Source organism: Sphaerodactylus townsendi, linkage group LG06, assembly GCF_021028975.2.
Source record: "Sphaerodactylus townsendi isolate TG3544 linkage group LG06, MPM_Stown_v2.3, whole genome shotgun sequence".
NCBI lineage: Eukaryota > Metazoa > Chordata > Lepidosauria > Squamata > Sphaerodactylidae > Sphaerodactylus > Sphaerodactylus townsendi.
Window position 1 is genome coordinate 41,345,289 of NC_059430.1, and position 62,002 is coordinate 41,407,290.

The 62,002-nt window shown below is 41.6% G+C and overlaps 3 protein-coding genes across 4 annotated transcripts in view; 1 reads left to right on the plus strand and 2 right to left on the minus strand.

The window, feature by feature from the left end:
• TOB2 (transducer of ERBB2, 2) overlaps positions 1 to 8,603 on the minus strand; it is an 11,595-nt gene extending 2,992 nt beyond the window's left edge. The window contains exons 1-2 of the mRNA XM_048500552.1: positions 8,296 to 8,603; positions 1 to 1,396 (exon numbers count right to left, since the gene is read on the minus strand). The exon at positions 1 to 1,396 is cut by the window's left edge and continues 2,992 nt beyond it. Of these exons, the coding sequence (XP_048356509.1) occupies positions 265 to 1,311 (1,047 nt within the window). The 5' untranslated portion in view covers positions 1,312 to 1,396; positions 8,296 to 8,603 and the 3' untranslated portion in view covers positions 1 to 264. The remainder of the gene's footprint in view (positions 1,397 to 8,295) is intronic.
• An 11,350-nt stretch (positions 8,604 to 19,953) lies between these two features.
• Positions 19,954 to 29,113, minus strand: PHF5A (PHD finger protein 5A). Its single transcript, XM_048501431.1, has 4 exons — positions 28,886 to 29,113; positions 26,647 to 26,670; positions 24,126 to 24,292; positions 19,954 to 20,474 (listed from the first exon to the last, which is right to left on the minus strand). The coding sequence occupies exons 1-4, from the start codon at positions 28,935 to 28,937 to the stop codon at positions 20,385 to 20,387; spliced, it is 333 nt and encodes a 110-aa protein (XP_048357388.1). The 5' UTR covers positions 28,938 to 29,113; the 3' UTR covers positions 19,954 to 20,384.
• A 5,265-nt stretch (positions 29,114 to 34,378) lies between these two features.
• Positions 34,379 to 57,125, plus strand: ACO2 (aconitase 2). 2 transcript variants are annotated; one of them, XM_048502207.1, is made up of 18 exons: positions 34,379 to 34,519; positions 39,458 to 39,600; positions 40,823 to 41,081; positions 42,442 to 42,534; positions 43,465 to 43,623; positions 43,738 to 43,888; positions 45,184 to 45,288; positions 46,362 to 46,453; positions 46,887 to 46,998; positions 47,734 to 47,891; positions 47,991 to 48,064; positions 48,845 to 48,956; positions 49,524 to 49,646; positions 50,070 to 50,225; positions 53,396 to 53,587; positions 54,832 to 54,964; positions 55,831 to 55,952; positions 56,638 to 57,125. In XM_048502207.1, the coding sequence occupies exons 1-18, from the start codon at positions 34,484 to 34,486 to the stop codon at positions 56,773 to 56,775; spliced, it is 2,358 nt and encodes a 785-aa protein (XP_048358164.1). In that variant the 5' UTR covers positions 34,379 to 34,483; the 3' UTR covers positions 56,776 to 57,125. The 2 variants fall into 2 exon arrangements, with proteins under 2 accessions (XP_048358164.1, XP_048358163.1); XM_048502206.1 differs by lacking the exon at positions 34,379 to 34,519 and adding an exon at positions 34,748 to 34,834.
• The last annotated feature ends 4,877 nt before the right edge of the window (positions 57,126 to 62,002 follow it).

A 62,002-nucleotide genomic window follows, 5' to 3' on the forward strand; every position in this document is an offset into this window, starting at 1 on the left:
GGGAGACAAAGTGATGCTGGCTGACACCACTGCTGGGCTGAGAAGGATGGATTCCCTCATTAAGTTTAAGAGAATGGGTAGGAAAGAGCACAGGAAACAAGTTTTTTTTTAAAAAAATTCAGTGCTTCAGCAGCGTTCCCCGGCATGACGCAACGAATCAGGGTTTGTCTCTTTCCAAGAAGCTATATTTATAAGATTTCAAATATTTCTAATTATTTTTCTCTTTTTTTGGAAGTTATTTTCGCCAGAATACTCTCATGGCGGTCAGTTGGCCAAAACCACTGGCTGGAACGACTGGCTGGGATACTGCATGGCATTCAGATTGTAGCTGAGTCCTTCCACGAAGGGCGTCTTCTCCAGAAAAAGGCTGTTGGTGCTGCCACCAAAAACCTGAGCCATATCAAAGCTGCCGCCGCCACCACTGGCACTGAACTGGGATGCAGGTGGGATGCCGCCTCCCTGGTTCTCGGCAGCTACGCCATCAAAGAAGAGGCTGCCAGCTCCTGGCGAACCACCATTGTAAACAAACTCCTTGGCATTGGGGGAGAGCTGAGACTGAGGAGCTGGACTGCCCCCAATGAAGTTCAGAGAATGCATAGACAGGGAGAGGCCTTTGTGCTTCAGCAGGCCATTGGTGGGTGACCGGGCCAAACGCTGCTGCTGTTGCTGCTGCTGCTGTTGCTGCTGCTGAGGGGCCCCTGCGTTATTTGTGCTGGCTCCAGCTCCTCCGCCTTTCTTCATCTTAGTTGAACCAAACTTTGTGGCAGCAAAAGTGGCAGTGGTGAAGGTGATGGGCTGGGCAGAGCGAGGGATGAAAGTGGGGCTAGGAGACTGGCCAAAAGATGGGGATGGAGAATTGGACAAGGAGTTGTCCTGGCTTCCAATGGGGACAAACACCTGGGCATCAGGGTTGAAGCTGCTCTTGATCTCCTTGTCCAACTCAGCTGCACTGCAGCCCTCACTGTCATCCAGATACAAGACCTTGACTGATCCCTTCTCTCCAATTTGGTAGGAGACCTCAAACGGGTCGATCCAGACACTCAATTCTTCAGGGACATTGGCCCGTACGTCCTCAACAGCCAGACCACTCCGCTTGGCAGCCAGTTCCACTACAGGGTCCACTGTCTCCCCAATGTGAACACAGCGATAGCCTGAACCCTTCAGAGGCTTCTCTGGGTACCAATGGCCTTCATATTTCTTCTTCAGTAGCCGCTCTAGCTCTTCACCAAACAGGTCGGCCCGCCTCCGTGGAAGCTTGTTGTACAGGTAGGAGATGATGAAGTTCAGAGCAACTTTGATCTCCAGATGCATACTCCCTTCACAGCAAGCAAGTTAGGGCAGTATATTAAAAGAGACAAAGGACACAAACATAGACAGATTTTGGCTCCAAACAACCCTGAAAAGAGAGGGGGAGGGGGAAGAGAAGGAAAAAAGGAGTAAATATGCATGTTTTGTTTCAGCACATGGTTCAGACATTAGTGTCTGAAGATTAGACAATGTTATTCATGTTAAATAAAGGACTATTAGAACACCCAAGTCAAGCTATGAGATGGGTTAACAACCCAGGACACCCCCCCCCCCAACACACACACACAATCATTACCACCAGGGCTCTTTGTTTAGTATGTTTGTTTCAAGACTCACCAAATGAGAAGGTTCTGCTCACACTTCAAAATATGCCAGACATTAACTATGAGAACTCAAGGTCAGGCCTGGCACAGGGTTAAAAACAAAGGGAGGAGGGGCAAAAAACCTTGCTGCTCAAAATCAAGAGCATCCTCCTTTCCTATTTTCCAAGGACAAAATTAATATAGTTAACATGTCCACTATTTCTTAGCAGCCTCTCTAGAGAACTGTATGAGGCAGTGCACAACAAATTAACAATAAAAGGTAATCAGCCGTTTAAAATAGCCAAACAGCACTGAATCATAACAATCTAAAACTAACATAAAGATGAAACAGCAAATGCAGCCTGCCATGTGAACATTAAAACATGTTTGTTTTTGCTTTGTAATCAAGTATTTTCACATTTTGTATCACAATAATTTCTTGAGGCTCTTGAGTCACAATCTTGATTTTCTCCATAATACCAGATAAACTTCCACTTTTAGCTTTCATATTAAAGTGCATTAAGTACAAATCACTGAAATTATGTCTCTCCATGCAAGTGGCAAAAATAATGCCCAGTGCATCTAGGTGTGTCACAGTCCTTCAGGTCATGGCATGTTTCCATAATGACTGTGCTGAAGGGCCTGCCCAGATGCAACCAGCAGCCACCTTTCAGGTGGTGGCCTATAGTCTTAAGCAGCCCTAGCCCCATTTTAGCCACCAGGACATAATAGAACTCTCAGTGTCAAAAACAAATTGTGTGAGATCTATTAAGTGTTTTAAGAGCTTGGACCAGCTTGGACACTCAAGTAGTAAGTACGTAACAAAAGTATGGCGAGCAGCCATCTGTTGTCATGATTGTGTCAAAAACAACAACAATTATCCAGGTAATGAACAGAAAACCACTCTCTTAACTTTCTGAAGCCTAATGAAATCCATTACCAACAAAAAGTCTGTTCTTGAAAGGCCCAGGAACCCCCATAAGGTTCCCAAGAAGGAACATGTATTATTTCCTTCTGCACAATTTCGCCTAATTCCCAAAACTAGTGTGCCAGTACACCCTTGAATGCTATTTATGTTAAATAAAGGACTATTAAAGCATCCAAGTCAAGCTCTGAGATGGGTTAACAAGCCAGGACACACACTCCCCCATCATTACCACCAGGGGCTCTTTGTTTAGCAAACAACTCAGTTAAATGTCCCCCATGAAAAAGAACACCATCTATTAAAAGTGAAAAGCTCATGTGCTGCATTATCTATTCAGCAGAGATGCAGCACACCCAGCATTTAAGCGGCAGCTTAGTCAGATGCAGACCTGCCCTATGCTTCCTTAGAACCTTCTCAACCACAAACAAAAGATACTCAGAGATGCCAGCTAAGCTGGGCTAAGCATACGTTTTCAGTTTAGTTCCATCAACATCTTCTGATGTGGGTACTTGGAGCTAAAAGGAAAGCTGAGTTTCCCTCAGGAACTGGGGACTACATCAACATTAATTAATTACAGCATAAAGAAGCAAAAAAAAAAGCAAGCAGGTTAGTTTCAGAACACCAGCACTCAATATTTATGCCAATTTATCCAACTACTACGGCATTCAAGGGTGTACTGGCACACTAGTTTTGGGAATTAGGCTAAATTGTGCAGAAGCAAATAAATAAATAAATAAATAAATATTACTTTTCAGCAGAACTGAAAATTGCCAAACAACCCCCACCTCACAGAAATCTGCATTGAAGTTTATGTCTTTATCTGTAAAAGATGATTTGGGGACTCATCTATAAGTTCTATGCCATTTGTGTGGTCAACAATTGCTATGTTGAACACAGTATTATTTAGATTACTTCCTCTAAATTCACCCTTCTCTCTATATCATCATTGAGTGGTTTCTGACAGCACAACTCCAGATTTCAGAGCTTGTATTTCAGGAGTTACCAGACCAAGAAATTTTATTACAGTTATTAGATTTCGCCTGTTAAAATAAAAATGGAAATCGTCACAGGAGAAATCTGAGTAATGCAAATTTCAGAAAAGGTCAATGACCAACAGATAGTTTTTTGACTAATGTATAGGCAGGATATAGATCCACCTTCCAGTGGATTTTAGGCTAAAGAGCCACCATCCTGGAACACACAAAACTGGAACTGAGAACTATGAAAAGTTGAGCTTTCACTTCCCCAGGCACACAACCTAACTTATTTCTGAGAATGTATAAGTCACCTTCAATATTTATTTTTCAACAGAAAGAATATAAATTACATAATAATAACATGAAGCGTTTGAAACATCTTCAAACTGACAAAATCAACATTGGTCAGATTCCGAAGGCAGCCTTGCTGAGATTCACACGAATACTACGCCAATACATTGCAACTTCCTAGGCCTCTGGGTGAACCTCGAATTGTAATGAAAGGCCAACAACCAGCTAAAGAACTGGCAGTTGTGATATCAAACAAAATAACAATTATTATTATCATTATTATTATTTGTGCAAGGAAGCCAACAAAACTGTAGATCATGTACTCAGCTGCTGCAAAAAGATCACCCAGCCGGAGTACAAACAGAAGCGCAACTCAGTGGCCAAGATGATCCACTGGGATTTATGCAAGAATTACACTAGGATAGCTAAAAACTGGTAGAAACACTGTCCAGAGAAAATTCTGGAAAACAAGAAGGTCAAGTTCTTGTGGGACTTTCAAATCCAAATGGACAGTGTTGGCAAATAATAAACTGGACATCACAGCGATCGAGGACAAGAAAATGACCATCATTAACATAGCAATACCTGGTGACAGCAGGGACACTGAAAAAGAACATGAGAAGGTCACTAAATACCACAGTTTGAAAATCGAGATTCAGCCACTATGGCACAAACCAGTGGAGGTCATCCAGTGGTAATCAGCACCCTGGGTGCCATTCCAAAAACACTAAAGCAGCACTTGAAACATCTTCAAATCGACAAAAGCAACATCTGTCAGATTCAGAAGACAGTCCTGCTGGGATATGCTGATACATTACAACGTCCTAGGCCTCTGGGTGAGGATCGAATTGTAATGAATGGCCAACAACCAGCTAAAGAACTGGCAGCTGTGATATTAAACAACAACAAATTTTTCAAGTCCGGGAGGACAACAGATGACCGGAATAAAAATCTTTCATTTCTAGCCACCAGGTTCCTATGTAGCTGTAATTAATTAGGAACCAGATGCCGTAATTCAGGCAGCATAAATCCAATACCTCTTTACAGGGAGACAAACAGTAGTAGACAAATATATTTTCCATTAAATAAACACAATGACTGCATCTATCAGTTCCCTTTTGTCAGGATAGTGGCAAACTTGAATCTCAACCAATATTATTCAGATTTACTCAGAAGTAAGTCCCAATAAGCGGGACTGACTTCCAAGGAAAAGTGTTGGAATTCCAGCTTTAGGACCAAAAATACAGTTCTCTGATTTAGACATGCATTTCCAACTAAAGCTATACTATGATATTCAATAGTTACAGCTACCAACAGCCAATCATCAGTAACAGGGAGGGAAAAACTATTAGATCAACTCACTAAAAAAAGCATTTGAACTTCAAAAAAGATTTTTCAGAGTTTGTTAACTCTATTTTAAATCTGAGAGTATCAACAAAAGGCACAAAAAGAATTAAACATCAAATGATCCCATCTAACTTGGCACAAGTATCTTTCATACAAACTTCATATAAGAAAGGGGATTTATACAGAATCAAGAGCCACTGTTTGCTTGTCAGCAAAATAAGCTCTACACGCATCAGGGTCCCTTAATCCCTAGATTGCTAATATGGCAACCTACTCACAGGGGACATCCGCAGGTGGCAAACCATAAAACAGAACTGAATCCCTTGTACTCCTCACAGAATGGCGTTCAAAAGTATACATTAAAGTACCTCAGGACAACCTATGACCCCAAAGATATCAGAAGTAAGTAGTAATGTATTTTGCATGTGACAATTACAACCACCACATTCAAAATGAAATAACAAGCTCCAGGCATTAGCCTATGATTTGGCACATAACAATCCCCATTAAGTCTATTGTGTCTCAGAAATATAGCAGTGTTAAGCTATTTTTTCAGGCACACCAAGTATGTACAGCAATCCATTCATACCAAGTAAGTCCCTCTATAACATGGAAAGAAGTATGACTAAATCATGACCTTGGTAGCGAGGCTTCCATACTGTTTAAAAATGCTCACAAAGACCGTCTGGAAAAAAACACCTGATGCTACCACTGTGAAGTGAGATAATGACTTCAATTACTTTGAAGAAGTCTGAATTGCAAGAGCTGTCTTCTACATTTCCTTGGGAAGCTCCACCCAAATGAGAAAACAGCCTTGTGCTAGGCACAAACCAACCCTCCATTTCAGAGGACAACCTGAATAGTGGAGTAGAGAGAGGCGGAGGTAGCCTATGTGGAGGGGAAGGGCAAGGCCCAGGGAGACCCATATTAGAACCACCATTGCACAATCCACACTCTTCTGCCAAAAGCATTTGCGTACGTGGGCATATTTCCTAGGCTGCCCCCCCTCCTGACGCAGGAGAATTGGCTGTACCTCGTTGGAGAGGATCTGCTCCCCTCAAAGCTTTTTGTGGTGCTCCACCCCTCCCCTTCAATTGACTCTGCAGGCCGACAGAATCCACCAAGGTTGGCCAAATCAAGCTGTTCGATTGACTCTGCGAGGAAATCTAGGCACACATTTTCTCAGCCTCCCATCCGTTCTTCTTTGACCAGGGTAACCTGGGAATTGTAGTATATAGCCAGCCCAGCTTTCCTTACACCAACAAGCAGCGCTCGGGCAACTGACCTACTTTGCCTTTTAACTACCCTTCTCCACATTTCTTGCGCCAAAGCTGGCCCAGACAACGAGTGCTCAGTGGAGGACAGAATTTTCCAACGCGCATGCGCTCTCCGTGCTCTATTGCTCAACTCAGGGGCAACCCCCCCCCATGCCATTTTGCATTGTTCATTTATATGTAAGGCCATTTCTCGCCCTCCTCCTCTGCTTTTGCATCCAGGGCTGGGGAAAGAATCGGCGGAGGCTGTTTCTGCAGGGGGTTTGCAAAACCGCATCCATCTCAGACATTCGCCAGTACGCACCCGTCTCCCTGACTGCTAGGCCCACGGGTAGGAAGAGTGGGAAAGATTACCCATAGACAGGCCCTTCTTGGAACAAATCTGCTTGAGAGGAAGCTTTTTCCAGTGAGTTCACTGACAGCCACCCCTGGACAAGCAGGCTGCCCACTTGGGCATGCAGAAGGCTTCACCTGACAGCTAGGGAGGAGGAGGAAAGGCAGAAGACAAGCTCAGCCGGTCTATTCCCTGTTCCCTACCTGGAAAACTCCCATTCCAAGTGGAAAAGAAGTGCGCCCACCTTTTTGGGGAAGGGGCCCTGGAAAGGAGGCAGAAGCGGACCACGCAGTCACTGCGACCCAGTGAAGGTGACTCGGCCTTGACCTTTATCTCCGCCACCTGCCAGGCCAGACACACACGGACAGGGGGTCCCGCTGGGCCACCAACCCTGCCAAGCCTCCCCAAGAAGCCAGGTGGTGAAGTTAACCACCACTACCTCGGCCCTCTCACCCTTTGGGCAAAAGGCCGGTCCAGCCCCGTCTGGGCCTAGTGAGCTCTCGGGGGCGCCTTGCTGGGCCTCGCTCCCTCCACACAAGGCTGGTGGAGGATCGGGCGACCCCCAAGCCGCAAAACTCCGGTCCACCTGCCCCAGGATCTGCCTCCCACTTCCCCCCCATTGAAGTCATTCAAGGGATTTCGCCGCGCGTCCGGCTCGGGGGGGAAAGGGAGGGGAGATCATTTCTCCTCGCCTCACAATTTGGGGGGTGAGGCCAGTGTTTGTGACATACGAAACCCCGACGAGGCCCTCGTCCCCCTGCCGAAGAAGGGAAGGAAAGTTCCAGCATAAAACCCAACGGAACCATCTCTTCTGACAAAGCCGTGCTCACGTTCCGTATTGATCCGGCTTCAACTAAACTGCACAGAACAGGAGCCCTTCCTCCTCCCCATCCCCGAAGATTTTCCTCCGTGACCCCCCCCCCGCCCCCCCCCACATACAAAATTGGCTGGGTTTTTTGTACAGGCAGCGCTTTACAGGACCACCGGTCGGCTGCCGGTGGTTCCCTTGCTTTAAAAAACCACCCTACGGAGGGAGAGAATATTTTATTCGACGACTTCGTTCTGCAGGTGATCATCTGGATCTTTCAAGAAATCCACTCGCGGCTCCAGAAAAAACAAAATGGTGAACTGGAACATCCCCCCCCCCCCCCCATCGTTTCAGACCCCAGACACGCAAAGGAGCCTTTCTTTACTCCTAAAAAAGGGGGTGGGTGTCACTAAGAACGAACAATATTACGACTGGGGATGGGACATGCAAAGGGAAGGTCAAGCCGCAGCCAGCACCGCCAAATGCTCTCTCTTTCTCCTCTCCACCAGAATCGGCGCTCCGAGGGAGAGCAGAAAATCGCATTCAGATATAGCGATCAAATCGTTCTGCAAAAAGAGGGGCAGCCTGAACCTAGAATGATCCGGGGCGGGGAGAGGAAACAGCCCTTCGACCAAAACCAGAATATCCTAAAAACCGGAATCTGAGTGGCGTGGCTCCCCCCTTTTGCCCCCCCCACCCCCCGCATTCGAGCGACGAGCCACCACTTACTTCTTCCTTGCAGCCCCAGGTGAGATGGTTGGGGGGGCTTCTCGTTCTTTCCAGGGTGTTTCTCGAGGGTTTCTTTTTCGCAAAGTGCTGATGTGGTGGTGGACGTCCGATTTTTTTCAATCAAATGGATGGTGTTCAGATAACTTCTCCCCCTTCTCCAGGCCCAATCAGAAGTGGGGTGGGGGGGATGTTGACTCGGGCGCCCCCTTCTTCCTCCTTTCCCTCCCTCCGCGGGGAACTGGACGCCACCCTCGCCCTGGCCCAAAGTGAGCAAAGTAAATGAAAAGTTTCACCCTTAGCAACCCTGCGCAAGGATACTCTCTTCCACACCCAGGGTGACGCGTCCTGCAAAGGACAAGGAAAGGGGATAGAGAAGGAGAGGGCGGGCGGGCCGGAACTACTTCTCCAAACGCCAGCTTCAGATTAACCCGCTTTGTGCCGAGAGCTTCGCGTTATTAGAGAGGTCTAGAAGAGCCATCGGAAAGGAATGCGCGTTTTCTGCTGCTGCGTTTTACGTGCGTTTCAATTAATTCCCTCTCTTCGAGCTGGTGTTCTAGTGGTCCGCCGTGAATATCTTCTGACAGCCAACAAAACTTGCAGACTAGTTGTTCAGATAAGTTAGATCAAAGACAATTAAATGCGGATTAGACTTCTCCTTCCTTCTTTAAATTAAATGTGAATATGATAGGGCAGCACAATATGGCGTGCTACAGTGGCACTTTTCCATAGTATTCTGTTTAATCTGGAAGAACCACCACCTTTTAGGACCATATTCGCCATCAATAATGGGTGGTCATACACTTGGAGTGGTTAATAGGTGAAGTCCTCTCAGTGCATTTGACCTCCAGTCTGCATTACTACTCGTTAGTATGGAAGCAAGAAACTCCACTAACTGATCGAATTGTTTTTCTGTATTTTGTAATCCACCTTGAGTCTCAATGAGAAGGCTATAAATGAAGTAAATTAATTGATTTTGGAGGGATTAATGCACCATACATATCCTATGTAAGAAATACATCTTCTGCAAGCAGATTATTTGGAAGTAAATCCCACTGAGCTCAAAGCTGTTTACTCTCAAATAAGCATGCATAGGATTGTAACCTTTAAATGAAAATACTTCAAATATTTTACATTCAGGAAAGATCCTATAGATATCTGTGCATAATCCTTATATATCTTGTTATATCCACCAGTCCACCAAAGATTGCATTGGATTGAAACTGAATTGGTCTCTTTCTATCACTACAGTAGATGTCTCCTAGCTTTTTTGGGGTCCTAGATTGCATGTGTATATTTGTGGTACAGAAAATGAGTTGTTTCAGATTTTTTTAAAAAAACGTGCCAGATGGATAGCAAAATTTATTCATTTTAGGCTCTGATCATAGGCTTGTTCAGTGTGGCTTTGGGGATGTAGTGTGCAAAACTCCTACCCTACAGTGGGCTGTTTTCTAACTGCTTTACTGAAGTCTAGGGCCTCACTAAAAGCACTTCATGAAGTTTATCTCTTAATATGATTTTTATCATCATTTTAGTCAAAGCTAAAATGCATTATTAGAGCGGTGACAGTTTTCTGACCTATAAGAACAGTGGCTAAGAGAACCAAACCAGATGGCTTAACAAAGCTATAAATGCGTTTGTGTGAACGGACTGGGTAAATTCGAGGATTTGGGTTACAGTGTTGTTGTTGTTCTCATCTGTTCAGTCAGATCTCTCTGTCTGTTTATGTTGTACGTACCTCTCCAAGGAGAAGCTTGTGATGGAATACATTTGTTCAGTATTTCATCAGGATCCTGTTTTGTTTGAGCAAACTCCTGTTTGCTATAAACCCAACTATCCATCTGGAATTTTCTTCAGATTACATACATTTTATTTTGATGGATGTTAAAATACACAGAAAGTAACTCGTTTGGTGTTCAGGCATGTTCCTTTTTGTAAGCCCAAATAAACTGGGTGCCGCATATTCTGTCCTCTTTTCAGAGTGTCAATATAGATTATGGAAAGAGGTATTAAATTCCATAGATATAGCACCCCAAACCACTTACGCTATAAGAGCAACCGTGTTGAAGGGAATGGGGCAACTGTTTCAGCCACCTTCTCAAGGGAGGGCCTTAATAATGTATTTCTCAGATCACCTTAGCAACTATTCCATGAGTACTCACCAAAACAGGATTGGCTATGTTATCCTATCCAGTCATGGGCCTTTTAAATCTCTGTAGGGAAAGCTTCTTGTCTTTTCTACCTAGAAGCAATCCTAGCTGAAACCTGGCTGCAATCGGCTTTTTGAGGTAGGAGGAGATTTGGAACCCGCACCAAAGGATATGCTTAAAAATTGCTGCAAACGGCTGTTAATTTCTAAAAAAGAGAGAAGTTGCTAGGAAACCAGTGCCTGCAATTTGGATTGCTATGGCATTTTAAAGATTATTTATGATGGCATAAACTTTCTTAAACTGCTCCTCTAAGAAGCCTGACATGGGCTGGGACCTGGAGACCCTTCCTTGTAACACTTAATGGGGAGAGGAAGAACACAGTAGCAAGAAACGGGCAAGATACCCATTCTCCAGGGAGCCCTTTTTTATTGTATTGCAAAGCATTGCAATGGCTTTCCATGGCTTTTCCTGTCTCTGACGTTTAAATCGTATCTGTAGGTAAAATCTAGCCCACTGACCTCAGATTAAGAGTTTTCCATCATTATAAATCGGACTGTACCCATGACATAAAATGAAAACATTTGGATCTAAATTCGGAGGGGGTCTAATTTAAGCGGGGTGCCAGGCTGTTTTCCTTTGACCACACAGTTTACCAAGTGCACGCTCTATCTGGCCGTTGGCATAAGATTTTAGTGCAGTGGATAAATTTTTTGTGTGTGATGTGTGTGCCATCAGATCTTCTAGCTTGTTTTCTTATGCGAACAACTGGCTTAACAGAAATGCACACATTTTCCTGTTTATTTTCATACTGCAAATGGTGGAAGATATGCAAATTAGCTCGCACCCCCTAAACAAAACCCCACAAGGCAGGGATGTTAGATGGCATTTTAACTATTCATGGTCACATTTCCCTGCTCTGAATTACGGTTACCACTCCGCACCATTTAGGAACTACTTTTTTCGCAGTGCGCCTGTGCAATGCTTTCATCGACGTAACTTCAGACGCAAAGATTGAGTTAGGAAGAACAACCCGCAAGCGGTAGAAACGCAGGCAAGTCTAAAAATAACAGCACTAAGCTAGCAACAGTCTTTCCATTGGATGGTGATGTCAGAGGGAGCTACAGATTGGTTTATTGCATTAACCAATAGGCAGAAAGGGGTGTATAAGAGGTGGATGAGAACTTAAGTTGCTACACCAAGGCTGATGGGAAGTGTAGTTTTTATTAGAAGGCTATTTAGGCCGAAGGTTGCCAAATTAATGTTTCAGAAATGTGGGTCAAAAGTTTGCGATGTGGCATTCGTAAAAAGGGATATAAATGATATGTGCCCACACGATGTTCCATTTTGAATATCACCCCCACCATGTGTCAAGAAATGGATGCATTTAGGGTACACAGGATGAAAACAGAACCTGCCTGAGGCTACTTTCGTTGAACACCTTAGGATCGTGTAGCTTTCTTCAATCAATTGCATAGTCTTTCCCATTAACACCACTGGTTTGTGCAATATAGTACTCACCTTAGGTACTCTGTTACTTATTACAAGTAAATATATAACATCTGCAGTAAAATGTTCCAGGGGAGACATCAAAACACTAAAAGAACCGTTTTGCCAGTTACTCTAATGGCTCTGTCCTAACTGTGCCTGTTCAACAGCTTTACTTGTTTTAATTAGACTTACTTGTGAATCAATATAGTACTGGTACAATCCTAGAAGCATGCATACTTCTGTGTAACAGCTTCCAAATCAGTTCACTGAAGGGATACTGTGGGGAATTTATTATAGAAGCATTATTACTGCATATATATTAAAATGTAGTTTCACATTTTAAAAATTTGATCTCCTCACCCCCTGTGCTGTACAACTTGTTAAACCAATGGAACCTGTGCAGTTTCTTGTGCACAGTAGGAGAGCGTGGAAATCAGCAAACCTGCTACTCCAGACAACAGAACAATAGCATAAAGATGCCCACAAACCAGTGTAACCTCAGCCAGATTGTGTCTCCAGTCCTAAACACAGTTATCCGGCTCTATAGAGGGAACACTCAAGAGGGCTTTAAAAAAGGTAACACCCAACTTAATAAACAGATTTTAAAAATTGGACTTCCACTGGACTGAACTGGTTTAAATTCTGTCATTTTCATTTGATTGGATTGCATAGTCAACAGTATATTTATTAAAATGTAGCCAATGCTCCTATAATAATTGCATGTCCTGTTTTTGTTGTATGTACTTGCCACGTAACGACTTCATTTTCAGAGACACTGTGTGTACCTGCAAATACTGAAGTTAGGTGGGTGTGTACTAGAGACCAACAGTACGATTCTAAGCACAGTTATACACTTCTCCTCCCATTAACATCAATAGGCTCAGGAGAGTTTAACTGTTTAAGACTGCACAGTAAGCCTGTGCAATAGTGGTATCTGGAACATGGATTCCCCCCCCTCCCCCTGGGGTTCACCTGTCACAAAGTTTACATTCTTTAAAATGCCTGTTGAAGGCATTTTTATTTTTCCAAATGTTTCAGATCCTCTACACTTGGTTTTTACTACCCACTCATTCTTGTTTTATTAATGTCCTTGCAAAGCTCTGTAGCTTTAAAAAAATTTTTTTTACTCTGATTTTGGGAAGCTCCTGTTTGGACCTGACATGTATTGGTTTTCTTGTTCCTGAACTGGTTGGGGTAACACTGCTTCCAGGGACTGGTATGTGAAAGATTTTAATTGGCTATTTTAATTTTAATGTGTGGTAAATGGCCTGCATTACAATTTGTAGAAAGACAATATGCTTAGAGAGACTTGGATATTTAAACAAGCAGTTCCCAAGTATTTCAATAAAGGAAGTGGGAGTGGATCCACCTACCTTCTACCTGCACCAATAAAGGATGTCACCAGCATTTTTTCCTCACATTTTATATTTCATCTCATCGCTATATAACCATCCCAGCTATAAACATTACTGTTAAAGAAGCAAGTATATCAGTCCTAAGTACATTTATTTAGAGGTAATCCTAGTATGTACACAGCACAACAGTTTCCATACTCTAAGTCATCAGTTGCCTCTGTAGTAGAAACTCAGTTATTTTTGACAGTGCAATAATTTGTCTTATTTCAAGACAGATATGCACACACATAAAAATGAAAGCCAGATCTAACATCACATGTCCACTCCTTAACATTTAGTCAATATTACACCAATAAACCATATATAAATATAAAAAGCTACTCTTCTGTCACACTCGTTTGTCTGGGACTTTTTAAGAGAAGGAAAGATCAGTCAGTCTATAATTGGATATAATTAATGCTCACACAACGCACAGCATTCTTTAACTTCACATCACCTGACACCTACACCCATCAAAATTAGTTCTTTCCTGCCTTCAAAATGAATAAACAGCTTGCCAAAAATCTCCTACTTAATTACTGAGAAGGTATAAAAACATAACAGGTACCAGAGGCAGACATTCATCCAAATTATCCACTGATTTAAGCCTCTCTTTTTGTATAACATGAGCCTTCTGTAGAATGTGCACAGTTGTGAGTAGAAAGACAAGGCATTCTCCCATCTCGTTTTCCGCACACAACCCTCCAGGTGGTGCATGAGAGGCTTTGTATTCACCCCCACCCCATCAAGTTGATTAGCCACGCTGTGAATTAGGGGGGTAAGCCTATTTTCCTCACTGTCTGAGCTTTCTCTGAAGTGCCTTCTGCAAACACACCCTGCCCCACTTGGGAAAATATGGCCAGACAGTTTTCTTGGGGATAAATAAAGCAAAAAATAGATATAGTGCTGTCAGATCAGACCTACAAAATTACAAACTATAGTATACCATAGGCTACAATAATGCTTCAAGTAGTCTAAGTTGCAATGCAAAGATGAAGTGCACATTTAATTTACACATATACATAGATAACCATGCAATATGAATCCAAAGTTAATGGGGAAGGAATATCCCTTCAAAGCATAAGGTCCAATTTGAGCATCCAAACATTGAATGTCCAAGTAGTCCAAGTGGATGAGCCCCCTGGCTCTATGCCAGTTTTTTGGAAATATTAAATCTACTTCTTCAGCATAGAACAGTGTGCAATTTGACTCTTAGCCACGCACAAACTTTGCAAGAACGTTTCTATTATGAACATAAGTTATATTTACATTCCTCTGACTCCAAGAAAATTGCAGACAATTCTTGACGTTGTTGGGATAAAGTCTGAGAAACCCTTGAGTCACGCAGCACCTGAATATAATGCATCTAATCATATCCATTGTAAGATCGTTATATGTAATGTACAGAAAGATGGTTGGGCATGTGATTGAATGACTCACGTCATTGCTAGTAGGTTATTATGGGCTCCTTCATGTCTTCTAACCTGAACCAATTCAAGGCTGGTAGTTGTTATGAAGCCTTTCTTGGATTGGACAAAGTTGCAAGTGTTTGTGCTACCAAAATGCTACCAAATCCCCTGGCCCAGATTGCATTCATCCAAGAGTTCTTAAAGAGCTCAAGCATGAAATTGCTGATGTTCTCACATTAATATGCAACTTATCCCTGAAATCTGCCTCCATCCCTGAAGACTGGAAGATGGCCAATGTCACACCAATCTTTAAGAAAGGGTCTGGGGGGACCCAGGAAATTACAGGCCAGTCAGTTTGACATCTGTTCCTGGTAAATTAGTAGAATCTATCATTAAAGATAAAATTATTAAACATGTAGAAAAGCAAGACCTGCTGAGGAAGAGTCAGCATGGCTTTTGCAGAGGCAAGTCCTGTCTTACAAACTTACTAGAGTTCTTTGAAGGTGTAAACAGGCATGTGGATAAGGGGGAACCAGTGGACATTGTCTACTAGGATTTCCAAAAGGCTTTTGACAGAGTTCCTCACCAGAGACTTTTGAGAAAACTCAGCAATGAAGGAATAAGAGGGGAAGTCCTCCTATGGATTAAAAACTGATTGAGGAACAGGAAACAAAGGGTGGGAAGTTCTCACAATGGAGAGATGTAGGGAGTGGTGTCCCCCAAGGATCCGTATTGGGACCAGTGCTCTTTAACTTATTCATAAATGACCTGAAAGTAGGGGTGGGTAGCGTGGTGGCCAAGTTTGCAGAAGATACCAAATTATGTAGGGTGGTGAGAACCACAAAGGATTGCGAAGAGCTCCAAGCGGACCTTGATAAATTAGGTGAGTGGGCTAAGAAATGGCAAATGCAGTTCAATGTAGCAAAATGTAAAGTGATGCACTTAGGGGCAAAAAATCCAAACTTCACATACACGCTACAGGGGTCACTGCTATCAGTCACAGACCAGGAAAGGGATCTGGGCATCTTAGTTGATAGTTCCATGGGAATGTCAACTCAATGCATGGCAGCTGTGAAAAAGGCAAACTCTATGCTGGGGATCATTAGGAAAGGAGTTGATAATAAAACTGCAAGGATTGTCATGCCCTTATATAAAGCAGTGGTGCGACTGCACTTGGAGTACTGTGTTCAGTTCTGGTTGCCGCATCTCAAAAAGGATATTGAAGAGATAGAAAAAGTGCAGAGAAGGGCTACAAGGATGATTGAAGGATTGGAGCACCTTCCTTATGAGGAGAGGCTGCAGCACTTGGGACTCTTTAGTTTGGAGAGGAGACGTCTGAGGGGGGATATGATTGAAGTCTATAAAATTATGCATGGGGTAGAAAATGTTGACAGAGAGAAATTTTTCTCTCTTTCTCACAATACTAGAACCAGGGGGCATTCATTGAAAATGCTGGGGGAAGAATTAGGACTAATAAAAGGAAACACTTCTTCACGCAACGCAACGTGTGATTGGTGTTTGGAATATGCTGCCACAGGAGGTGGTGATGGCCACTAATCTGGATAGCTTTAAAAAGGGCTTGGACAGATTTATGGAGGAGAAGTTGATCTATGGCTACCAATCTTGATCTGCCTTGATCTCAGATTGCAAATGCCTTAGCAGACCAGGAACTCAAGAGCAGCAGCAGCAGAAGGCCATTGCTTTCACCTCCTGCATGTGAGCTTCCAAAGGCACCTGGTGGGCCACTGCGAGTAGCAGAGAGCTGGACTAGATGGACTCTGGCTAGTTCTTATGTTCTTATGTGTTTAGCAGAACACAAGCATCCTTCCACCTAGAGCAGGGGTAGGGAACCTGCGGCTCTCCAGATGTTCAGGAACTACAATTCCCATCAGCCTCTGTCAGCATGGCCAATTGGCCATGCTGACAGAGGCTGATGGGAATTGTAGTTCCTGAACATCTGGAGAGCCGCAGGTTCCCTACCCCTGACCTAGAGGCACAAAAGCCTAACCCAGAATGCAGCAATGCAGCTTCATTTGCTAGGCTAGAATGTCCAACAACATTCTCACAGTACAACCAGAGCATTCCACATATAAGTTCCAGTGAAATGATTAAGAAGGGTAGAAAAGTGTATGACAGTACTTTCAAAGCAGCCATTCATTCCAATAGGGTTCAAGGGGAGTTTCTAAAGGATCTAAATATCAGGTTTTTAGTTTTATCATAACATTTCTGGCAATTCCCCTATTGTAATTATGAGGAAACTATATTATAATATTGTAAATAATACAGACTCTTAGCAAGTTAAGTGCTTAATAATACCTGCACAAAGCAGATAACAATGATCTCTCATTACACAAAATTCTACCTGCTCAAAACCTGTTGCCAATTTTTGCCAGGATGATCTTCCTCAGCTATTTAGTAACAAACAAATTAGTATACAGTTACATATTAAAATCTCCTGTATCATCACCTGGTTTGTTTCAGGCTAAAGCCTTTTCAGTTAGGTCAACAAGGGGGCGGGGCTCAGTTGCTAGTCCTTTATAAGAGAAAAGACTTGCGTGGTACTTTTCCTTCTCTCCATTTGTTTGGGAACTGCAATTGGATAAGAGGACAGAACAAAAAAACAGTAAAAATTACATAGATCTCACTATCCATCTAACCAAATCAGTTCCTAGCATCCTGCTTCGCTCCACTGTGGTAAAGAAAAAGGACATGAGATGGCTTGGTTTTCAATGGCTGAGATCACCAAGAACACACAAGCTTAGCACCTATTTCATCAAAGTCCTTAATGTTTCCCTTTTCCCAGACTATTACTATTCTTTCCTTTGTGGTGCTGTGGTAAAGACAAAATCTGTATTTTGTTCATGACAATGGGCAGCCCAGTCATTCCTGATGAACATGCTAGATGTTGCAGCATGCAAGGCACACAGCAGTGCTCTTCACCTCTGGAGAACTCAGACCTGCTTCCACATAGACACTATCCAGCACGACGACTGTCATTTTGCATTAGCCAACTGGTTTTCAGAAAGCACCAAGCTTTCTGAAGTATGCTCAAAATTACTAAAGATGCTTCAACCTATTCTTTCATGTTATCAGGACCAATGCGGCATATTAAACTATACATGTTTTCTTTATTTCACCTTATTTACATAAGGTAGATTTTTAGAGCTGCTTCCAGAGGAAGAATCAACGGAAAGATACAGTGATTAACTTGCCAAAGCCATCTCCATGTGAATCATTTATTTTAATTCTATCAAAAGTTGACAGCTTGGTGGAAAAGAAAATTAAACAGTCCTCCCATCAATACAATCCATTGTCCTGTTAGTGAGTTTTGCTTCCAGTTGGCACAGATGCCTAAAGTCTATTATGTTTCTGTAATACTTTGGTTCCAACAACATTTACAATGAAAAAGTAGGCTTAGATAGAAGATTTTTGTTTTTAATTCCCAAAGGTTTTAGTAGCAACAACCAACAGAGCAAATAAAACAAGAGAACAGAAAATGAGATAAAAATCAGAATATCAGCAAACCTCAAGTAATTCTGTAGGAAATTTGAGCAACTTGTAAGCCTAAATTAAACACAGACTTCTCATGTCACTGTCTAGGCAAGCCATTCCATATTAGAGTGCCCCTAACTGCTCAATACCAGTAGTTGGTGGGAAACCTGCACAAAAGTCTGTCTCAACTGTACAGTTTAGCAGAAGTGACTCAAGTCAAATACAGCCCCAATTGTGAGTAGCAGCACATAGTCTTCTAGTTTCCCGCCTTTTTGAGACTGCAAATGGGAGAAGTATCAAATTCATGGTAGGCCTAAATATTTGGCTTGCTATTCTAGCAAACATTTTTCTGCTCTAAAGGTGAAGTTGGGGATAGCAAAGCAGTTTTACAAAAGGCGTTGCTGCTTGTTTGTTGTCCTGGCAGTGGCAGCCATTACATTCCTACCTCTGCTTAGCACCCTTCCCACTTTTTAATGACAACTTGACTTGTTATCATATAGCCATATCCAACTGAATAAAAGTCATATCCAACTCCTTCACTTATCCCATCAGTTCCTGCCAATCTTTCTTTTTTCTTCTTTACATATTATTCTGTCATTCGCTCTCATATCTTTCCTTTCTAGATTTAGGTTTCCAAAGAAGGCAGGCTCCTCTGAAGAACTGCTTCTAAAAAGGCAGGATGATGAAGGAAGATTGAGACTTTTTTAATTTTACATTTGAAAATGAGATGGTGAATGTTGAACTTACCTCTGTATCTCACTATTCTGAATCTGGTTATTGGCATTCCAGTCCAAAAGATCATAGATCACAGTGATCTCTAGCATCATCTCAGCAACAATCACTAATGCTATTATCAGGTAAAATCATGTTTTATTTAAAGTGGAAGCCTGAAATGTTAAGAAACTAGGACTACAGATCCTAAAGAAAAACTGTATCAGAGAGCAGTCTAAAGAGCCAGACCTGTTCTGCTCTCAGTATTTGGGAAAAAAAGTAAATCACAACAAGGATGCTGATTTTATTTCATCTCTTTTGCCTAACAACCACCCAATATAGCGTGGAAGTAAACAAGTTGACCTCCTTTCTGAAACCCTAGAAGACCTGGATAAGAGTAGTTGGGATGCCACTTCTGCCTAACAAGTTCCATGGACTTGTTCACTAAGGCTTTCAGGAAGGTGTTTTCTACCACACAGAAGCCACCTCAATACTTCAAAGCTAATGTTATTGACCACACCTTTTCTCATAGCCCAACTATTTCTCAATCGGACCACAAGTTGTATACAGCATGTGGCTGGGATCTGGAAGCAAGATAATTATAAGACATAGCACTTCCATATATGGAAAGGAAACATTAACCTCCATTGGGAACACCCATCTTTTAATAGTTTACTTCACATAGGCCTTTTTGTCTGTAATAGCAGGAAGATGTTATTACATGATGAAGTAGTTCCAAGTGGATAACCTCACTGGATAAGGACTGAGCAAGATTTAAGAGACAACTGGATCTTCTCAGCAACAGACATGATGAGTAATTGTAGTACATGAGCATCTGAACCATACTGCGCAGATGCCAGAAAAATCATATATGGCAATTCCAACTGCTGATTCTTAAAATCTATCAGTATTGTGGATTTAACATATCACTACTGAAAGTGAACACATTATACCTGCGTAACCATGGCAATTTCTAATAAGGAAAATTCAGGAGAAATAAAATGGCAATAAGAAGAGTATTTTTAAAAAAACTTTATTGATGCATAATCCACAATAACAAAGAGTACTGGTTAGCTATTCCTTCAAGGAAAACAAGGCAATGGTCACAAATTTGTGGTGGAAAGCATCAGCAACAAGTTGTTCAGGTTCTTCATCTATAAAGTCATGGAATAGAAATCAAGAGGGCTGAAATCTAAACTTTCAGAATTTGAGGTGCAGATAGAGACAATCTTCTCATCTTTTAACATTAGCAACAGCTGAGGAAAGGGAACTGAGCCAAGAGTCTCTCATCATTTATTTGTAGAGACTAGCTTTCCCAACAGTTTGCCAAGGACTGAAAGAAAACTAATCAACTTTTTCCCAAAGGGCAGGAAGGGGGGAGACCGTAGTCCAACAATACAGGAGGGATCCTTTCCAGCTCCAGCAGGTTCATCAGGTTGGAAATAGTATCACCTTTTCTTGAATCCATACTTTTTGCGCTCGTAGAAGAGATCGGTTTTTGAGCTGCCTAGGTTGACAATCTTGGGGCAACCATCCCGCTGTGAAGAAACACGAGACAGATATGAGATATGACTGGATCATACTGGCCTGATGGATTAATTACGCCTAAGGCTACAATCCTATGCATGCCTACTTGGAAGCTCTGTGGAACATAGTGGGACTTGCTTCTGAGTAAACATGCATAGGATTGCATTCTACACAATCTAACCAGAAACGCTGTTTGGCTGAGCTTTCAGCAGATAATTCCCACACATTTTAACAACCATGTTGGATATAAACATGGTAATTAAAAAACAGGAAGAAAATGAGATCTGAGCTCCTCAGGAAGTCCTGTTGCATGCAGTTAGGTCAAATGAAAAACAAAACAGCCCTGGGTTTAAGGAAGAGCATTGTGTAGACACTAACTACATCAATAATCTCATTTAAGAGAGATCAGTTCACATAAATAATTATTAGCTTTAAATAAAGTGTCTGAAAGATGGAAGTAATAGGACACAAGACGCCTTGTAAAGTGAGACAACCTTCCCCTAAGTTAGTACATCCTAGTTTCACCAGTAGATTCTTTGCCTTCATGCAAATACAACAAGAAAAACTGGCTTAACCTATGCCAGGTAGAATGAGGATTAGAATTAAAAGGACAGCAAAGATCACATGGCTATTCTACAACAGCAGAGTTTTTCCAGGCAGCACACCCCAGTCTCTTACCACATTTTGTCATCAGACAGAGAGGGGAAAAGAGGTTATGCCATAGCAAGGAAGGATAAAATCCACAGGGGCCACAGCAAGCTACTGATCCGGGATAACTGAAAAGCTTCTGTATTACGCATAAGAGTTACACAGGAATATAGCCAATTCTATACATGTTGTTCAGAAACAAGCCTCTTCTGTTCAATGCAGTTTACAGACAGGAAAAGGTGCGTAGCAATTGAGCCTTAATATAGCAAGTACTGTTGCCAGCATGGCATCTACAGGGTTGCAAGAGACCAGGCAGCAAAAAAGTGTTTCTCCCTATCTGCTGAACCATCCAAACTGCATGAGATGTAAGAGCCTCAAGACAGACGCCATCTCCAGCTGCTATATGGAGACAAAGATAAGGGAGGGTGTTGCTGGAATAGGCCAGTTGCAAGTAGCCATTTGCTGAACATACTGCAGTGTCACTCAAAACCTTGGTAGGGTATCTTCTTTCTCTCCCTGAAAACACACACGGGACAAAGCACGAGATCAATAGAAAGGGTTTTTGCCTCTCCTACCGGATCGCCATCATAATCCTATGACTGTCTACTCAACCAATGCAATACGTCTGACACTTTGCCTCCAATAAATCAGCACACAATTCCCCAGTCGGAAACTAATCTGCTTTTTTGAAGCGTATTCATGTTTTCCAGAGGACACTCTGATGATCTGAGGTTACTAAACAACACTCACAAGACAGTGAATCCAACACTGGCCCTAAATTCAGTGCCAGTTCTGTACCCTGACCTACCTGTTGCAGCACTTGCTGATGATCTTCTTCCGTGCATCCTGTCTTAGCAAGGATGCAGCAATGCTCTGCACTGTACCAGCACTGTCTTAGTTCCCTTTGTGCCTTCTGTGGCACCAAAGAGTTCTTACATGCACTCATCTGTAGCATCCAGGGTTGATTTGCACAAAGCTGGCATTAATTTCATAGCACCTCTAGCTAAACACTTTTCAATGGAAGCAATTTACACATTCCATTGCAAATCACCAAATAGTGAGATACTCCAATGTATACCCATGAGTGAATCAGACCCTTCTTCCAGAAACCACCTCCTCAAGCCCATCTTACTCATCACTACACCTTCCTGCACTATTGAATAACAATTGGATGTTTGCGACCTCTTCCTCAAGCCCTCTGCTGGCTCTTCATCTCAAACGTAAGTGGTGCTTCCTTGGTACAGGGTCTTTTTATGCAGCCAATCATTCTTAATATCTGAACCTGTTTTTGGCACAAAGGAACTGTACCTTTGCTATGACGACATTATAACTTTTAAAAGAACAAGAATGTTGTAGTAGCCCAATGCATTACAATTAGTTAATAATGATTATGTAGTTGATGCTATTTATATTGCACCAACTGTTCAATTATGAAATTGATATTTTTACAAAATTCTGTTCCTGATCTATCTCTGATATTTTCCATGCTAGCAGGATAGAATCACATGTTATGTATTTACATTGGGGTGATGCCAAGACCAGCACCCTTCCATTGAGTTGCCTCTACCACTATATAGGATAACTTATCCGTTACATCATGCATTTCCTCAGGCCTGCTATGGATTTGGTTTGGGACACAAAAGCACACACTCTAATGACATCACAACAAGATTAAATGTTCTATGCATTATAGTAGCAGAGTTGCCCACAGCCTGCAGATAAAAACATCCTGTCTCTTTAATAGAGGCTTAGTGTCTGTTATTTCTCACGTGATGCTATTTAGCTCCACACCATGAAAAGCTTCAACTGCTCATTTTCAACACATTAAATCTCTTTTAAAAGGAACAGGACTTTTTTCCCCCCTCCATGCAGCTGGAGCGGACAATATGACATGACAATACATTTTTCAATGGCATCCTTACATTGCCCAGAACTTGTATTTCCAGCCTTAGACAACTGTTAAAAATGTCAGCTAGATAACAATACACTTTACACATATGCTAACAAACTCTATGTATGTTTACCTTGAAGTATATCACATTCCCAAGGTATAGATAGGATTTATTCAGTGCACAAATTTGTCCTCCCCTCAGGATTGTAATTAGAAGCATGCTAACTGTAAGATATTTTGCAAATACGCTCAAGTTTGGGTGGGCTTTGTTGAAGCAGGCAACCACAGACCTAGAAACATTACATCCCACAACCATTCAAAAGCTTTAAATGTTTACTCAGCATACTAGATGACAGTAATGTTTTATGATACCAAGTGGTAACATCTTATGGACAGAAGATGTGATGGATGGCACTGTTTGGATGTCAGACACCGCCTGGGCTGTCAAGAGTTAATTTCCCCTCAACAACAGAGCACCCTGAGTTATGGGCTGCTGCAAGCAGGTAATTGGTTAACCACAAGAGCGCTGAGAGGGAAAGTCTGTCAGCTAAAGGTTTTTGAATACTATTGGACTGAGGTTTCTGAGTCAAACAGTTACTGTCCAATTAACAGGGGAAGAACTCTGATGACAATGGAGTTCTCTGGATTTGTGTGGTGAAAACACTGCCTTTAAAGGTTTCTAAAGAGTCAGTTGAAAACTGAGTACTAATGGGAGTTCCCAGACAAGGAGCTGAAGTACTGAAAGAAAGGAAGCCTCTTGGGAAACCTGAAAGAAAATCAGGGAATAATCCCTGGAACTTGCAACAGAGTGTTTTGGAGAAAACAAAGGTTTTTAAACCTTACAATACATTTATCCTGAATAATTTTTGTCAATCTTTTCAAAACTTTTCATGTGCCTTTATTATAGAACTCTATACTGTATGTGTACTTTATCATTTTTCACCAAGAATTTCCAAATCGTGATTTCTCCTGACCCTTCTTCTTGTTTAAATAAAATCTGTTTTTTAACTACTCAGAAAACCTCAAGTGCCATTTTGTCTGTATAAGAAACTCCTGCCTCTGAGGTAAAGGGAAGGGGGCAAGGGTCATTACAGAAGACTATAAGCACAAGTAACAGTCTTACATCCTTCTCCTGGATGGTGCATTCTTTGCAGTAATAGGCATCAGAGACTCCAGGACCTCCACATATCACACAGCGTCCTTGGTATGAGCCATAGTTGCACTCATCACATATGCGCACCAGTGTGCAGGGGCGCACATATGAGTCACAGATAACACATTTCCCATCACCTGCAAACACAACAGTAGATTCTCATCATACACAAAGCAAAGGTACAGTTTACTAGATTACCCTCTCTTTATAAAAACACAGTCAGTGAGACCTACTTTCAAATAAATGAATTTGGGACCGAGCTTTCAATTAAGCCAGGATGTCTTCATTTAAAATAAGGTATCTGTGGAGTGAAACCTAAAGCACCAAGCATTTGGCTGAATTTCTCTAAACGAGCCTATCACATATTTTTCAGTCAGTTGGAACAGTTTTTAGAAGATAGTTAATCTGTTGCACAAATTTATACCATAATTTGCCAACAGCAGCTCTACGCAGGGATGTTCAATATGCATCTTTTTCGTTTTAATTTTACAAGACAAACTGGGATGTTCACACACAGCACCGAAGTCATGATCACCACAGATACCTCCCAAATTAAGTAAAGAAGCTCACCAAGTAAGCTAATAATCCATAGATGGTAATATCAAGTACTACTGATCTGGATCATATCTGAGCCAGCAATGCAGAGATGAAAAAGGTGCATATCCCATTACCAGTGCCTTAATCCAATCTAATTATCCATCCTCTTAAGGACTTGTTTAGCCTGCTTTTTTGCATAGCAAAGGGGCTTATGCACCTTCCTTTGGCAGTTGAATCTGCAATGTGCTGAGCAGAAGCTACATTTCCAGCTCTTCACAGATCGCCATTTTTTAAGAGAGAATTAAATACTTTTTTTGTTTATGTGGCAAGATGCAATTGACCACAGATGAACAGATGATGAGCAACATCTCTCCACTGTTCATTACCTCTCCCCGAGCTGGAAAAACAATTGATGTAATACTACTAGTGTAGTTTTCCCTAAACATATAAAATTAGGAAACACACCTTCAAAAGCAGCACTGGGTTAAAAGGAACACCAGTTCATCTTTCCTGCCTTTCAAGAGTGGGACATACAGCTACAGGGAAGCCCACATATACGTCCTGGTTTTAGAATTCACCACTGTGGTGCTAGTACCCATTTCTTTCAGCTTTAAGGGTCAGCCGAACATGTCAGCAGTGCTCGAGTCATTTAGCACTGGTGTAGTGAGGGGGGCAGTTGTCACTTCCTGGGTGGGTGCATTGCCACCCCCCCTCACAACTGCACCCCAGTCCCATTCAGAGCCAGAGTGCAGTTAAAGGCTGGCTACTCCCAAACTTCACATGAAGCTTGGGAGAGGGCCAGCTGGGCAGCCCCCATATCTGAACTCCATGCGGAGTTTGACTGTGGGGTACCCTGATTTCCAAGTGAAGTTCAGAGTGGTCATTTGCTACTGACCTCAGTTGACTGGGGCCAGAAGCAAACTGAGCACACACCTGGTCCTCCTTTTTAGTCAGGTGGAGTTTCGGGGGCAGAGCCAACAGTTTAAATGTAGAGGAGGACTGGCTGTGTGCTCTCCCTGGGTGCCATTTTAACACGCTACACCTTTAAAAGGTCAGAAGAGAATGCTACACTATTATCCTACAGCGTTACTTTTTACCATACGTGATGGATGCATCCAAAAACAAGAAAATTATAATTCATGGTGTGATGCAAAAGATATTCAATGTAAAGTTTATACTAAATCCTAAATGTATGTTGTTAAATATTTTGCCAAATAATAAACCAAAAGAAAATAATGAATTGTTTAAATATACACCGCTCAGATCTTCTGGAATAGATGAACAAGCTAACAGAATACTCAACAATGGCAAAGTTAACATGCACAGCAGACCCTCCACAGAGTATGAAAGAAGATAGAAAGCCTTTTTGGATTATACTAATTGAGGACTTGAACAGTTATATAAATTAATGACTTGTATAATTAGAGTGTACAAAGATTAACTGTAGGCAAGGATAAATGATTGAAACTATATAATAATTTCTTAAGCCTTAAGAATATGGTTTTGAATTTAAGAGGTATGCAAGCTTCACAATGATTATTAGTTTTGATTTTAATATTATGTTAAACATTAAATTTAAAAATCCTATTATTCTGCAACATCAAGAAAGGTGGCTGGAGTGAAAAAGAGGGATAGTCAACTTTTCAGAAGTTTAAAAACCCATATAATTTTTAAGGCAAAAAATAATAATAACCAAGTTTCAATCATAATGACCAACCATATTTTATCAGCATAGATAAAATAATTCAAAGTTAAACTTTTTTACTATTGTTCCATACATATACTTTCTTTTATGTGTTTCGTATAAATCATTTCAATAATGTTATTTCCAATACCAAAACAGATTTGGCCACATTTAAAAAGAAAATCAGCAGAAAATCTGGAAGGTCTTTTGATTTCCAGTTTTGGAATGCTAATAATAAAAGGCATTCCAGACACTGGGAGCTGTACTCACATTTTTCACACAGTCGTCCAATAGCTACAACAGGAAAGAGAGAAAAAAATCAAAACAGTATTTATATAAAAATTAAGTACTCAAAGCACATCACACACATTATTTCAATACTTCTTATAACAACACTGTGATGGAGCTTAAGAAACAGTGGTGTTCCCAGACAAATAATTTAAAAATAGATATATAATAAAGGCTTCACTGTTACTATCTCAGGATCAGGTCTCTGTCTGACATTTTACTTCATGCTTCTAGTCATATTTTTTGAGAATTGAGGCCCATTTATTTCTATCTAGGCGCAGGCAGATAGGCATATTAAGAGTTTTATAATGAAGTACCTCAGCTGCATAGCACCACACAGCAAAGCACAATTTAAGCAACTGTATTTCATTTTGTTCTGTTTCAAGCAGTGGGACTTGTTACCAGATACATATACTTAAGCAGCCTTAGGCGTCCACAGCAAATGTTGGAAGAAGTAAACCCAAAGCAAACCATCTTAGGCCAGAAGAACATTAACTTTCCTCTTGTTGCCAAGTATATATTTGCCAAGATAGCCAATTGTTGTTTCCAACTGACATTAACTAAAAACAATAATGCCAGTAAGAGCCATGCACAGTTATGACGCAAGTATAATACCAGGTCTTTATATAAAAGAAAACAATAAATTCCACATATGTCACACAATGCATTACATAAAGCTATAAGCAAATGGGCCACACAGATGAGGGCAGCAGGCCGAAAACTGATAGCTGCTTGGAACTAAATTAAAAATTTTTACTAAAGAGATGATTTTAGTCTTTCTACTATAGCAGTTACCAAAATTCCCACATAGCAGTAAACTTTATATACAAGAGTATGTACCTCTCCCCAGCTTTCAGCATAGAAGATTGCATAATAATTTGTGCATAATACTTACACATTTTGATAAGGAGGTTCTAAACATTTATCATTTCAGAAAGTAACATCCAACTATATGGTCACTTGACTAGCTTATTACATGAACACATAGAAATTTTTTTCCTTATCCAGCTGCTTAATTTCAGTCATGTTCACAAGAAGCTCTCTATGCTTTTAAAGCAAAGATCTTTCACCATCCTACTACCAAATGTCCTTTTAAGCATAAACAACACAGTCTGACAGGTAAATCATGTATTAACATTATACATCATAGAAGCAGTTTTAATTTACTGGGTACAATGCTGCAGCAAGATCATTTAGCACAGCTTAGGCAGCTGCAAGGTGGCTAAAATACACTCTGTACCACCAGGTAGTTTTGTGTCAGTGATGCTGTGGAATCATTCCCAATTCTTTCGGCTAAGATGAATCTGATGAACTGAGAAAGTGAGAAATCATAAGTGGAAACTAGTTTATACAAAGTACAAACCCAGACTAGTCCTCGTAACAGTACATTTACATGATAACAGTGATTAGTAGATCCTTCTGTGAAGTCTAGAAGCAAAGGCATTAAACCAACAGCTTTCCTTGGCTGCTTGCCTCCAATAACCAGTCGTCAATAACATACGTCATCTAAGTGCAGAAATGTCACTCAGCTATCATCATGAATATTTATTTTATTAGACTTTTATACCACCCCTCCTCTTTTAGGCTTGGGGCGGTTTCAAATAATAGTTATTGAAAGGTTTATAGAAAACTGGGAGTTTTTCTACTCCAAACAAAACTTTATTTCATCCTAATCTTTTGTGACTCAGAGTTCACTTTCATAGATGCAAGATCCTCTTTTAAAGCTATCTAAATTAGAGGCCATCACTGTATTCTGAGGCAGTGAATCCCATAAGCTAATTGTGGATTGTGTGTCCCGGTATTCCTTTCTCTACTTCGAATCAACTGCTAATTAATATCATTCAACGCTATAAGATTTCAGGTAAAATTGAAAAGGGATACCTTAAAGACTACCAAAATTTATTCCTGTCATCCTTATGCCTCTGGACAGGTGTTTAATTTTGCTACAACAGACTAACACGCTACTCCTCTGAAAGATTCTCGTGCTATAGGAGAGGGAAGAACATTCCCTCCCGTGTTCTATTTCTCTATCTGAAATAAAGACATCAAGAATTGTACAGGGCTCTACGATGCCCAACGCTAGCTACTTTCCCGCTATCCTAGAAACACCCCAAACACGTGAGCCTCCCCATTCCCCCTCCACAACTGAGCACGTGCAAACCACCCAGGGAACATGAGAAGCACGGGCTGTTGCTGAAACTGGAAGGAATGCGGGTCTCACCCACTCCCGCCTGCTTGCGGCAGAAGATCAGATCCGGATGGTGCTTGGCCATCACCTACAGGCTTCTGGTCTGCCGCCGTTCGTGCTCCCCTACCTTTGACCTTTCCACTCTATAGGTCCTAGAAGATGCGGAGGTCTTCATCACAAACCCAGAACTATGAAAGTTACCACTATCCATTGCGTGCCAAACACCTGTTAAAAACACCACAACGTTTAAGTCTGTCGAGCTAAAATTTTAAAACATTGATGAAAGCAACAAGGGATGGAAGAAAGAAGATCGCCCTCGCCCGCCAAGATATACTCATCTTCCAGGACCTTACGAACCCAGCCCACTCAACTATCGTCACTGATACCATAGAGTCTATGGCATAGACGCTAACAGAACCCAACGAGTTCAAAAACTAGTTCCTCATAGTCTTCACTTCTGGTTCCGGGTAGACTCTGTAACGTGACTGACACTGTAGGTTGAAATGTGTAGTAATTAAAATTCAAATGAAGTAGGTCGGGATAGAAAGATCCTTTCGGAATCGTGGTTTCAAATCACAGCGTCCTTTACTCCAGTGTCCTTGAATATGGAGGAGAGGGTTGAACTAGGGTTGCGTCTGAAGTTTCGTTAACTCGCAGCCGATTTAGGGCGATCCTCTACGGTTTCCAAGACAAGACTCACCGCAGTGGTTTGCCATTGCCTTCCTCTGCATAAGAACCCCGGAATTCCTTGGTAATCTCCCATCCAATTACTAACTGGAGCCGACCCTGCTTCTCTGGGAGTGGGGTGTTAATAATAATTTTAACTTTTCTATAGCAAGCCTTTCTCGCTGAGATGGTGGGTTATAAAATATGAAAAAAACATTTGCTCAAATGTTATAAGACATCTATTAACAATGCAGTAGGCCTAGTATTACAGATAGGGTTGCCAACTTTGGGAAATCGGTATGCAGACAATCCCAGGTTCAATCCCCAGTGTCTCCATTAAGGAGAACAGACAGTGATGTGAAAATCCTCTGCCTTCCGCACATGCAGAATAATTAACTTTCAATGCACTTTGAAGCTGGATTTTACTGTGCAGAATAGCAAAATCCACTTTCAAACCGTTGTGAAAGTGGATTGAATGTGCATTATTCTGCATGTGCGGAAGGGGAGAACCTGGAAAGCCACTGCCAGTCTGAGTGGACAGTACTGACTTTAATGGACCGGTGGTCTAGCTCAGCATGAGGCAGCCTCACCTGTACATAGTTGCTCGGAATGGAGCTTGAGAAGGGCAGGGTTTGTGGAGTGGGGGGGGGGGGGGGGGGGGGACCTCAGCAAGATACAGTGCTATACAGTCCACCCACAGAAACAGCTTTTTCTTCAGAATTAATCTCTAGCCTGGAGGTGGACAGCTGTAATACAGAAGAGGTAAGCCATGCAAACAAATAAAACTTTTCTAAAGCACTTGTTTATGTTTATTATTACAACATTGATATCCAACTCTACTGCCCAACCAGCCCCACTATATTATGAGGCAGAAAGTGTCTGCAAAGGCAGACAACAATGCAGTAAAAGCAGGTGATAAATACGGTAAATTGCAGTTCTGGGTCCTTATAAAAGCAACATCCTGAGCTCTTCTATACTAGGTTTAATCCCTTCATAAAAATGCTCTTGTGCAATTCTCGTTTTGCACTTTCTGTAAAATGGTAAAAGCATGGGAGTCTTCTTGCCCTTCTCAGGCTAGCTGTTCTGCAAGGTGGAATTAATCACAAAAAATGTATATAAACAGGCAGTTGCTGTATTTACTTATTTTCTTTATCCATTTGGAGGATGGCATGCAGAGTTGTGAGTCTCCATGTGGGGCCTGGATCTCCAGATTATAGAGATGAGTTCTCTCAGAGAAAATAGCTGCTTTGAAGAATGCACTATAGCATTATTCCTTGTTGAGTTCCCTTGCCTTCTCAATACCCACTGTCCCTAGCCTCCACCTCAAATCTCCAGGAATTTCCCAATGCTAGTGGCACATTCAGAAGGTTTTGTGGTGAAGCATAACAGGTGTGTGTGTGTGTGTGTGTGTGTATGGCTGGCAAGCTCACAGCCACCTCACCAGCCTAGATCGGCACTGGGTGTGTGTGGCTACCTGTGCTGTCAAGCCCACAGTGGGCTCACCAGCCCAGGACGGCACTGGGGAAGGTAGCAATGGGTAGTGGTCTTGGTGGTAGCTGTCTCAGCTAGCTTGTTAGCCCAAGTCAGCACGGGATTGGAAGGTTGCCTCAGCTGGTGAGCCAACTGGTGCGGGAGTGACTCACCAGGACAGATTGGGAGTGGGATGGGATGGGTGCCTGAACTGGCCAGCCTGCAACAAGCTTGCCAGGCCAGATTGGTAGTTGGGGTGGGTGAGTTCCTGGGAACAGTGGTGGTGTTGCCTGGATTGGCGAGCGTGCAGCAGCTAAATAGACCAGATCAGGAGTGGGATAGGATGATTGCCTGGACTGGCCAGCGTCCAACAGGCTCACCAGGACAGATTGAGAGTGTGTGTGTGGGTGTGTGTGTGTGTGTCAGCTGGTTCACAGGCCTGATAAGCCCTCTCAAGAGGTTGTATCTGGCCCCCACAGCCACATGTTTGACACCACGGTCTTAACTGAATCAGAAGTGGTCAGCTGAACCTTCTCAAAAGTAGGAAGCACAGTGTCCTTCAAGCCATCTCAAAGAACATTGCCTCCTCCTGGTCATGATTCATTTTCACCTTGTTCTGTTAGCCATTTAACTACAGCACACTGGTTCAGGACCTATAAAGCATTGGCAGGAGGTTCAATAGTCAGTATTCGGGTGTATGAGAAGGAAAAATGCAAGCAAATAGCTGTATTGTCGAAGGCTTTCACGGCCGGACTCAACTGGTTGTTGTGGGCTTTCCGGGCTGTGTGGCCGTGGTCTGGTAGATCTTGTTCCTAACATTTCGCCATGACACAGTGTGTAATTCACTTCTCTCTATGATACACCTCTGAAGATGGCAGCCACAGATGCAGGCGAAACGTTAGGAACAAGATCTACCAGACCATGGCCGCACAGCCCGGAAAACCCACCACAACCAGCTGCCACCTTCATCACTGGCCACTCAATTAGTTTGATTTTTTTTCCCTTACAAATTCAAATGATGAGGAATAAGTATTTAAGAAATGCTTCCCTTAGGCCAGTTGGTGTTGAGAAATATCTCTGTACAAGAACCCCTCAGAATTTCCATTGAGAAACAAAAATGGGAGAAGGAATGATTTCTAGACATTGGTAATATTGAAAAATTAATAGACAGTTGGAAAAATATAAAGATTGAGAAATATATGGAGTTAGAAAGAAAAATGATATTAAAATGGTATAGAACACCAAAACAACTAGCATACATGATAAAAGGACTTAGTTCTAAATGCTGGCACTGCGGAGACCAAGAGGCATATTACAGCCATATGCGGATAGAATGTGCAGAAGTAAAAAAATTGACAATTGTATTGTTATATATCGAGAAACTGGTGAAGACAAATATTGATTTAAATAATGACTTAATGTTCATGGGTGTAATGGAAGACAGAAGGGTGGATAAACAATATAGTTATATGTATAAAATAATGATTAAAGCAGCACATGCAACAATAGCCTTGGGCTGGAAAGAAAAGAAAAAATGGACACTTCAGAAATGGTTAGAATATATCTGGGAACAAGTGACACTTGATATTTTTGATATTATCCAAAAATAAGACGTGGCAAGATAAACAGAATGAAATTTTGAAGATATGGATAATATACGTGGACTGGATGAAAGAAGCTTGAGTCGATGAACAAATATGGGAGAAGAGGCTACAGAGAATGTACTTACTGCTGTTTGTGTGACAAACTATGAAGAAGTAGTAATGGGGGGAGGGAGAAAAGGGGGGGAAAGTATCTTTTGAAAACGTATGAAGAAGGATTGGAAGATACTATAAACTGTAAAATTCAAATGATACAATTAAAAAAAAGAAAAAAAGTATTTCCATTGATTGGGTAGAAGGGTAACCTCTGCCTGGGTGTGAAGAAACAACAATTCAGTTGCTGGAAGAGGCAGACACTGCTGCCTGCATCACTAGCTTGGGGAGTTCAGGAATGTTCTCTCTCTGAGATCTGATGCAGGGCTGTGGATCAGTTGCCCGATAAACTTTGGCTTCCACCTGTATTCTACTTGTACATTTGTAACTAAAGCAAATATTACAAAACCCTATGATAGTTTCTCCTCCAAAGGGCACCAGCCCAAGTCTGTGTTACTGTCCCTGGAATTTCTCACTCTCTTTAACCCTGTACTGGCTTTTTCCCCTGCAAGTAAGCATTAATATCTAACTCACAGGGTTGTCATTATGATAAAATAGCAGGGAAGAGTTTATATGCTTTGCATCTGTAGTCGACCCACGTGGTCAGCGCAAGAACGAGACGAGACGCGGAGATAACATCTGGTGGAGATCGCCAGCAGCGGGAGACCGGAGGTCCGTGTTCCTGGCGAATCTCCCGTCTGCCGGTTCCTGGCACCTTTTATTGTTACTCTATCGGGGGCGTGTAGGAGGGAGGACCGGGGGGAGTTCCGGGAGAGCGGGAGGTCGGGAGATCACCATGTGATGCATGATCTCATCTGGCTACGTGCGGAGAGGAGCGTAAGCGTCTGAGCCTAATCCTCACCTGGGGGGCAAAGTAAGACCATTGTCCCTAGGCGCCTCGGGTGATTGAGGCCAGTGGGCGAAGTTCACTGACCCGTGACTCAAGTGGGGGGGGGGGGGGGGGGGGATGAGGAGTGGGGGTGCGGTGCGACCAGCAAGGTCGTAGGTCCGTTGGCGTCCCAACGTTCTACTACGGCACTGCTGGGTCGGCAGTGCACTACTACAGCATCTCAATGGATGTTGTAAAATACATGCATACACTGGGACAGCAACCGTCCAAAATAATTGTATGACACATCATGATTATCTGAAGGCAATATCACAAAAGGGAGCCTCTATCCCAGGCGGAGTTATTTTGTTTTTTACATCAATTCTTATTAATTGCAATCAAGGGCTGGAAGTTTAACCATAGCACCATTGACACTTAGGGTTACCAATCTCCAGTTGGGGCCTGGAGATCTATTATTGTAAGTGATCTCCAGACAGCACAGATCAGTTATTTTGGGGGGGAAAGGCTGTTTTTGGCAGGTGGTGGACTCTATGGCATTGCAACCTACTGAGGACCCTCCCCTCTGCAAACCTCGCCCAGGCTCCACCCCCCAAAATCTCCAGGTATTTCTTGGCCCAGAGGCTCACAACTTTTGCTCACAACTAGAGCAAAAACGAGTTTGAAAGTTGCACTGCTGGAACTTTCGGCTTTATATTACAAGGAAGCAGGATCCAGACACGGGTCGTCCTATCCATGCCTCTTAGCGGTGAAACGATTTGAGTTGAAAGCGAAGGAGAGCCGCTATCTTGCTGCGAAGTCCCACTCCTGGACTGACCACTCTCCCCCGCCCCAGGAGATCCTATTTTAAAGAAATGAGATCTGTTCCGCAGAGGCCCCGCCCACAAGGGCACGTTATTTAAAAGCGGCCCGTGACGCTATTGTGAGGCGACTTCATCTTTGTCAGTGAACAAAATGGCGCCGTACTGTGTCCTAGTGAGTCGGTTGCAGGTGAGAACAGCGTCTTTCGCCTCCGTTGTCGGCAGAGAAGAGGGGGGTGGGCAATGAGCATGGCTCACGGAGTCGGGGGTGAAGCTTGAGGCCCGCGTGTGCCTCGCAGTGCTCGGGTCTTAGCCTTCCCGTTCTTTGCTGTAGGTCAACGTGCCTGTTCCTCCCTCCAGTCCTGGCCGTGACTCCCCAGGAACAGCGCGTGGTCCTGGCCCGGTAGTAGGCTAGAGAGCTCTGCCTTTGCTCATGTGCCGCTGGAGGATCCGTGCCTCCTGTGGGGCTCACGCGTTATTTGGGGCTCGCACCCTCACGCTCAAGGTGAGGGCAAGGTGACTGGGGCTCTGCAGCCGTTCCTGCTGGTTGTAAGAGGAGGGACTGTCAGCCAGCTGTTCTACGTCCTTTTGCAAACGACTGAGCGCATCACTTTCTCGTTCCTTCTCCTGCTTGTGGTCTGGCTGCTGATTTTAGGCCAGTTTAGGGGGCTCTTCAGTAACTACTTTCTCTTCTAGCTTTTGTTGAAGTGCTGGTGGCGTCTGTGTGTATTCCATTGCACTAACACCATTTTCCTCTAGTATGTTAAGCTGCTTTGCTGTGTTTATTTTTTCCAGTTAATTTTCTCTGCAGTATGAGATATTTTTATTGTACATTTTCATAGAATTATAGAGTTGGAGGAGACCCCAAAGGCCATCAAGTCCAACCCCCTGCAATTCAGAAACACACAATCAAAGCACTCCTGACAGATGGCCATCCAGCCTTTCTTTAAAAACCATCAAAGAAGGAGACTTCACCACACTCCGAGGTAGTGCATTTCACTGTCCAACAGTCCTTACTGTCAGGAAGTTTTTTTTCCTGATGTTTAGGTGGAATCTCTTTTTCTTCACCTTGAACCCATTACTCCGGGTCCTAGTCTCTGGAGCAGCAGAAAGCAAGCTTGCTCCCTCACCAACATGACAGTCCTTCAAATATCTAAACATGGCTATCATTTCTTTCTAGTGTTGATCTTCCTATGGATAAAAACAATAGGTAGATTAAAAGCTAAAACTCTTCTGTCTGGTTCAATTTAGTTTTCAGTTTTGGTTGCTTGAGTTCTGAACTGCCATTATTTTTGTTTAGCTGCAGTGGACAGTACTGTATGCTGATCAACAGCTTCTGAAATAAGGGGTCATGCTTAACTTTTTTGCTCCAGTTTTCAGAATTCTTCAGTGCAAATGCCTGAGAATGGTGTAAGAGTATTTTTTAATCTTACTAATTTATATTTTGCATTCTCTTATGTTTATAGCATGTAGTAAAACAAATCACACCAAATCAAAACAGTACTGCCAGCTGCTGATAAGATACAGAAGATAAAATGTCTTTCAGATAGCCCTTATGAAATGGAGCCCAAGAACAATAGATCTAAAAAACCCAATCAGTGGGGTGCTGATCTCTGATAGATGTGTTATTGAATGGGTTAAGATATGGAATGGCAGTGTGTAGTGTAAGAATGTATGTGCTTGTTTGTTCTGTTGAACAAATATGCCAAGAATTCATAGAACACAGCCAATCACTTGTTTTCCTGGATTATGCACTTCTATCAAACTTTCTGATGGAGAAGCTGAAGCTGATTTTGTTGAACTCTAGCTTTGTTATCTGTTTAGAACAAGTCAAAAAATTTTCTTTTTGTCAAATAATTCACAAAGATAAATAGCAGCAGAGCAAACATCTCATAAGCATCAAAATATGGATTTTAGTATTGCAGGGAAGTAATATTTAGGTAATTGTCAGGATTGTAGCAGGCTATACTGATTTTGAAATGGTGGTTTTGATGGGTAACCAAAAGGAATAAACATCGTAGTTCATTCTGAACCAGGAGCCAGAACTTCCAATTAGGGAAATCTGTTCAAAAGTTATATTTGAGTACTTGCAACATGTTGAGTCTTCTACATCTAGCAAGCATACTGTTTGAAATATATTCAAAGCAATGTACTACAGAAAGGTAAAAATGCCAAAGAATATGGTCCAGCGTGCAATTATAATTTTTCTGAGATACTTTGGATTTCATAAATTTCAGATCTGAAGCATATCCCAACATAAACTAAAAATTTAAAAAGGAAATGGTATAACCCATTGATTACAGCAAGCAAGGTAACTAAGCTGAAGAGTGAGGCATTTGCTATTTTAGGCCTTACATAAAGTAGCTCACTTTCTGTAGCAGCTTCTTATGATTAAAGAGCTTTGGAGCTTATACAAAAGAAGTCCAGAAATACCTACAAAACCTTTGGTGTGTGGGGGTGTTTTATTTTTTTAATTCCATGTTTGTGTAAAAACCTGAAACAATTTAAAACCTAATATGAAGAGTTTTGGGATCATTTTATAGTTGTGTACTTATTGTTGCCATGGTGAAGGCTTTACGTTTCAGACTTTTTCCTAACAAATTATTACCACAAATATTGGTGGGCTTCAAACTGGTGACATAGAAAGGCACTTCCAGAGGATCAGCATGTAACATGAAGAAATTTTTCTGTAGCTCAGCTTGAAGCAAGAGCCTGCTGATTTGTATTGACATGAAAGACAGCATACCCTTTCTCCACTATGTCTAAAGGCAGCAGAACAACCTCTGTCCTCTTCCTGTTCTCTTGGTCAGTTAAGGATACCTCTTTCATGCCCTTGCTGTTGTCAGTTGATTAATGTCAGATCTTTTTCAGAACACTTTTTTTGGCAACAGGAAAGAGAGCTTTATCGGGGTTGGGAAAATATATTTTCCATATTGATAATACGTTGGGTGGTCCTATAGCCCAGTGATAGAGCAAAAACTTTGTATCAGGATCGTGGGTACCAGATTTTTAGGGAAGGGCCTTAAAGACCCTGGTAGGCTATTGCCAGTCAGTACTAAAGCGAGGTAAGTGGATGATCTTGACCTGTATGAAAAACTTCATATGGTTATGTGACTTCAGGCAGAGCGTAACATAAGAGGCCTTTTGGATCAGACCAGTGGTCCACCTAGCCCAGTATCATATTTCTGAGAGTGATTGACCAGATGCCCAGGAAGGTTTTTTTCCCTGTTCCTTAGAACTTTAATGCTTTCCTTATTGATGGGGGATTGTTGTACACTGCTGCACAGAACACCAAATTAAGTACCTTACCCTTATCAAAATGCTTTCACCTGGATAATAACAATGGCACACAGGATATTTTGCTGGTAATACTTACGTTTTCACTGCATTTGTTATAAAACAAAATTAATTCCCTACTTGAAGCCTCTTGAGTTCTTCTACTCAAGGCACTCAGGAACAAAAGTGAAAGATTTTTTCATTGTAAGTCTTGAGTAGTAGTCCATATGGTTCTTTATTTTCCCATAAATCTCTCTACAGAGTCTTCAGTAATGCTGCAAAAGTATTGTGCTTATTACATTTTTATCTTTCCCTTCTTCTCTCATGGAGGAACCCAAAGCAGACTCTAAGGGGTTTCCAGGAGATCTCTCATCCAGGCATCCCACAGGCTCATGCCTGCTTAGTTTCAGCAAGACTGCTGTGGCATGTATTTTCTAACCATGCTTTGTGATCATATTTTCCTTCAAATTCAGCGGTCTTCAGTGTCATGTTATGGCCTGCCCCAAAGTGCCTGTAGGAACACAGAAGCAAGATATCCTGTATACATAACATTGCACAATTTACATAGGTTTTATTATTAAACTTTATTCCAATCATAATATCCATTACTACAGAACTGTAGGTAGAAAATCAATTTATGCACTGAAATAAACATATACCTCTTACAGTGTCTGTACAAGGGAACGTTTGCAAGGTTAAGCCAGTAAAGCTTTCAAGGTCTCCCGTTTTGGAAATTCTAATTCATTATCAGACCAAGTTGCTTCATTTTTCCATAGTGGTCATCAAAACAAAAGCACTGTGAATTTTTTCCCATTTGTTAGTTGAACAGACTGAAACACGGTTCTGTTTCAGAAGCTTCTTGTATTGTGCTTGTTTTAGCCATCTACTAAATGCAGCCCTGGCTGGAAATGGAAAGCTTTTGTCATTAGAGACAGAGATAGCAGTAAGCTGTGGTGCTAATCTTCACTCGAAGTATAAACCTTCTCCATTAAATACTGGCACTAGCGGTCTCAGAATGAATCCCGTAATTTGGTATGTGTGGTTCTGGCACAGATTCAGAAGTGGCTGTCATTAATCCTCTCCTAGAAACAGAGATGCTACCTCTGCCATAGTCTGATGATACTACTGACCTACGCTTCAAGGAAACATTTATCTTCACGACTGTACTGTTGGAGAAGGTGGTTTGAGAGAGTGGCATGTTCACGCACACTTAGTGAGCTTAGACTAAAACCTGTATTTTGGCTGAAGGTCTGTGATTTCATGAATGATTCGTGCACAGTAGGTGGAAACCTTAATTTTTTGTGTTTTCAAAAATTAAACAAACATGGAGTGCATTCCCTCTCATTGTGCTGGTATTTTCCTTCTTGGTGTGCTGATTTTTTACTTACAAAGAAGTTATTTTTTTGCATGAACAGCAGTCGGAAATGTTGTCTTCTAAGTTCAGCTCCCACATCTTTATAGGTATAAAGGTCCAGCATTCAGTGCCGTCTTTATTGAATGGATTTCTGGTGAGGGTGGATGAGTATGGTGTGGAGGATAGAAGTATTAACTTAACTTGGAGTCTTGTATGCCAGAGTGAGATTGTTTGGGAAGAATCTTGAAACTTATAGTAGAGGGGGGGAGGGAGAGAATTTATAAGGTAGTGCTTCCAATCTTTTGACCTCAGTAGAGAATGACTGAATCTCCAAATGTTCTGTTACTATAATTACTATAATTGGGTGTGTGTGTATTGGGGGGAGGGGGTTGAAGTTGAGAATTCTGCGGCAACAAAAAATTCTACTGTTTGTGATGTTAGGCTCTGCAGCTTTTGAGAATGCAGATAGCTAATTCATACTTGTTTGCCTCCTTCCAGCACGCTTTGAGTAAAGGTGTTCGGCGGTACCATGTGACTCCCATCCTCTGCCAGCGGGCAAAGGTGGCCATGAGCCAGTTTGAACCTGATGAATGTATACAGTATGAAAAGCTTGAGAAAAACATCAATATTGTCCGTAAAAGGTAAAAGTTAAACTTGAGGAATCTGTTGCTGGCTGGAAGAAAATGAAGCAGTCTAATAAACACTTTTGTGTTCTGCATCTTTCATGGCTGAAGTTGACCACTGTTTTTGAGTTCTTTGTGTACTTGAATGGATGTGCTGAAAGAGAGCCTTTGACCTCGCACCTAGTTTGTCTGAATCTTGGGTTCATTAGAACCATTTGGACAAGTTGCACAGTCAATTCAAGTCGAACAGGTACTTGTTTCAGAATGTTGGTGCAGTTTATTATAACTAAATACTGCTGTTTAAGCAGTCCAGTAGAAGATGCTGTGAAGTTGCTGGGAGCCAAGTATGCCTCACTGGTGCAGACACATTCTGGCAGCAATCTAAATTCCTTCTCTTCTGATAGCCATTTTTGTTTCTTTCTTCAGAGTTGGTTCTCATTTGTCACCAACCTGAACATGCAAATATTTCTATTAATTTATGGAAAGAATCTGTCAGTATCAAAGATCCAAAGAAAAATTATCACCAAGTCTTACCCTGAGTCAAAATGTAATTTTGAAGTAATGTACAATGTAGATTCCTGTCAGGCTCCCTCCCACCCTTAAGAGCGTAATTTTTATGGTGGGTGGCCACCTGCTATGCTCTTTTTCAGCCTTTCATGTCCAAATTTTTCTGACCACAGCACATAGATTCCTTTGCAAATAGTCTTGGGTTGTTTGAAGTTTAGTCCAAAGTAGCAGTGGCGTGCAAAAATGGCCACACTGTTGTCTTCATTTTTAAAAGGAAGAGGTTGAATTATCCATTTAAAGTTACATAACAGTCCTGATTACTTAACCAAGAAATTTGGGAGTGGACTACAAGGTTGTGCATCTTTCTAGATCACAAATTCCCCTACTGGCTTTAATCTCCATTAACTTCTGTCAGCACCATGGTTAAAGTTAACCAGCGTTCATCTTAACCATGTTCTGAAGTCAGTTACTCTTGTATGACTGTGTTGGGGCATTTTCACTGCATCTGAGAAGAAACATTAACGCTTATACAACATAAAGATTATTTTTTTCCCTTCCATGCATGTGGGTGCTTTCCTGTGCAGAATCTTGTGGATAGCGCTTGGCTGGAGTGGCAGGCTTACATGGCGAGTCCTGATTAGTTGTGCTGCAGCTCTGTTAACTATGTCACATATTTGAGTGTAAGATGCTTGAGCTAAAGACATAAAGTTCCTTTTGGTTTCTTCCCCCACAGGCTGGACCACCCCCTCACTTTGTCAGAGAAGATTGTATATGGCCACTTGGAGGACCCTGTCAAACAGGATATTCAGAGGGGCAAGACATATCTACGTCTGCGACCGGACCGTGTAGCCATGCAAGATGCCACTGCTCAGATGGCGATGCTGCAGTTCATCAGCAGTGGATTGCCTAAGGTGGCAGTGCCCTCAACCATCCACTGCGATCACCTTATTGAAGCTCAGCTAGGTGGTGAGAAAGATCTTCGAAGAGCAAAGGTCATTATCAATGTGTACTTGAAGCCTGCAGACAAATAGTTTGCCAGTTAGCTAAATTCAGCATATAGAATTCAGAACCGCTTTGCACAATTGTGTCCCTCTTAGATGCCTGAGGTTTGCTAGATCCCAAATGCAGCAGTGATGATAGATGTTATAAGTAGGGGAAGTTGCCTGTTTTTGGGGGGTGGGTGCATTAGATTTTAGGTTTAGTAGTCTCTTATTTTAGTCTTCTTGTGTTGAACAGGCTTCCTAGCATTCCCATCTCATGTATAACTCTTCCTAATCTTAAATACTGTGAAGTTTTTTAGTTTCTTTTTTGCCCCCGCTTCCTGTGTCACCTGCTCTTTCCTGAAGCCACCTACCTTCCTTCATGTTTATCTTGCTGTTTCCTGTTCTGCATTCTTCTTTCAGACAGCTTTTCTTAGTGAATACCCGTCTCTTAGCTGTCCTGGATCTTGGGACTTCTCACTCTCAGTCTGCCCTGTGTGAAGCTTTAATCACAGCCAAACCATCAACATTCCCTTCCCTCTTGGAATCTGAACTGCAAATTGTTTGACTCCTTAATTAGTGGACTTTCTGTGCTGCCACCCTCATGACATCTACCATTGGTGGAGGTTTCTCATCACCGAACACGATACTATACTTGATCTTGGTGCTTAAGCCTGTACTTGAAGTGATTTGAAAATCAAAATGAAACTGTGCAAATTTCACTGAAATAACAAAAATTTAACATAGATTTGATTTCAGGGGAGAAAATCTAATAAGCATTTGAACTGTAGTTTCACTTTTGTCAACCGCAGAATAACTCCATAATATTTGAGACTCGAGAGAGTGAGGTGTAGAAAGTACTGTATAACATACAAAGAAATGCTAGTGGAAAAATAAGAAAATAACATTTGAAATGAAAATAAAGAAACTTGTTAAAGTGACTTTTACTTAATATTTGCTGTATCACATTATCTTTGAGTGCCCTTCTTGGAATTGCAGGCGACTTTGATTCTTTGAGCCATCATTTGAGTTGCCTCTGTAAGTCAAGTCAGCCCTTCCAAATCAACCAAATCTAAAATAGGATGCCATTCACATGCTGGTTAAGGCTGGTGCAGGAGTTACTTTAAGACTTCCATCTGGAGAATGGATGTAGTAGTATTTCAAGCATGAAAAATATAAGTTTTATTTTAAAATGTTTGTTCTGCTTTGTTAAAAGTATTCAAAACAGCTGCAGTATCGGTATTCTTTTGGCTTTTAACCTCAAAATAATATATGTAGAGGAAAATTGAGGATGAATATGAGGTGAGCGGTAGCTGGCCTCTAGCTCTGTGAGTAGAAATTTCAACTTATTGCTATGTTTGTACCCAAACAGGACATTAATCAAGAAGTGTACAACTTCCTAGCCTCAGCTGGTGCCAAATATGGAGTTGGTTTCTGGAAACCTGGATCTGGAATCATTCATCAGGTAAATTCTTCTTAAGTCTGTCTGTCTCTGTCTCTCTCTCTCTCTGTCTTGGAGTCAGGACTTTCTTTGCTGTATGACTTCCCTTGCAGGAGTGAATGTCTGCATTTCTAGTGAAGCTAAATCTCTCCCTCCCCCCATTCCTAGGGATGTGGTTCTACAAGGCTGCCCACTGTGTGCTGCTCTATATAAATTTCAACTGTCTATTCAGGATCATACATGTCGCGTGTGATCTGATGCTTAGTCAATCACTGTGGGTCTATGAGGGATAATAAGTCTTTTTATAGGTTTTGTGTGTGTTTCAGCTTAATTAATGAGAGCTGGTGGATCAGAAGTCCACTTAAACTATTAATGCTGTGGAATGTAGCCTATGATAGTATAAGCCTGAGGGAAAGAGATGAATTTGTCACTGCACATACCACGCTTTGCAATAGACATTAAAATTATTCACTGTTGACTGACTGTTCTCACCTTAACTCCTGCTTTGCTTGCTTCTTCAGGTATCCAATGTAAAACATTAATTACTGCCTTTTCTCTGTCAGATTTCATTAGTTTTTTTAAAAGAGAGCATTGTTAGATATCTCTCCCCTTCTAAAAAGGGCATGAACAGCCTTTGTGTATTTGACATTTAAGATAACTGGTCATGTTTGAAGCAACTTCAGAGCTATTTGCATTACTATGGTTGCTAAGTAATTAGACTACACTTTTGAGTGCAAGGATTGAAAGGGAAAATTACATAATGGGTTTAAAATAAGGGCTCTCCAATGGCTTCATTTCTTGACTAAAATTGCTTTGACAGTTCACAAGGGCTACTCCAATGTAGCAGTGGTGGCTTAGTGCCAGAAAACCATTTTTGACCTCTTCTTCTATTAAATCTGTCTACCACATTCAGATCATACTGATGTTTTAATTATATCTTGACCTTTTCCTCAGATTATCCTAGAAAACTACTCCTATCCTGGCGTTATGCTTATTGGTACAGATTCTCATACCCCCAATGGAGGTGGTTTGGGTGGAATCTGTATTGGAGTTGGTGGAGCGGATGCAGTGGATGTCATGGCAGGAATCCCTTGGGAACTCAAATGCCCAAAGGTGAGGCAGTGAAGGATATTTACACTTCTTCGATGAAAAGCTCAGGATTAAAAATTGATTGTTGAGAAATGGCTCCTTTTTTGAGCATAACATTTATAATCTTTGATTCTTCAGGTAATTGGTGTAAAACTAACTGGCAAGCTGTCAGGCTGGAGCTCTCCAAAAGATGTAATTCTGAAAGTGGCTGGCATCCTCACTGTGAAAGGTGGTACAGGAGCAATCATAGAGTACCATGGGCCTGGTGTGGACTCCATCTCCTGCACAGGTAAGGGAATATCTCCTTACCTGGGAATGTAGCATGAGAAGCTTTGGCAGCTGACAGTAACAATCACAGCATTCAGTAACTTTTATTCATTCAAGTAATGGGCCTTGTTATTTATACCTTGAGACTGGGTGAGATTAGAACACTTCATCAGTTTTTAGCTAAGACGATTAGCAAATGTGCTGCAGAATAGTAGGAATATGTTTATTCTGGTTTCATAGAGGCAAGGAAAGAGATTCCCCTTGAGGAAGCTGTTAGATAGCCAGTGATGCATCAAGAAGGCGTTAAAGTTCTCCAGTCCTGTGTGGAAGGAGTTGGAGCTCCCACTGCTCAGCAGCTCATTAAATGCTCAGTGTAACCTTTTATCTATTTTGATTGATTCATGTGAGGGTGGCGTCCCTGAAGGAGGTTTCTTGGAGGTTTGGAGCAAGCAGGCATCACGATGCTCCTCTTTTTTTTCATCAGATTCAAGTGGTGATGTAGATGTCCTGAAAACATGACTGGCTTGGGGGTAACAAACTGATGCTGGGGCCCACGCAAGGTGCTGCTAGTTTGTGATGAAGCTATTTTAGGATGGAGTGTTTGGCCTGACTTGGATCGGCTTGTGCTTTCCTTAAGGGATCAGATATGAAACTTGAATTTAGAATAAAGCTTCTTTATATAGTTTGTTAGTACAAATGGTTCACACCCCGGTCAAGAGAAGTCCAGAATCTGCCTATCTAGAAGGAGAAGGTTAAGGTAAATCACCCAGCTGCTTGCTGTTGCTGTGCAGAACCCCACCTGTGGGTCTCCTGCTTGGAGTCTATAACTCTTTGCTGGAGCAGGCCCCTGAGCCAGCAGATTTGGTCATAGGAGGAAGAGGCAGTGTTGGGCCCCTTGGCCTCAAGATCCCCCTGCTGTATGCCAGGTCAGTAAATGAAAAATCTACTACTGTTCAGGATTTAATCCTGGATGAGCAAGATGACCCAGCATGTGTTGCAGAGACCTGGCTGGATGAAGTTGGCAATGTAAATCTGATCCATCTTTGTCCTCCAGGTTTCTTGGTGAAGACAGCAGAAGTATTGTGGGAAAGTAGAGTTTTATTAATCTTAGTCATGCTGCTTTTTAGACTGTTTAGACCAGTAGCTTGCAGAAACTTGTTAGTGATATTAAAATGCATTTAACAGGCTAAAGCGTGCGTCCTAGACTCATGAGGTAAATTATGGACTTAAAGGTGGCAATAAACTAACTTTTGAAAGGTTTTGATGTTTGTGGTTCTTGTCTCACTTGTGATATGGGTCTTTTTCTGCCATCTCCAGGAATGGCAACTATTTGCAATATGGGAGCAGAGATTGGTGCCACCACTTCAATCTTCCCTTACAATCATCGGATGAAGAAGTATTTGACGAAGACCGGACGGGCTGGTAAGCATTTGTGGGAACAAGTCAAGGGGTAGAATCATGTGGAAGGTTAATGACCGCCTTCCACAGTCTTGCTCTGGTTAAGATGAAGGTAAGGGAAGATGGGACTGTTATTGCCCAGCTCTCATCTTCCCTGAAGAAGAGAAATTTTTCCCTTTGGGAGGGTGAACAATCCACTTCCAGGGAACTTTCCTTCTTCAGTCCTTGATGTTGATTTCCTATCACAAACTTTCAGGAAATGCCTTCACCAATGGCATGGCAGCATCCAGTGCTTTGCTCTGTGTCTCGATATAATTTTATTCAGTAGATCTTTTGGATCATGCTGGATGTCCTGCTTTACATGCTGCAGCAATACAATCAGCTGATAGTGTGAGGTTACCTTGTTTTTTGTTTCTATTTCTGTATGAATGATTCATACATACAAAAAGACTAAACATTTGAAGGGGGGGTTGCACGGCACTAAGATTGTAATTAGCCTTAGTCTTTTGGTTTTTAGCCAACGCAAACTTGCAACCTCACAACCTCTATTGGGGTGGAATTGAATGGATAGGGTTCAGTTCTCTAAGTAAAAAGAGGTGGTGAATCAGTGAAAATGGTAAGAGGCAGTATCAACTATCAGTAGCACTATCAAGAGCAGAGGTAGGGAACCTGCGGCTCTCCAGATGTTCAGGAATTACAATTCCCATCAGCCCCTACCAGCATGGCCAATTGGCCATGCTGACAGAGGCTGATGGGAATTGTAGTTCCTGAACATCTGGAGAGCCGCAGGTTCCCTACCCCTGATCAAGAGGCTAGGGTAGTGTCAAAGATAGGGTATGCTGTCAATGTACTGAGTTAAGCTTATGTAGAAGGATTGATGTGTTTGTCTTTTTGACTGTACTGAATAATGGTAATGAAAATGAATGGGAATGACCTCCAACAAGGCTTGGGTTGCTTTTTTATTTTGGCATTAATCTTTCAAAAGTATATTTTGGGTTTGGAATAGCAGAGGTTATGGGTGTAACTCTTCCTCTGTAAAAAATGACTGGCACAGGCTTTCATGTTGACTTCAGATTCCCTTTCCTTGCTAATTTCAGAGATTGCTAATTTGGCTGATGAATTCCAAGAACACTTAAAGCCTGATCCTGGTTGCACTTATGACCAGCTGATTGAAATTAACCTTGATGAGGTGAGAGACTGTTTCATTATTTGGTGTGAAGGATGGATGTAGGGACCTAACTAGGATGTGTGCAGCACAGTTCTGTATTCAAAGTGCTTATGTCGTTCAGCTGGAAGACAGTATCGTTTTTGGGCAAGTTGACGGGCCAATTGAAGTGGACTGAGGGGAAAAGAAGAATATGTAATGAGTTTCTGTTCTCACTTTGGATCCAGCAGTTTAAAAACAGCCTAGTCTAGTTTGGCATTGTCAACTTGAAATCTTCCTGCTCTTCAGGGTCCTTCTAGCCAGTTTGTCAGGGCACTTGCTAGGTCTGGGTTTCTCCTTGCAACTGAGACAGCTGTGCTTCAAAGTGATGACAAATTTCTGTGTCCTGAGGAAGAGTTATGGTCTTTATAAAGTGACAGAATTCTGAGATCACTAATGGGATTTTTCCCTCCTGAAGCTGAAGCCTCTTATCAACGGGCCTTTCACTCCAGACTTGGCACACACTGTGGATGAGATTGGCACTGTGGCACAACAAGAAGAAGTTGGCCGGGTGGATGATATCAGAGTTGATGCGTGAGCATTTCTCTAATATTGCAAAGCATTTTGCAACTTCTAGTAGTAGGTTCATATTTCTTTGGGCTGGGAGCAAAGGAATCACTCATTCAGCTGGGGAGAGTGCTTTGTAGATCCAAGTGCACTGTATAACATCATCTTCATCATCAAATCCATCATGCTAAGTAGCATATTGTGCAACAAGTGCTCTCCAGCATTTATGGTCTTGGGTGATTGTTTTGGCCTCTTCCCATGCAATATTAGTGCCTTCAGGTCTTGCTTGAATGTTCTCCTCCAGGTGTTTCTGGGGTGTCCTTGCTGTCATTTGGCATCAGGGGTTATCCACCTCATTGCCGCCTTTGGGATCCATGTTTGGGGCACTGTATAACTAGGAGGTCATATAAATGCAGCCAGGTTTCCTTGGACTGGAATATGAAAAACCTCTTAAGTTCATAGTGACAAACCTGATCCTGGAGAGTATTGCATCCTTCATCCCTGCCATTACTCTTGTTCCTCTCTTCCTTAAGGAACATGTTTAAGATTTTCTAATCCCAAGTTGGTACGATGAAACTTGGGTTGGCTTTGCTTCAATGTTGGTTGCTTTGCAGTTCTGGAGAGTAAAACTACCCTGTTTTTGCTAGTTCTTTTCAGCCTAGAAAAATAAGTACCTATGTTTTACTTCAGCCAGGGGTTAGGCCTAAACACTGAGGAGTCTAGTCCTATCTTGGACCCTTTGTTTTTAATCTGTACAGGTTTGATCGGTAGCTGCACTAATTCAAGCTATGAGGACATGGGTCGGTCGGCTGCAGTGGCAAAACAAGCGTTGGCTCATGGCGTTAAATGCAAGTCTCAGTTCACCATCACACCTGGTTCAGAGCAGATTCGCGCCACTATTGAAAGGGATGGTTATGTGAGTATTCGCACAACTGTTCTTTATCGTTACCTGCCTGTTCTTGGGATGTGGGACACTGATTGCTTTTCTGTTAACTAAAACTGTTTTTCCCCTCAGGCAAAAACTCTGCGTGATGTTGGTGGAGTTGTTCTTGCCAACGCATGTGGGCCGTGCATAGGCCAATGGGACAGGTAAGATTGAAAATGGGGAGCAAGTTGCTGTGTGGCTAAAATTGGGGTTTTTTTATGGAGAGGTATGCACCCACCCCTGTCTTCTTAAAATGGGGACTGAAACACATACATTAATTCCAATACAAAAACGTTTTTGTAAGCCAACATTTTTCTTCCTCCTTAGGTCTCAAATTAACTAGTGAGAGGGAGCACTGTTTTGTATGCCTGCCGCTTTTCTCAGTATTTTGTCCCTCAAGGTAGATCATCTGTAGTAGTGTAGTAGCCTTTGACTTTTTAATTGAGGCTGTTAATGTGTTTAACTCTCTAAATTCTGAAAGCAGCTCTGCAGATTAGAAGGCATGGATATGGGTTGCCTTAGTTCCACGTTAGTAGGGGAATATTTTTTCTCTGGCTTGCCAATGAATTCCTACAGCTAGGAAATCTGATTCATATTTTTGACTAGCCATTTCACCCAGAAAACTACAGAGGAAAGTTCTTGTTTGTGGCAGCGGGAGAGTTGAACCTATGAAGCTGCCTAACACTGGGCCAAATCAAGGTCAATATTGTCTACTATGACTGGTGGGTGGCTCTTCACAGTCTCAGGACACAGCCTTTCACATTTTTTGCCACTTGATCCTTTTAACTGGAGATGCCAGAGGGGGAACCTGTGGCTTCTGCAAGCCAAGCAGATGCTTCACTCCTGAATCACAGGTCATCCCCAACTCCACACCTTACCACTTGTGGTCTGTGGGAGCATATGTTAGTTTCAACAAGTGTAAAGCCATTTCTCTGTCTCTGCAGGAAAGATATCAAAAAGGGAGAAAAGAATACAATTGTTACCTCCTACAACAGAAACTTCACAGGTCGCAATGATGCCAACCCAGAGACACATGCCTTTGTGACATCTCCAGAGGTATGGCGAATGTCAGGCTTGTGCTGCAAGGAAAATGTGATTCAGAATCGGTCCTGCTGTGATTTTTGTGGTAAATAGGGTGACCCACCTTGTGAAACCTCTGTGGTGTGGAAATATGAACCTTTGGGCCACAAGTCTCTGACATAAGATTGCAAGTAACTACTCAAGGTGAAATCAAGGAGCTAGAACCAGCTTGAAAGTATTGTTCTGGGAGGAACTTGGTTCAAGGCCCTCCTGCAGACTGTCTTGGGCCAGTCACACTTTAATTCTAATCTGCCTCATAGGCCAATTGTAATGACAAAACATATGCTATCTATTGAGCTCTTGGGAGGAAAGGTGGGATAAAAATGTAACCAAACACTATGATAGATTTACTGCCATTTACTGCCTGACCTTATTCAGGCTGATTTGAGAGTTTGGCAAACATTCCTTTCTTCCATATTATGCTGGAATTAGGCATTCACAGCAGGTATTTCTCTGTGGGAGAAATATATTGGATGTGGGAAATGTATAGGATGATAGGGTGAGAGGAGTAAATTGATCCTTAATGGGAGGTTTTGTTTGCAGATAGTCACAGCCCTGTCACTTGCTGGCAGTCTGAAGTTCAATCCAGAGGTGGACTTCCTGACAGGATCTGATGGAAAGAAGTTCAAACTTGAGGCACCTGATGCTGATGAGCTGCCCAAACTGGTAATCTTGCTATTTTTGTCTAACTTCCTGCCAGCTGGGAATAAAGAATGAGAATACTATCAAATGGTGATGGTTAGAAACAGTTCAGTGTAGCTGACTGCTTCTGTAGCTGATCTAAATAATAGGATGTGTGGATGTGTTCTTGCAGGATGTGTTCTTGCAGAACATTGATTGTAATTGCTCTGGACCGGTCTGGTAGTGTACTTCAGTGGAATAGAGGCAAAATGTGGGGAAAGAAAATACAGGAATAAGATTAGGTGACCAGAAGAGCTATCAGAGCCATTAATGGCAGAGAGCAGACTCTTTCCTTCATGTTTCTGCAACACACATGAGTTCCTGCTTAAATATTTTGATTTGTCTTTTCCATTCTGGATAACTGCTTCTTTGTTAGAGCAGTAATCTCTGAATCCTACTTTCCTACAGGATTTTGATCCAGGACAAGACACTTATCAATACCCTCCTAAGGATGGCAGTAACCAGCATGTTGATGTGAGCCCTACTAGCCAGCGCTTGCAGCTTCTGGAGCCTTTTGATAAATGGGATGGCAAAGATTTGGAAGATTTGCTAATCCTGATCAAGGTCAGCACTAGAGGGAGACCCACCAGGATCGCAAAGGGCTAAGCTTCCTTCACAGTTGATAGTTTTTTGTTATTTACAGATATACAAATTTTACTTACTGTTGTGGGTTTTTCAGGCTGTCACCATGGTCTGGTAGTTTTTGCTCCTAACGTTTCACCGCTTCTATGGCTGGCATCTTCAGAGACATAAGCAAAAACAGCAATCACAACACAAAAGTGCAATAAGTGCTAAACACATTTAATATCAACGTGCACATGTGTCTGCAGAAGTGCAGAAACTACAACCTCATGGGGAACATCAGACTCAACCATCTCCATAATGCACCATAGCCATACAAATATAGTGTGCAAATCTGGCATAAAAGAGAGAGCCACAATAAATCCAAAATCCATGATTAAAATGAGCTCTCCAGTTTTTTGTCTGTTTTATGGATAAAAACTGCTTTCTCAATGTAAACATTCCAACTTGCCTGCACAGTTTTAAGAGACACTGCCTTTCTGTATTTAAAACAAAAGAATGCAACTTAAAGGTTGCTCAATATTATACACTCTACTTAATCATAAATTCCAAGTAACACCCATTTTTCTCATACATAAAATCTTAACTAATAATATATAAATAAGCATTATAAACAGATGCATACAATAAATAGAATAAATGCATTAACTACAGTAAATATGTCACATAAAAGTAATCATTTTTATTTTTTACATTTATTGACTTTTTCCTTTTTAACATACCAATTTTAATGAGTTGTGATCTTAACCTAATTTATGTATGCCAGTAAAGGTATCTCTATCTACCTCTATTTGTATCACTATGAATTTGATATATTTTGCTCAACCCAGCCTAATTTGCAGCTGTGTTTCTATATTCTAGTCATGTTTAAGTTTTGTAACGGTCATCAGCAGTGATCTGAGACCAGATCTGGATTTTCCAGGGGAGGCTGTTGCAGGTTAACAACAACAACAACAACCTTTATTTGGCGTTTAAAAATAGGTTCTAGAGAGCGTTGCCAGACATTTTTTTGAAATACAAATCCAAAGAGTACATTCAAAGAAACACCAGACAGGAAGACTGTATATAGTGGTATACATTACTTAGAAAGTTCTGTCATTTTGTAAAAAGAAAATTTTTGCTACTTTTCCAAGAGCATGACATCTGTATGTTGTTTAACATGAAGCTCTACAACTAGAACAACAGTTAAGAGTCACTTTCAAGATTTGTCTAGGGCCAGCCTGGGAGAGAGAATTCTACAATGCCCACATATCTCTCAGACAGTCAAAGGTGTCCAATGTGAGCAAGAGTCCTGCACTTGATTTTTTTACGAGAGTGTGGACAAAACCCGATCCTGGAGAGGGATGGATAAATAATCGACCCTTTGTAATGGCCCGATGGGAAGGTATTGGATCTGGCTCCCTTGATGATAAATCCATCTCTGTTGGGGTTCAGTTAATAATTCAAGATATTTGGCTATGTGCCCCTGCTCAGGTATTATTCTTCGACAGAGAGGGGGTGAGCATGGTTATTTATTTTGGCTAGCACCCCAACAAGATATGATATTCCTGTTCCAGAAGTCTACTTTTTTTAAGGTTTGGAGGAAAAAAATCTCTCTAGATTGTCAGCATATAGAGATCTTCAAGTATGTAAAACCTATTGAGTAGAATTTTTGATTTGAGAAGTTGATACCATTTTGGAGAGGCAAATAGGTCTGGTAGCGCCAAGAGTGTATATTAAGTTGCATGCACATCAGAGTTAAAAACATAATTTGATCCAATACTTGAATGTATTCAGCCAAATGCTCTTGTTTTCAAGTAGAGTTCTGACCAGTTTCTAAGCATAGTACAGCATATGGTACAGAGTGTGGTAATCTGAGTATTTTATAGAGGAAACCAGATTGTATTCTTTCAACTGGACTTGTTCCCGTACAGTTATCCATAAAGGGAATTCCATAGAGAAGTTGCTGAACTACCTTGGAGCTGAAAACCTTTAGAGCTGCTGGGACATATCCCCTTCCCCTGGTGTGAAAAAAACTTTACCACTGCTGAAGCAGTGTGATAACTTCCTTTTACATCAATATCTCTATGTCTGGCCCATGTGGCTTTATGATGAAAGGTTAGGCCTAGATATTTAAAGGACTTGGAGTGTTCGACCTTAACCCCATTAATAAGCCATCTAGAAGGCTTAAATACATTAGAAAAGATGACAATTTTTTATTTTTCTGGGTTTAAGGACAGGAAGTTAGATGTACAGTACTTCATAGTTTTTCTAAGGAGTCTTTTAAGGCCCACTTAAGATCTAGAGATCAGTATCACGTCATCAGCATAAAGTAGGAGCGGTACGGGTTGCAGGTTCATCAACCAAACTTGGTTATAAGAATTTCAGATCACAGCTGACACTTGAGTGTTTACCTTTAAAGTGAGAGAGCGGTGCCAGTTTCTTTGAAATCAGCACCCCAGTGGAACCAAGGCATCATCACAAGAAATTTCTGCTGGAGAGGTTAAGTTCTGCCCCCCAACCCCTCTTTCCCCCAAAAAATTCTGGGAAACTGTGTTGCATCTAGATCAGGGGTAGGGAACCTGCGGCTCTCCAGATGTTCAGGAACTTAGGCTGTTCCCATCAGCCCCACCAGCATGGCCAATTGGCCATGCTGACAGAAAAACTGATGGGAATTATGAACCCTAATTTATCGTGGAAACACTGAGAGTCAGCAGGTTCCTATACCCTGATCTAAACAGAAAGAACCTATGACTCAAATATAATTAACTGGGGAGATGGTGAAGGGAAATGTTATGGAACCTTCAACCTGGAAGAAAATACACATCTCAAGCTTCCTTTTAAAAGTGTGAAGGAAAATGCCTCCTAAATTGAACAATTATTTGAAACACAATTGCAATCATATAGATATTTGCATATTCTGATGGAAGGATGATTGTTGAGGACAGAAGTTATATCCTGGTGTATTATGTCTGCTAAGAGTCTAAAATGTGTGGAATAGAATTGTTAGTGTTCCTGGCTAGGCAGAGACTTATCTTTACCGGAAGCTGAGCCCAGTCTGTCCATAATATTAGCTTCCTTCAGAAATACCTAGTTAACGTTGTTCATAGTGCCACTGAGGATAAAAAGTACTTGCGACGGTCACTTGATTCCTTTTTGTGTCTGCTTTCCAGGTGAAAGGAAAATGTACCACTGACCACATTTCAGCAGCTGGTCCTTGGCTCAAATTCCGAGGCCACCTAGACAATATCTCAAATAACCTTCTGATTGGAGCTATAAATATTGAAAATGACAAGGCCAACTCAGTGAGGAACTCATTAAACCAAGAGTTTGGGCCTGTTCCTGACACAGCCCGCTACTACAAGGTAAAACTTCCGTATTGCATGAAACTGTAAGCAGCAAATATTTATAGGCATATGGTCCTTTGTTAGGGCTTGCCCAAACTACTGGCAACAGTGCTGCCTTCTCAAGGTTGTTCAGTGAAACAGTATGTGAGAATCCTGCTTTCAGTTTCAGCGCATGGCTTTCTGTTTGGACATGGATATTGGTTGAAGCAGCAATTTTACTTCCAGCCACTAGATGCCACTGTGAAGCTAGAGGCTCTGCTAGGTAGTGTATCTGTTCTGCAGTCAAGTCCTATGCTGAAGGTGGGCAAAGCTTCTGGTAGTTCCCAGACATTCAAAAATACACTAACGGCTGTATATATAATAGCAAGGTCTATAATATCCTTATCAATGTATGTAAATATCCATACAGTTATGCATTCAAAGACAGCTTTTTTGCTTTGATATGCACGCTTGTTCAATGATGTATGATGCTTTGATGCATTGATAAGGATATTATAGACCTTGCTATTATATATACAGCTGTTAATAGTACTTTTGGGTGTCTGGGTGATTGGCTGCCCACTTCCTTTTTTTCATTGCATTAGTTGGACTGTATATTTGTCTCTCTTGGAGTTCCCAGACATTATCAGGAAATTCTTTAGTGTTTATTTTTGTTCCTGATAGTCCAGACAAATAGATTAGTACCTAGTCATTAAATGCTCCTTTAAATTAAAACATGTTCAGGGTCAATTCAACATACTAGACTTTGCCATTTGGTGAGGGGTGTGTGTGTGTGTGGCACTCTAAAAAGCACGTAGTGGAGGAGACAAAGTCACCTACTGCTGCCATGATGCAGACCTGATGATTGGGCCTTTGCAGCAATTTTTAAATGGCTAAATTTTCCTCTAAAATAGTATCTGTAGCCACAAGTTAAACCATCACTGCAGTCAGTTCTAGTTTGGCCCTGAAATGGAAAATCTTTAATTTTCATTAGCCTGTCATATTAAATGACAGGGGTCTCTGGGCAGGAGGTGGGGAGAAGCGACTTCTTAGCCATTGAGATGCATCCTCATTTCTCAGTCAGTGGAACATGAAGGAAGTACATTCAACTTTTGTTTGCCAGCTCTACTTCCAGTGGGAACCCCTTGGTTGCCCTCAAATGACTTCTCATGTAGTGAACTTTTTCTTCAGAGGGCTGTGAATTAGGGAGATGAAATTAACAAGACCTGTGACTAGCTTCCATCTCATGAGTCTTGACATGTTCTGCGTTGATTTGCTTACAGAAACATGGCGTTCAGTGGGTGGTCGTTGGGGATGAAAACTACGGTGAAGGCTCGAGTCGAGAGCATGCGGCATTAGAACCACGGCATCTAGGAGGAAGAGCCATCATAGTCAAGAGCTTTGCCAGAATTCATGGTGAGACTGTTATTGTACAGCCAGAAAGCTGGGTGAGACGTCAGGGCTTTCATCCTCTAAATCGATAGATTTATTCAGTAATGATTTTCTTTACAGGAGAATTGTGTTTCTGCCCTGACACATTTTTACACTGATAGCTGTTCCCCAGGCAGTGATGCTCTGTGTTTCTATCGCTTGCATAGAAATAACAGTATTACTGTTCTAATGTTATCTGTGTACCAGGTTGCCATTGTGTGTACATTTTCAACTAGAATAGGAAACTGAGAACTTTTCACTTTGCCTAAAAATTAATCCAAAATAGCAGGGATTACCCCATACTCATTGAAGACATTTACTTTGTAGTCCACAGCCTTCAAGCTCTCATTGTTTCCTGACAAAATATTGTGTGCAGTATTTGGGTAACACGCTATACTTCAGTTTTTCCAACTTGAGTGCATGCTCATGGCAGAGGGTACAGGAGGAACACTGGTTAGTTGTGCAGAATCTTAAATAACTTGCAAGTAGGATGGGAAGAAACTTGCTTCCTTTTAGCTTCTCCATTTAGATCAGGGGTAGGGAACCTGCGGCTCTCCAGATGTTCAGGAACTACAATTCCCATCAGCCCCTACCAGCATGGCCAATTGGCCATGCTGACAGAGGCTGATGGGAATTGTAGTTCCTGAACATCTGGAGAGCCGCAGGTTCCCTACCCCTGATTTAGATGGTTTGTTTAAACATGTGCTGGCCTGGAATCTGACAATGCTTTAGGAAAGTTTCCATTGTCTTACAAAACCCCAAAAGCAAAACTGAAGTTCAGTTATTCCTCACAAGCTGGCTGAAGTGAGTCTGAAGTATTCTGATCACTGTTTACCTGGCATGCATAACAGAAACCAACCTGAAGAAGCAAGGCCTCCTGCCATTAACCTTTGCTGATCCTGCTGACTATGACAAGATCCACCCCGTGGACAAGCTGAGCATCGTAGGTCTGAAAGATTTTGCTCCCGGAAAGGTAAGGAACCCAGTTTCTTATTAAGAGGGCTTACCTTCTACTGTTTATTTGTAATGGCTGCTGTATTGATATTCCCCTGTAGGTACTTGGATAGTTCTAAAATTCCCAAAAATTAAATCCTACAGTGTAGTGTTTAGAGAATCTTTTTTAAAAATGCAATTTTCTAGACTTCATAGTACTGAGAGTCACCCTGTAAAACTGCGGTGTCAGAAACCTCCTAGTAGAATGTCATGGTTTGGGCTTCTATATTTTATCCAACTCTTGAGTAATTCTTCATTGTTTGATTTCTGTATCCTCCTGTGAACTATCTGCACTTAAATTACACAAACAACTTACCTGTGTGATACAAAATGAATTAGGGATCCTTGGCAAAGTATTTTATAATTTTTTGTGGGGAAGGGACTTCTGTTTCACTCTGCCATGACTCCTAGCTAGGGAGATATATATTTTTAGTACAAGTGGACAAGGGAACTGGTGGGGCTCTTAAACTGAGAATTACTTGAGTCAAAAGGAAGTTGCTTTAGTTTATTAACTGATATCCCACCTCTTATCAACATTTTAATTTGTTCAATAAAGGACTTTTAGACCAGGACTTTCATTGCCCATAGTTGATACATTACTAATTATGGGTCAACTTGTAATTGTAAAGCTAAACCTGTCTTATCCCTTTTCCAACCACCAACAGCCCCTGAAATGTGTAATCAAGCATCCTAATGGGAGCCAAGAAACAATCGTGCTGAACCACACCTTCAATGAGACCCAGATCGAGTGGTTTAAAGCCGGTAGTGCACTTAACAGAATGAAAGAACTGCAAAAACACTGAACTCACACAAACACGCACATCTAGTGGACTTGATGGCTGTCTTCATAAAAGTGCAATTCTGCAATTCTTCTTGGGAATAAATGTCTGATCAAATGTAACCATAGCTTCCTTTTTATTACAGTACTTATTTGCTAACACTGATATGAGTCTGTTTTCTTCTGGCATTATCAGGTTCTGACTTCCGTAGCTCCCTGCAATGTGTTGGATGTGTTTCAGATGTCCCATATTACTTACTATTTATATTTAATTACCTACCCAATGATTTTTCTCCCCATACATTTCATTGATGGTTAATGGATAAAAAATAAGAATGTTTTGTGAAAAAACAAAATAAAAGATTGTGACTGACACATCTAGTCTGAATGTTTCTACTATTCTGTTCAATTTCCTGTTGCTTGGTTCTATAAAAACCAGAGTTCAAGAATCTAGAAATAAACGTGCCACAGATCCCTGACTATGTTCTCTAAAAAATCTGTCAGCTCATAGTGAATGGCAAGATTCTTTCTTCTTGATATAAACTTGTCCAAATAGTTTTGGTGTAAAGTCTTGGTTCTTAGATATGTTAAATTGAAAACTGAGTGGGAGGAGGTGTTCTGATAATAGAGGGTTCTACCACTATTGGTCAGAGATCTCAGGCCCTGTTCCTCTCTATAACCTTTCTCTCTTAACAATTTTCAGAAGTTCCCAATCTGTTCAACTTCTTTTTGGAAAAAGAATGCACAATTTAAAATAAATTTAGCCAGAATATAGTGTATTAATGAAATTTGCCTAATATAGGCTGCAAATTGGGAACAAGAACTGTTTTAGACAGTCTTCTGGCAACAACTATCAAAAGTAAAATTGCTAAAAGTTTTTGCAATTTCATTCAAGTTCAGTCTCAGACACCCATTGAATGCTATAGAACCTTGGATATAGAACCTGCAGGGATAGGGCAGGATATAAATATGAAATTAAATAAATAAATACTGTCACAGCAGTCTTTCATGTTTTTTTCATTTGGCTTAATATCATACATTATACAAAAGATCTTAGTTGTGGCTATTGCAATTTCCTGTTTGAAGAAGAATCTAACTTGCAAAAAAGCCGGACGATTCTCTAAATCAGATGGACCCTTCTCTTAACCAATTAGAATCCAAGTTGTTAGGCTGGGCTTAGTAATGGGCCAATATGTATCAAGAGATTCTAAGATGCTACCAGAATCTTGAATTGGATGGTATTTGTGGCATAGGGTGTGTGGAAATCTATCAGGTTGAGCTGCTTGTCAGTTCAGGAGAGAAAAAGACAGGAACCACTGTTATCAGTATGTCTTAAAACATATCTTGCCTTTCTTTCTAAATCACCTTAGTGACTGACAACATGCTCCAAACATTGTAAAAAACCTTTCAGGTCACAAACAGAAAACATACAACATATGTGTGTGTTAATTGCTGTCAAGTTGCTTTTGACTTATGGGTGACCCAATAAATTAATGTCCTCCAAACATCTTACTATCCTTGCTCAGGTCTTACAAATGGAAAACTGTGGCTTCCTTTATAGAATCAATCCATCTCATGTTGGGTCTTCCAATTTTTCTGCTTCAACTTTTCCTAGCACTGTTATCTTTTCCAGTGACTCTTCGTCTTTTCATAGTGTGACCAAAGTATGATAGCTTCAGTTTTGCAATTGTAGCTTCTAGATATTTGATATATACATATTCATATCTCTGCAACTGCCAATAATGCTGCAATTCTGTGGACCCTAGTATGAACTCGTTCCGAAGCATAGAAAATGTACACAAGGGAAAAGTAGCCAGACATTCCATCAATTATTAAATTTTGATCAGTGTAGTGTGAAGGGAGAGGTGGTTCTTCAGATATTCCTGGCTGTAAAGGTAGGTATCAGCACTTTCAATTGAGTCTAAAAGCACGTCCCAAATCAGTGGAGTTGCTTTGAAACTGGCACAGAATTGAAGCAGATCTTTCCTGTGGCTAATCAGGTAGCTACTTTTTGAACTAGCAAAGGTTCCAGGCTGGCTTCAAGGTTTCTAATCCCAGTTACTAGGAAAAGGAGGAACAGTGGTTGACCATCTGTTTGGCATCTCCAGTTAAAAGAATTGGGAAGTAGGTGTTGTGAAAGACCTGCCTAAGACCCTGGACATCTGCTGCCAGTCACAGGAGATGGCACTGAAAGATCAACGGTTCGAATCATAAGGCAGATTCCTGTGAACAAACCTCAGTAATCAGATGCCCACATTTGGACATCATGACTAAATGGACTTGGCTGACTTCTGTCAAACTTTGTGGTGGAAGCAAGTACACAAAGCACAGGAGTGCATATCCACTATGAATGGCAAACTGGTTTGCACTGAATCCATTCCTAAATAAGCCTTCCATTTAAGTTACCAAAAGTGGATCCTGTTAATGTGTCATTTGCTTTCCCAAGAGCGCATGCTGAAGACTCTGCTGTTGAATGACTCAACACACTGTACTCAGAACCGATCCAGGACAGATACATTATTATTATTTATATGCAAGCAGGCTGACTAGATTCACAACATATCACAGTTTACAGAGCTACCACCATCTCTCCAGGAAACAGAATCTCATTAACAGTTTTAGTACTTGATTGTATGAAATTGGGGTCTCCAATGTGATGCCCACAAGCACCATGGCACCTTCTGAACACCTTTCCTGGTGCTCACCAAATATTTTTAGAAAGTTGGTGGGGTATGTGCCACCTGATTGGTCACTGGGGATTCAATTATCTGGGCAGATTGAAATAACATTGTTTTCTGTGGCAGCTGCCAAATTGGGCATTCAGGCAGAGGCAAAGCTCTTCTGTTCCTCCACCCTCATTGTCATCATGCTCATTTGTTCAATGGTTTTATGATGTCATGTGTTCTTCCCTGAAGTTTTTGACTGATGTTTTATTATCTTATTGCTGATGCTGTTTTTATTATACGATACTTTGAATTGTGTGTCATTTTGTCAGCTGCCTTTTGTTGAGAGGTAGCACTGAATAAATGCATTGAATACGTTACCTGCCAGTGAACTACCATTAATCCTGTGCCTTTTAACAGCGCAAGCTGGACAAACCAATTCCCCCCCCTTTTCAATAAAGATAGACTTTGACTACCTGGTGGTGAACACAACAGCCTCTACGCAGAGTTGAACTGCATTGTCTCAAGGGACTGATGGGTCATCAGACTCTGGGCTTTGTTTTTTGTCATTTGAGCAGAATTTGTATTTTCCATTACAACCACTTTCCCATGGGCAACATGTAGGATATAATGCTTTATTCCCATCTTGTCTGAAATAAGATGGGCAGTACTTTTTCCTAGGTTGTTTGCTTCAGGGCAAGATGCTGCCTGGCTATGTTCAAATTTCCTCTCCACAGGTGCATATTCAAGGAGGAAGTGGGCAGGATTTTCTTTTCAAGGAGATGGAATAACCATCTCCACATAGCTATAGCAACCTTTTCATTAACAGCTTCTGTGGATTGTCTGGAAGCTGTCTGCTCCCATTCGGAAGTGTAACTGTACCATTTAATTTTCCAGTAGCTTTTGTTGAAACTTGGCCTGTTTTACAGAAGTTACGAGAGAATGCAGCCCACCCACATCACCAATGTATCTAAGCTTAGCGCAATGGCAGCCATTTCATTTTACAGAACAATAGCAAAGGATCTGAGATGGACGGCTGAATGGATTTCTACTGCACTGTGACCATCCCAGCCTTCTTACAAACTGCAATCCGGAAACTGCTCCACCAGCTCAAGGCTCATTCATTTGGTCAGGAGTTGTGCCAGCAGTGCTTTAATGTGCTGCCTGGACTGTGTATATGAAACAGTTCCAAGATGATTCAGGAAAAGACCAAAGGGAAATTGACAGCTTTATGCAGAGTCTCCTTGTCACAGCCTTCCTTGTTGGGGTTTCCAGTACTAAAGAGCCATCTCATTGCTTTCCCACACTGATATTCCATTCATAGGCGGGCAGAAGCTCTTCTGTATGTTTTCCATCCTAAGGTAGAAATGGTGCCTGGGGCACAGAAGAGAGTGGGTGCTTGCTTTCATAACACTATCTTTCCCAAACCCCTCTTGTGCTGTTTCAACTTGCACAGAAATAAAGTGAGATGCAGGAGGTGGTCACTGTCCCAAGAACATTTGCAACTAGAGGCACAGTGCAGAAGTTGAACTTGCATCAAAAGCAGAACTATTTGGATTGGACACTATTCTTGTCGTTGCTTGCTCTGACTTGCCCTTAGTCATGCTTTTTAATTTTTTTCTTTGGTAAATTTGACGTTCCCAGCTGATGGACTGAGTAGTTAATACTGTTGTCACCTGTTTTGAATGATAGGCTGTGGAACTGGAAGTACTGACCCAAACATCTTGCAATATATGCATTTCCCCCCCCCCCCCCCCCGCCTCATCTTTGTTTCAAGGACTCTCCAGTTGAAAGAATCTCAGGAGTACTGTGATGGACCATTGCCCATCAGGAGTCTCACTATAAAGCCATCTAATCTGTTCTGTGCTAAGAAATTATTTCTGCTACCATGAACTATTGGACTAAAGTAACTTGAAGGGGACCAGATGGCAATGTTCCATTTGAGCTCCTCATTTACAGAAGATCCAGACAGATTAGCACATTAAATGTCACTCCTGATAGCAATAGTTTACCATAATTAATTTGAAGACCAAATCCACTCTCAACACCCGCACGACTATATCTAACATCAGGATTCATACTCTGTCACTACTGGAAAGGGTGATAGAAGGCTGATACAGCATATGAATTCCCCTTTAATCAAATCTGAACTGATGTATTAAGATACAGGAGAAGAGATGTTGGTGATCCATGCCTTGTCTGCCACCTCAACTAGCATAAATGTTTCATACACCCAGATCTGATATTTAACAGCAGTACTTTCAGATCTGAAGGTGTGCAGCCATAAATGCTAGGTCAGAGAGGGACTGAAATTAAATAGAAGCAATGTGTCTGACCTTTTCCCTTAAGTAGTAAATGCAGTTCACACCACTATGTCTCTTGTTGCCTGACTGAATGGTGGTGCCCCCTTCCCCCCTACCCCTTGTGAATCTCAGGCATAACACCCAACCAAAACCTGCTTCAGCCCAATTATTGTTAATGTACAACTTCACTGCCTATTGACTGGAATTCTGATTACCATTTCCCCATCTCACAGGGAACAAGATCAGTCATTGGCTCTTGCCTAACAAAGATACAACACAATCTAAA

Coding starts and splice junctions, on each gene's coding strand:
- ACO2 (XM_048502206.1), top strand. CDS start 34,763: ATGTGCCGCTGGAGGATCCGTGCCTCCTGTGGGGCTCACGCGTTATTT. Junction 53,588..54,831: donor ACACAGCCCGCTACTACAAG/GTAAAACTTCCG, acceptor ATTTGCTTACAG/AAACATGGCGTTCAGTGGGT. Junction 55,953..56,637: donor AAGATTTTGCTCCCGGAAAG/GTAAGGAACCCA, acceptor AACCACCAACAG/CCCCTGAAATGTGTAATCAA.
- PHF5A (XM_048501431.1), bottom strand. CDS start 28,937: ATGGCCAAGCACCATCCGGATCTGATCTTCTGCCGCAAGCAGGCGGGA. Junction 24,293..26,646: donor TGGACGACTGTGTGAAAAAT/GTGAGTACAGCT, acceptor TTGTGTTTGCAG/GTGATGGGAAATGTGTTATC. Junction 20,475..24,125: donor GCACCATCCAGGAGAAGGAT/GTAAGACTGTTA, acceptor GTTTCTTCACAG/CGGGATGGTTGCCCCAAGAT.